We start from the raw sequence: 68,435 nt of genomic DNA, 5'->3' as shown, positions 1-68,435 counted from the left end.
ACTTTAAAAGGTTTTCCCTAAGGACCAGTCTCCACATAAGGCAGAGCTCCAAGGCCATGAATCCTCCAGAAGGTTGTCAAAGCAGGCCTTGCTTTCCAGCATCTTCACCTGTCAGACCCAAGCTCCCCCACCCCTGCGTTCTCTGCCCTGTAGGCTGAGTCAGGACTTTGCATTGTCCAAAGGGGCCAAAAGAGGCAAAGGACATGGAAACCATGGACACGGCACGGACCAACAGTACAAAGCCCCCAAAGACCCCAGTGACAGGGAGACCCCACGGCTCAGAGTTCAGAGACACACCCTACAGCCTGGGTGGGGAACTCCCAGCCCACACCCCACATTAGGCCCCTTCCACCTGTACCTGTCTTCTTGAAGGGAGGCCTCTCCAGTGATGAGGGGGCCCTGTGGGCTGGTACTCCCCTTTGGGCAAGCCATTCTCCCCCACTCCACCATCTCCCCGGGCCATCACCCCCAGCTCCTCACCATCGTTCATTCCCTGTGTGTCCTCCACTTCCTCTCCCCCCTGCTCTCTTCCTCCCACCCTCTGGCCTCCCCCACGTGCCCCCTCGCCTCTGAGTCTCTCCCCCAGGGGGTGAGTTGCTGGCTCTCACCTGTGCTCTCCACGGTGGGCACCCTTGAGCAGTGAATGGAAGGGCAGTGTCTGGCTGCACAGGCACCAGCTCCCTCTAGGGGCCAAATGTTAGAACTGCAGCCAACTTTTGTTCCCGTGTCCGGCTGTCCAGAGGAAAAACGCAAAAACTCAGGACTGTCCCCTCCAAAATCAGGACCGCTGGCAACTTTCGGATCACAGAACAGCTGCTTCTGAAAGAGACCTTTCTCCTCCACCCAGTCACTGGCCTGAGCCTATTTCCAGGAGCCTGCAGGGAAAGGAAGAGAACTGTGGAGCGTGGATTATTTGTTGCCGCATAATGTTTAAGAAAGTGAGCAAGGACTTTCTCAGCATTGCTGGTGTCTCAGCAGGGGCAGCCTGGACTGGCACTTCATCAGGCTGGGTGGGTCTCTTGCTGAAAAACAGGAAGAGATACAGAAGCTGCAGATCAGTGGGAGAAAACAGGAGAAATCAGATGCTTTCAAAGCTGCTGAAAGCTAAAGTCTTGGGCTGAATTATTGTTTAACATTTAGTTAATTGTTGTAGAAAATTATAGGGCAGGGGGAGTGATAAGTGGTAGGTAAGATTGAAAGCGTGAAATCCAATAAGGTTTTTATTTAGACAAAACAGCCACGCTGTTCCAGAAATAGTTGCAGCAGGAGTCCCTGACCCCAACTGTTTCTCTCTCTCACACACACACACTTCCTGCTTCCCGTTAGACATGCCACACTAGCTAGAGCAACACCGCATTTCCCTGTCTCAAGAACAACCCTGATCTTACATCAGTAATAATAATGTAGTAACTTGCTACTATATTAAAAATGCCAATTAAGTAATTAGCAAATAAATAAACAATAACTAAGAAGAAACAATTATGTAACTATAAGTAAATTTCTAGTTATAACTGAGGACTAATCCCTTTTTTCGTTAATAATTATATAACATCGTCTCTAGTTCATCCTGATGGTCATCTGACTCTGATAGCATGTCTGTCAGGTCCAATGTTCTGTCTGTTCTCCTGCCTTGTCAGTGGCAAAGTAAAATCACTGGGACCAGTTAGATGGTCTGAAACATCTCTGCTTCACTCTTGGTAAGCAGATGCAAGTTGAATGGCGTTCCATAGTGGACCATTTCACAGCTTGTAAGTGCCAGGTTCTTTTTATGCAACAATTTTCAGTGGAGATGTGAACCTGGGGTCTCCTTTTCATAAGATGTTGTACTCTTACAAATGAACCACATTTAACTTTGGGTTCTTGGGCCTCGTGATGTTTATCTGTATGTCTTACATTTGTGCAGTTTCTGTTGAACAGTTTGTCTTATATCCAGCTGCAGGGATATATCAGATGTATATTCCTGTAATTGAGCAACATTTTATTTAATATACATCTCTCTACCATGCAATAATTCAGCCGGTGAGGTATGCACTGTGGCACCATAGGTTTGAAAGAAATCTGTAGTGAAGGTCATCTATGCTTTTCTTTCCAAAGTAGCTGTCTGCAGACTGCCTTCCAAGCTTCTGCTGAATAATTCAATTTCTCTGTTAGCTTGAGGGTAATACACAGATCTGCTATGTCTAATATTCCTGTGTGCCAGGAACTTGATCACCATAGCAGTGGAGACCTGTGATGTAAATAACACTTTAGCCATTTACTGAAGTAGTCTATCAGGCTGATCGCATAGTAACAGTCACTTGGTGCATTGTCGAATGAACCTGGCAAACTCTTCCTGTGCTGCAGCTGGAAGAATGCAACTACTTCTTTGTCACCATCCATCTGTACGTAGGGCAAAGGCAAGGGAAGGCGGGACAAGTGATCAGCAATTATGTTTCATTCCCAGCCTGTACTCTATCATACTGGAAAGGCAATACTTCTGCTGACCATTGAGTAATTCGGCTTCCTGCTTGTCCGAGTCCTTTAGATGTTAACAGTGTCGTCCAAGGGCTGCGATCTGTATGCAATTTGAAAGTAAGTTTTTCATTTTTCCATAGCCCATATGCAGGGGCGGCTCTAGGCATTTTGCCACCCCAAGCACGGCAGGCAGGCTGCCTTCGGCTGCTTGCCTGCGGGAGGTCCCTGGTCCCGCGAATTCGGTGGCAGCCTGCAGGAGGTCCGCCGAAGCTGCGGGACCAGCGGACCCTCCGCAGGCATGCCACCGAAGGCAACCTGCCTGCCGCCCTTGCGGCGACCAGCATAGCGCTCCCCGCGGCTTGCCGCCTCAGGCACGTGCTTGGCGTGCTGGTGCATGGAGCCGCCCCTGCCCATATGCAAGCAAATGCCACCTTTTCAACAAATGCAACAGGCTTCTCCATGTTGCCATGGTGGAGTTGAATAAGTATTGCTCCCAGTCTGTAGTGTGAGGCATCTGTAGCCGCAATTGTTGGTAAGGCAGGTGCAAACAAAGTTAGTGCTGGGCTATTTACAATCAAAGTGTTTCCTGTCTCAAAACTAATGTGTGCGGCCCTGCTGTTGTGATACAGTGTAGTGCAACCTGGAGATGTTTTCATGTTTCTCTGGAGTCTTGCTGAACAAAATAATATTGTCCAAACAACACTGGACTCCAAGCTGGCTCTTTAAAATCACCGATATCATTCTTTGGAAAGCACTGGGTGCTGATGCTAGTTTGCATGGCACAGGTTTAAAGCAGAATAGTTCAGCATGCGTAATAATGAACACGGTGAGAGCCGTGCTTTCCTTCTGTAGCATAATGTGGTGAGATGCACACTGTAGATCAAGAGTAGAAAACATCTTTGCACCACAAAGTCCCTTGACCGCTTCTTTTAGGGGGAGTGGATGGCTGTCAATCACAAAAGCTTTATTAGGCTCCCTTAGTTCTACGCAACGATCAATACCTCCATTTTTCTCCTTCATCACCTTTATCGGTGAGACCCATTCAGAGGATGCCATCTCTTCAATAATCCCATTCCGTACTAATTTTTTAAGCTCCTGTGATAAAGCGTCCCTGATTGGGAATGGAAGACAGTACAATTTCTGTGCTATGGCTGTCACATTAGGTCAAAGTTTACTTTTGTGAACAAATCCAAATGCACAGCCAAGAGCCTCTTCTCTACCATCCTTGTTAAGAGCAGAGACTGGCGTTTGTGCTGTAATGGTGCTAGTGGCATAGGCGTAACCTGCCCATTGACCACCGGCATGTGGCGTGCATCAAACAAATCTCTGCCTAGGACAGGAGTACCCCTCTGCACAATACATTCTGCTGGTACACAGTATGTATGAAAAGTCACAGTTACAGGTAAGCAGCCAAGCACAGGAATGCAGTTCAGCAAGTAAGCTAGACGTAAGCTTGGTTCAGTAAGTGGCACACGTCCAAAGTATTGCAAGTGAATTGATTCAGGTAGTATAGAAACTGCTGAGCCAGTGTCCAACATTAATTCCACCACCTGGGGCTCCCCTCCTGCTGCAGAAGGGCTTGAACAGTAGAGGTTATTTTATCCACAATGCGTGTGGAGCTGCTTCTGTCCCCCATGGGTGGCAGGGGGACCCCACAGCTCCCAGCCTTTGTGAGTGGCGGCAGTGGTGGGTGCTGGACCCCAATCCCTATTTTGTCATGGTTATTTTTAGTAAAAGTCACAGACACATCACTGGCAATAAACTAAAATTCATGGAAACCTATGACCTGTCCATGACTTTTACTAAAAATAACCATGACAAAATCTTAGGTTTAGCTATGGCCTCCTCCTAGCCCATGGAAAGGAGTCAGCTCACAATTCCCATGCCTCTGCCAGTGGCCATGGTGCCAGTCAGGAAGGTTTGAGTTGGAGAAATTACTGAGGTATTCACTCCGCACCAGGTCCTGTCCTGAACAGGGGACATGAGAGCTCTACTCCTGGGGGAGTTCTGCACCAAAAAATAAAAATTCTGCACACAATATTATAAAAATCTGCAAATTTTATTTGTCAAAATAACACTACACAATTACGGCAGTTTCAATTATTTGGGTAATTTATTTCAAAATACCTGTCAGCGAGTATGTTTGTAACAGTACAGAGACACAAAAATTCCCCAGGAGCAGAGAGTTAAAGAAACCCCAACAACAATCCAGTTCCTGTTTCTCTGGTCCCTTCCCTGCCCCTCCAGAGCCCAACCAGGGGGCCAGACACCCACAATCCCTCCCCCAAAGAGCCCAGCTGTGCCCCCACACCAGATACTCACATCCCCTCCCTCCCTAGAGCCCAGCCATGAGGCCTCCCTTGCCCAGATATGCCCACTCCCTCCACCCAAGATCCCAGCCATGGCCCCCACCAATGTAGGGCTGGAAGGGACCTCAGCAGTTCATCAGCCCCCTGCACTGAGGCAACACCAAATAAACGTGGCCCGTCCTAGACAGTGTTTGCACAACTGGGTCTTAACAACCTCCAAAGACAAATTCCACCACCTCCCTTGGAAGCTTGTTCACAAGCTTAACTACTCCTATAAAGTCTTCCCTAATATCTAATGTAAATCTCCCTTGCTGCAGATTAAGCCCACTACTTCTTGCTCTTCCTTCAGTGGACATGGGCCCTCTTTGTAACAGCCCTTAACATAGTTGAAGACTGTTATCATGCCTCTCCCAAGCACACAAACCCAATCATCTTTTCTCAAGACTCAACATGCCCAATTTTTTAACCTTTCCTGACCGATCAGGTTTCCTAAACCTTTTCTCATTTTTGCTGCTCTCCTCTGGACTCTTGTCAGTTTGTCCACATCTTTCTTGTGTCCAAACCCAGACACAGTACTTCACCTGAGGCCTCACCGCTGCCTAGTAGAGTGGGACAATTCACAGATTCCAAAAGCAGAAGGGACCATTATGACCATCTAGTCCACTGATGCTCAAACTTTTCCTCTCGCGCCCCCCTTACCAGCAATGGAATCTGTCTGCTGCCTCCTCCATTACAGCACAGGGGGCTCAGCAAAGAAGCTTGGGCTGAAGGCAGAACTGGGGGCAGAACTGGGGGTGGGAGAGGAGCTAGGGCTAGAGGCAGAGCTAGCTGCAGGGGGAGCAGAGCTGCAGCTGGGTCTGGAGCGGGGCTGGGTGGTGCTCCCTCCTTGCCCCTTGTGAGGGCTGGCCTGGGCCCCACCGTGTGTCCCTTCAAATGTTCCTCTGTGTCCCACCTTGGAGGGGGGGCGGGGGTGTCACACCCCATAGTTTGGAGACCAGTCTGACTTCCTGTATAACACAGACAATAGATGATCCCCAAATAATTGGTAGAGCAGATCTTTTAGAAAAACATCCAGTCTTGATTTAAAATATTGTCAGTGATGGAGAATCCACCACGATTCTTGGTAAATTGTTCCAATGGTTAATTACACTCACAACTAAAAATGTATACTTTGTTTCTGGTCTCAATTTGTCTAACTTCAACTACCAGCCATTGGATCGTGTTAGACCCCTCTCTGCTAGATTGGAGAGCCCATTCTTAAATATCTGTTCCCCATGTATACACTTATAGACTGTAATCAAGTCATCCCTTAACTTTCTTTTTCATTAAGCTAAATAGACTGAATTCTTTGAGTATCACTATCAGGCATGTTTTCTAATCCTTTCATCATTCTTATGGCTCTTCTCTGAACCCCCTCCGATATATCAACATCCTTCTTGAATTGTGGGCACCAGAACTGGACACAGGATTCCAGTCGCACCAGTGCAAAACATAGAAGAAAACCAAAACTCTCTGCTCCTCGTTGAGATTCTCCTGTTCATGTATCTGAGAATCACTTTAGCTCTTTTGGCCCCAGTGTCGCACTGGGAGCTCATGTTCAGCTGATTCATTACTGCTCAGGGTAGAATCTCCTAACCTGTAAATATGTCCTACATTCTTTGTTCCTAGCTGTGACGTTATTGACAAACTGTGACCGTATAGATCATTGTTGCAAACAGGGTCCTATGGTTGCACCAGTTCTTATATAGAGGAGGCCAAGTGGGGTGTCTATGGGAAGGTTGTAGTTTGCTGGTTATGATTATGCTGTCCATATGTGTGTATCATTTTTGTATTTGAAGTTATGAATATTGGCTATGTATTTGATTCTAAGTAGCCTCAGTGAAGAATTTGGTCAACTTCTTGAGAAAGGACTATTCTCAGTAAGTGCCCAATCAAGAAACACAACTTACAATGGACTTTGGAAGACGCCAATCTACATCCGAGCTTCCCTAGGAACGTTTAAACTACCATGTAAACAATGGCGTTGGCCTGCAAAAAGCTGAATCATTCATAGACATGTAACTTGCCCAGGTGACTGCAAACTCCATCTTGTTGAGAGGATTTTACACAGGAGAACAAAGGGGTTTCCACCCACAAAAGAAAGACTATATACGGCCCTGGAAACCTCTCCATTTTGTCTTCAGCTGGCTCAAAAGATAGCTTCTCCACCCCCAAGAGATGCCTGAAAGAAACTGGAACAAAGGACAGTAACTACGGGGGTATGAGTAATTGCTGGATCCAGACTAGGAAGGAGTCTAGTCTGTAAAAGAAGCTTATTGGAACATATCTGAGAGTGAGATTTACCTGCATTTAGTTTCCTACTGTGTTAGGCTTAGACTTGCATGTTTTTGTTTTATTTTACTTGGAAACTTACTTTGTTCTGTTTATTACTTGGAACACTGAAATCCTACTTTTTATACTTAATAAAAGCACTTTTTGCTTATTAATTGACCCAGAACAAATAATTAATTCCTGGGGGAGCAAACAGCTGTGCATATCTCTCTATCAGTGTTATAGAGAGTGAACAATTTATGAGTTTACCCTGTATAAGCTTTATACAGATAAACAGATTTATTTGGGGTTTGGATCCCATTGAGAACTGGGTATCTGGGTGCTAGAGACAGGAGCACTTCTTAAGCTGTTTTTAGTTAAGCCTGCAGCTTGTGGGGTACATGGTTCAGACCTGGGTCTGTCTTTGCAGCAGGCTAGCGTGTCTAGCCCAACAAGACAGGGTACTGAAGTCCAAAGCTGCCAGGGAAAACAGGCTCAGAAGTAGTTTCAGCACAACAGGTGGCAGTCCCATAGGGATGTCTGTGATCCAAGCCGTCACACCAGCTGTATACATTTACATTGAACTGTATTAAAATACACAATGCCTGCACTCAATTTACCAGGGGTGATAAAGTGGGGGATTTTCTTAATGGTTTGCATGAGTACAGCCTGTGGCTCTGTTTTCCCTTTGTACTGCGTGTTTAATGAGGTGGTGCAAGAGGGTAGTTGTTGTTGCAGAGGGCCAGGTGTGACCCCCACCTAGCAGTCTGGACAACAGCCTGGAATTGCATAACATAGCAACTGATGACCCGGAGACCCACCCCACCTTGGGAGCCAGCCAGTTTCAGCTGGGGGAGAACAAAGGGCCAAGGAGAGAGGGCCTAGGTGATCTGGAAGACAGTGGGTTCTGGCCAGTGGGAAGACAAAGGCCTAAGGCAGAGGGCCCTGATTAGCAGGAAGGCAGCAGGTTCTGGCCTGTGGGGGAAAAAAAGGATGGAAGAGAGAGGGTCCGGGTGATCTGTTTGCCCAGGAAAGAAGACAAAGGATGGCGGAAGGCATGTTGGGAAGTTGATATAGGGTGGTGGGCTAGAAGGAGGTCATTTCTGGACTGGGGACAAAGAGCAACCTGAACCCACCTCCATGTTGGACAGGCCCAGATGGTCTGTGCTGATTTTCTAGGCCTGAGGGGCCCTGAGCACTTCCCATGCTGTGTTCAGATGTTCAGTAAACCCTTCTCTTTTACACTGACTGAGAGGCACTGCGGTCTAGAGATCAGGGTTGAATTGCTCCCTCTGGATGTGGTGGCCCCGAGGGTCCAGAGCGAGTAGACTCCCAAAGGGGGCTCATAGAGAGTCAGGTGTGCAGCCTCAGAGGTGCGGTTCCAGAAGGCGGTGGAGCCCAATGCTTAACCCCCAAGGGAGTGTAAATCCTGAAGAGGGCTGTTATGCTGAAGGGGGTTCCTCCCAGGGACTGTACAGAGCAGAGTCCTGTGAATCTATGACACCGGATGATCCATATTGCCCTGAATCAGTGACCCGTCCTCTTCATTATTTACCAGTCCCCCAGTTTTTGCATCATCTGCAAACTTTATCAGCGATGATTTTATGTTTTCTTCCAGGTCACAAATAAAAATGTTAAAATAGCATAGGGCTAAGAACTGATCCTGGAGGATCCCACCGGAAACACACCCGCTCAATGATGTTTCCATATTTACAATTACATTTTGAGAGCTATCAGTTAGTATACATTAAATGGATTAAAAATTGGCTATGTTAAATGTATATTGTTCTAATTTTTTTTAATCAAAATGCAGTACCAAGTCAAACACCTTAGGGAAAATCTAAGTATAGTACATCAACTCAATTACTTTTATCAACCCAACACATAATCATAAAAAAACAAATGATATCAAATTAGTTTGACAGGATCTACTTTCCATAGGCCTCTGTTGATTTGCATCAAATACATTACCTTCCTTTAATTCTTTATTAAATCAAGTCCTGTATCAGCTGCTCCATTATGTTGCCCAGGATCAATGTCAGGGAGACAGATCTATGATTAGCATTTTAAAGTACTGGCATAACATTAGCTTTCTTCCAGTCTTTTGGAACTTCCCCAGTACTCCAAGACTTAGGGCTTGTCTACACCACCAAGTTTTGTTGACAAAACTTATGTCGACACCCAAAAGTCAACAAAACATCACCAAAGGGTGTTCACACTTGCTCCCTTTGTCAACACATCATGTCCACGTTGGGGACACCATCAGCGACCGGGTGAGCAATGCGCCATGGGTATGTATCCCACAGTGCAGTGTTGTGGGAAGGAAGAGCTGATCGCTGCACCTCTTGGGATTCTCTCCAAATTCTCCCACAGCCCTCTCAGCTGCCAAGAGCAGCATCATGGGTAGCTCTGTGAGCTCTCCATACTGAGGAATGGCAAAGCAGCACAGCAGTCTGTTCCCCTCCCCCTGCAGCAGCAGTCTGCCTGCTGCTCTTTGGGCTTGGCTACACTTGCAGGTGTGCAGCGCTGGGAGTTACAGCTGTGTTCGTACAGCTGTGTAGGGAAAGCGCTGGTGTGTGGCCACACTCACAGCTACCAGCGCTGCAGTGTGGCCACATTTGCAGCATTTGCAGCGCTGTTGGGAGCGGTGCATTATGGGCAGCTATCCCAGCGTTCAAGTGGCAGCAACATGCTTTTCAAAAGAGGGGGGTGGGGTGGAGTGTGACAGGGAGCGGGGGAGAGAGAGAGAGAGAGAGAGAGTGTGGATTTTTGGAGCCGACACTGTGTGTCAGCTCCCTGCCTTGCAAAATCTGAAAATTTCCTCGACCCCTCATTTACTCTTAACTGCAAATAGCCTGCAGACCAGATAAGCAGCTGCTCCAACCGACTCCCTTTCTCTCCCTCCCCCGCTGTTTCTCTCCTCAAGCAAACACTCATCCCCCTGCCTGCCTCATTCACAGCAAGGTAGTGGGTTATCTCAATTGATTGTTCACAGTCAGTTACAGATTGATCACAGCAAACAAGAGCTGTGTTTGTTTTTTAGATAAGCAGCTCCCGGAGTCCCGAGTTCACAACAAAACAAAGAGAGGCATCATAACAAAACAAAAGAGTAATTTAGTTAAAAGCATTCTAGGATATCTCCTAATACCCTGGAGGCCAATAACAGCACTGGTGTGTGGCCACACTTGACGAGCAGCACTGCATCACCAGTGCTGCACTCGTTATACCCCAAGCAGACCAGGTGTACAGCCAGCGCTGCAGCCAGGGAGTTGCAGCGCTGGATGTGCCTTGCAGGTGTGGACAGTTACTAAGTTGCAGCACTGTAAAGCCTCCACCAGCGCTGCAACTCTCCAGTGTAGCCAAGCCCTTTGTTTGTTCCCCAAACGGAGCAGCACACAGAAACTTCCTGGAGCTCTGAAAAGAGGAGGGGTGCATGCCTGCAGGGCAGCAGCGATCAAAACACTGAGCAATCAGGGCAGGGATTGTGGGAGACTGGCAGAAGCCAGTTCTGTCGACAAAACAATCAGCAGTGTCTACTCTGGCTCATTTTCAACAATAAAGTGAGGGGAAAAGACAAAAGTCTCTCATACGGGTGAAAGTTTTTTGTCGCCACCCACCCACTACAGAATAAAAATATGTATTGAACACTTCTGCCTTTTCTGCATTATTATTTAAAATTCTACCATTCCCATCTTGTAATGAACCAATATCATTGTCAGGATTCCTTTTCTTCCTAACAGACTTAAATTCCTTATTGTCCTTAACTCTGCTGGCCATAGATTTCCCCTTGTGTCTCTTTGCTTCCCTTACAATTTCCTACCATTCCTAACTTCTGATTTATCTTCATTACTACCAACTCCCACCCCCTTCTTCCATTTTTTTTTAAACATCTGCCTTCACTTCCCTTCTAAACCAGCTCACTTATTTATCCAAATGCAGACTTTTCCCTCAGTTGTGACTTTTGGGGCATCTACTACTGTTCTTAAGATGATTTCCAATAATCATTCACAGTTTTCTGCTTAAATTCATTCTCCCAGTTGATTTGGCTCATAATCATAGAATATCAGGGTTGGAAGGGACCTCAAGAGGTTATCTAATCCAACCCTAAATAGCTCCCTCAAGGATTGAACTCACAACCCTGGGTTTAGCAGGCCAATGCTCAAACCACTGAGCTATCCCTTACGGCGCCTGTCTTACAACACTTCTGTTAAATATACCCCAGAATTATATAGCCTTTTCCACAACTGCATCACACTGATGACTCTCATTCACTTCTGATCCACTGTAACCCCCAGCTCCTTCTGAGCAATACAGGAGTTATTTCCCATTGTGCAGTTGTACATATGATTCTTCTTCTCCTTAAGTGCAGTACTTTGCATTTGTCTTTACTGAATTCTTGTTGATTTCATGAGCCTGATTCCCTGGCTGCAGGGGTGGGCGAGGAACTAGGCAAGCAAAAACAGTAGGGCATTTAAAAAAAAATAAATCAGTTTGATGAGCAGGATGAAGAGGACTCAACTCTTGGGGCAAATAGGTGCATTACAGCTCAGTGATTTGTGGCCTTTCGCAAGGTTTGAGCAAGCTCTTAGTTGCTTAACTGAGCAAGAAATAATTATGGTTTAACGGTCTTTTGTTTATTCCACAACTACCAAATTGTTTTCTGCTTCTCCTCAAACCTACTTTACGGAGTAAGATGATCCTTAGACAGACAGTGTGCAAAGTATAAAAGCAGGACCAGATGCTTTACAAGAGTTCAGTGAAAAAGTTGTTGGATAAAAATATAAATAAGCACATAGAGAGTCACAGACTTTAAGGTCAGAAGGGACCATTATGATCATCTAGTCTGACCTCCTGCACATTGCAGGCCACAGAATCTCACCCACCCACTCCTGTAATAAACCCCCTAACCTGTGTCTGAGCTGCTGAAGTCCTCAAATCATGGTTTAAAGACTTCAAGGTGCAGAGAATCCTCCAGCAAGTGAAGTTGCAGTTGCCTCTGTTCAGTAGCTAGCCCATATCCAGGCTAGTTCTTCCTCACAAGGAGTCAGGGGTGTAAAGGGGAAGTCATGCTTAGCTTTTTTCTCTAATTCAGAACATAGGCCAGAGACAAAGGAGCATGATAAAAACCACACACTTTATTAACCAAATTCACATATCACAGAAACAGTTGGAGTGGATTTGCAGATCTGGTTCAGAGACATTTACATTTCTTTGCTGTTGGCTGCTTTGCAAGTCTTGTAACTACCAGGACAAACACCCAGCGACACCCAGACAGCTTCTTCCCAACCTTTCTACAGTTTGCCCTGGTCTTCGGGGATGGGTATACTGGCAAATCTCACTGAAGCTGAGGGGAGTCATAGGTACTCAGCACTTCTACAAGGTCCCATGTAACACTGCGGCAAGCTAGAGATGGATTCTGCAGAACTCCGGGGCAGGGATGATGGGGCGGCAACCTCAGTTAATTTACCAGATACTATTTAATATAAATATGAATAATACAATCAGCATAGTGTTCTGTATTTAATTCTACACTGCCACCCACTTTGCCCTGTGCTGCAGAGCTCCGGAATGATGTAGGACTCCACTTGGCAATTGTCAAGAGGAAACTGACACTTGGAAACTGGGTAGGATGAAACTGGAGGGAAGGTAATTTGGGATTGCAGAACAAGTAGTTTAGCGGGAAGTTTTTTTCCAGATTAACTTTCACACTGCTGACCAATGGACATTTAAACTGCTGTCCTTAGATTTCAGAGTGTACATCCATTCGCACTAAATAAGGCGTTAACTCAGAGCTATTGCTTTGGCTGGCTGTAGACTGAGGCAGACGGTACTGCACCACCCTACATTCAGTTCAGATTAATGTTTTCTTCATAATTAACACCCAGAAACTTAAAAATGAAAGTTTCAATTTGGCTGCATAACTCTGGAAAGACAGCAGCAAGTTTTGATGCTGTAGAATAAGCTGGGCCCTGCTCGTTAGTTATAATCAATGTATTGCTGTTAAGGCTAGCATCATCAAAGCCATTTTGCAGTGTTCGGATGCAAGGCCCAAGGGGAGGGGTTTCTGGAACAGGCTTGCCCCATGCAGAGATCACCACAGTGGGAGCTGCTCAGCACCCTCCAGTAAAGGGTGAATTCTCTTGCAGAATTGCCATCCAGCCAGGGGATCTGAAAGAGGTCATATGCCAAGGTGCAGTGGAAGTCAGCAGCAGAACAGCTGAGGAATGAGGAAGCGTAAAATTGATTTAATTGAAGTAGAAAGAGCAGCTTAAACCCTGAGAATCCGTACGCCTGATTAAACATGCTACTAGAGTGCTGTCAGAGTCAGTGCCTTAGCAAGGGAACCTGGACTCCAAAGATTCCTGGCTTCATTAACACTCATTGCTGTTTCTCCAGGGACTCTTACCCTTTATTTTCCTGTTCAAGGAAGAGGATGCTGGTTATCTTCAGTCACAAGTCACAGCATGCCACGAAGGGACAGGTTTCACCCATCTTTTTTTTTTCCTCCTAAAATCAACTCTTGCCTCCAACTGTATACAACATAAAGAAGCTTTGGGCTTGGTGTCCCCTGGGAGTTCGTGATCACGGCTTCAGCCTCCTCCAGCAGCACAGCTGCCTGAAACAGACAGGTGCTTTGACTAGAAGAGGCAATTCCTGCGATGAAAGCTGGGGGCGGGGCTGCATTACACAGTGACAAGTCTTTGCACAATGTTAGTCTTCAGAACACTTTACAGACAATAAGCCTCAAATTCCATGGGAGGTAGGTCAGGATCATCCCCCATTTTACAGGTGGGGAAACTGAGGCACAACATGGTGAAATGATTTGCCCAAGGCTACAGAGGGAATCTTTTAGAACTGGGGCTGGTACCCAGGCCCCAGTGCTGCACACAGACCTCAATTAATAAAGCATCAGGAGCTTTAAATTGGCCTACTGAGATTAGCAGCTCTACCAGTACTCCAGTCGGAGCAGTTCCCTGTACTCACAATGGGGAAAGCAGGTTTTTAAAGTGCAGCCAGTGAACGTTAACTCCAAAGTCCAGCTTGGGGACAACCCCTCCAGTCTCATGAGGAGCATTAGTATTTCGGCTCCAGGATCACAAAGCCAGATTTAAACACCATCTTTGCCCATCCACTATTAAAAGCTGAGGTAATCACAAGTGGCAGGATGTCAGAGGGGAAACATCTAGGCCAGCAGCCCAGGCACACATGTTCATACCAAAGTGAGTGTCATGAGGAGTTAAGTGAGACCATCACTGGGGTGAGATCAATTTTTGAACTAGTTACTTAGAGCTCTGGCTTTTAGCAGCAGGTCCCAGGGCTTTTCATCTCCTGCAATTAGCACGTGGGAGGTTCGGGAGGATCTTCATTCTGCCCTAGCTAGGCAGTCTAGATATGTACTGGGTCAGCTGGGGACTGTCCCTTTCCCCTCTTCCCCAGTTGGTGTTCACCGTTCTAACCCAGAAAAGAGGAAGATTCTTGTCATCCAAGAGAAAAATGAAATGCCAAGTCAAGCCAGCTAGCTTGGGGGAGCAGGAGACCCCTTAATATAAGGTCAGTACCTGTGAGCTTTCAATTCCTTAGTTCAAGCCCTCTGGACTCTAAGCCAATCAGGACAACCATGGCTTCCCAGTTGTTACTAGCACCTCCCCTCCTCCCCCCAACAGTTCCTTGCAGGAGAAAGATTTAGGTACTTGAGAAAACTAGGGTGTTTTCCCATTCAATGCAGCCACCATTGCCATCTCCTGCCCCACCCCCTGCCCCAGCGAGCTGTTGAATTCAAGGGTCTCCCTCTAGTTGGCAATAGCACCCAATCTTGGGCTCTCAACCCTCTCCTGCAGAACCGGCATGGCCAGCCATTGTGCAACAGGCACGCAATCATCCCTTGTGTGTGAAGCTCATGCCAGGGAGCAGACACTCCTCACCCTTAGGAAAGTTTGGCCTTTAAGAACCGAATGGAAGATTAGATCTGTGCCAGAGACACACAACACAACCCTGGGGGGTGGGGGAGAGACAGGTTGGCGGGACAGAAAAGGGAGAACCTGAAATTCAGTAATGGGTTCTTGACACTCTTCCAACCCTCTCTCTGGCATTCACAGCCTCTCCGGTTCTCTTCCCCCGTCCCTCCAAAGATGGCAGAGCAAACAGCACTCAGCCTTTGGCGGGAACGCCCAGGGAGAAGCCCGCTCTGAGGCAGATACCAATGCCTCTTCATAGGTCCAACAGCTGAAGTTCTGGTAGCAAGCAGTTCCTCCTTCCCCCCCGCCCCCCCAAATCATCACACCAGGCCTGTAACGTGCCGGAGCGCCAACAGCCTAGGGAGTAAGAGTCCCAGCAACTCCCAGCTGCACCCCTCCCCCAGTTTCAGTCCCCTTTTGTTTTGCCCCTCCCCTTAAGGTACGCCTCATGGAAGAAGTGGCAGAAGAGCACTAGGTAGCTGAGATACATTATGGATGACCAGAAGATCTGTTCCCAGGAGGTGGAGCAGATGCCATCCTGCATCCAGGAGTACGCCATGATGTTCACTGCTGTGCCCATCACCATCTGCAGGATCTGGGTAAAGGTGATCACCATGGCAAACGGGCGTGGCACCCTCAAGCCTGCCGCCCGCACTGTGTAGTAGGAGTACATGAAGGCGTGGACACTGTAATTCATGGTCATGAACCAGCCGCCACCGGCTACCATGTCCTTATAGGCGTACCAGGTGTAGAGCAGCACCGTGACATGGTGGTACCAGTGCAGGAAGATGAGCCGTTGCTTCCGGAGAACGATGAACACCGTGTCACCTTGGGAGACAGACATCACTGGTCAGATAAGGCAAAGCAGCTGATGTGTTTTCAGGCTGCAGTGAAGAGATGAACCATTGCACTAAATCCATCACCTCACTCGACCCAACCAGAACTTTTATTCAGCCCAGATTATTTCCATGCTCCAAGAGGACAGCCCCTCCCCCCGCCAAACATACAACGCTGCACTGAGAGAAGTAACACCATACACCTCATGGTACTGACGTTTACCCACCCCTTCTCCCTCCAGGCAAAAAGTTAGTGGCAGGGCCTGGATTTGAATCCTAATTGCCAGTCCTGTGTCTTATCCTGAAGTCCTCCTTCCTGTGTAAGTGACCATACTGGGGGGACTGAGCTAGACTGAGGTTACCTGGGAGGTCACAAGATGGTGCTACACTGTCTGCATTGAGCTGCAGTGGGTCAGAACAAGGGAGACAACCTATGCTGGCTGAGTCAGCTCCTCCTGTGGAGGATGGAGCCCTTTAGAGAGAGTCTGCCAGTAACAAGGGAAGAGTTTATAACCACATCAGATAAAGCAAAGGAGGTTTTACACTCACCCAATTCTGGTACTTTGCTTAGGACAAACATATATGCCCAGAACTTGCTGACAGGGCCATTATAGAAGCCTGGATCACATACAGATCGCTTAAATCCACTGGTGGAGAGGACAAATCCCATGTACCCCCACGTCCTCAGGGTGCCGATGATACTGCAAGAGAGCCATATGAGCATCATGGGACATGACGAAATCACACAAGGAAGGCTGACTTCTCCCCCCACAGAAACTCTGGCAACTCCATCCCCTCCACAGGAGGGGTAGGGAGCCCAGGTAATCAGTCTCCTGCCCTGCAGGGCAACTGATACTGTATTTACTCCAGTTACTGCTCCTCCTGGTCTTGGGAAGCACAGATTCGAATACCCTGCCTGGCTCACTAGCAGAACTACTTGACCCTACTCAGACGGGGGCAGCCATCCACAAGTCCCCAGGCAGCTCTGCCAGCACATTTCAGTCCTGAGCCTGCAGCACCTCCTGCCCAAGTCCTACTCCAAGTTCTTCCAGGGCACCTCAACAGTGAGCTACCACACGCTCTGATATTCCAGTCTCTTCTCACCTCTTAACTGGAGTTTCAGCACATCAGGCCAGGCCCGGGCCTCAAACAAGCAAAGGATACAAAAACCACTGCACATCTTAAGCAAAGTCTGAATTAGGCAAAGAGCCACTAACTCAACTCGCTCATCTCAGCCCCTACAATCAACATGCACAAATGCCATTCTAAAGGTTTGCTGCCTAACCCTGTTCCTAGTGTCCATAAGACACACTACTGCAGAACTCCATGCACACATGACAGAGAGAGCTATGTGATGTGTGGTTCTGATCTGACTGGAAATAGATGTCACTAGCGCTAGATGGCTGGCTCAGTTTACAGACTGAGAAGTGATCTAAGAGCTTGTGCTGTAGGGCAAACCCCAGCTGGGATCTCAAAAATCCGTTTCTTAACAGCTACATGGGCTCTGCACTGCTGGCTGGAATCAACACTTGTTTGGGTCTGGAAAGTGATCAGCACAGACTTCAAGGTCTGCTATATGCTAGAGATACTAACCAGACAAGACAATAAGGAGCCATGTTTTACCCCCAGTAGATTCCTAGGCTAAGCCATGGTTCCCCTCTCCTTCTCCACACAGCAAGAAATCGAGAGGTTGACAAATGTATTTAAACATAGTAGTTTTTCCCCACTTCTTCTGTAGCTTAGACAAGCTCTGTGTTGTTGTTGACAGGGACAGCTAAGCAAGTCCTGAACATGGTTTAGCTGCAAGTGCAGACTAATTGCATTCAGCACCATTTTAGAAACTGAAGTTTAGAGGAGGCCTTCACTAGAGCTGAGCTAATAATGGATTTTTTGGTTCAGTGGCCAAACCAAAAAGTAAAACCGAAAAAAAAATTGTTTTAGAATGAACCAAAACTGACATTTTTGTTTTTGCTTGCAAAATGGGGGGAAAAAAATCATTTCCAGTCAAATGAAACATTTTGTTCAACCTGGAAATTCTCATTTATTTAGGGTGTTTTTACCCATCTAAAAAGTTTTGAAACAAATCTACCTACATTTCAAAATGAAACAAAAAGTCAAAGTCTTTCATTTCAGAAGTGTTAGAACAAACCACTTTGACTTAGAAGTTTCTTTATTCATTCAGTGCTATTTCCTGAATTTGATCCAAATTTGCAAATAGTTTCCGTTGCCCCCAAACTGCATTTTTCAGCGAATAAACTATTCAGCCAAAAAGTTCCATGCAGCACCCACCCCAACTATGGCAATCCTCCCGAGAGCGGAGCCGCTTGTAGCGAGTTTTTCAGGAAAAGGCTAATGTACAAAGCACTGGCGCCATAACTGCATGGCTGAGTAGGAGAGCTTCTGAAAACTACTAGTGTGATGACTAATATCAGCTGAAAGCAGTCTGAGCTGGTGTAAGCAGTTGTGGTTTTTCCACCCAGAACTGCCTTGTCAGAATGACACCACCAGTAAAATGCCACACAAGAGATAAGAAGCTGAGGACTGTATCACAGCAACCCACTGTATACAAACGCATGGCTTTCTGTGTACCTGACGCCTGGCAATGGCTCCTGGGAAACCAAGACAACAAGAGAAGTGAAGAATATGTGCTCCCTGCCCCACCTTCGGCTTCAAGTACTTTGAAAGACACTCATGCAGGCCAAGAAGCACCCCTCGTGGGCTGGCTACCCAAAGCTGTCAGTCATTACAGCGGGGATATGGCTTCACAATGGTTGTGCATGCACTATCAGTGCCAGGACACTGCATACCAAGGTGTCCTTCTAGCTTCCCACATCTTCCCCTACCCCCTCTGCCCTTATGTGGACCACGCAGGCCAGTCAGAATCCAGCATCACTCCCAGCCAGCTTCATCCCCCTCATGCTTCAGCATCTTACACCAATTAACCTTGTGAGGATGATGGTCTCACTCTGCCCAACCAGTCAGGAGCTGCAGTAAACAGGTGCTGAGAGGAGGGTGAGAAAACTGAAGGATGTTGGCTTGGCTCTGCTCTAAATTACAAAGCAAAGCTGTGGTTGAGTCATTCTCAGCAGACTCCTCTCAGAGTGCCCACAGGCATAGGCGGTGAATTCCATACCCACGTGGTGCCCGGGCACCAGCAATATTCAGAGCCAGGGGCGCAGCTCCACCAAAATTTGGGGCTGGGGCCGGGGTGCCCTCCCCCAGCCTCACCTGTGCCCCCCTGCCCCCAAGTGTCTCGTGGCCCTGACTTGCTGCCCCTGCCCGCCTTTCTGGGCCCCAGAGCAGAGCATCTGTCTTTGTCTCCTCCATGCTGCTTCCCTGCAGCAACTGCTGCCGCAGGGTCCTAATGCCCCCCTTTCTTCTCAGCCTGGCCTTCGCCCACAAACCCGTCCCTTTTCCAGCAGGACCCTCCAGCAGCACAGCCCCCTCCTGCCCAGTCACTGCTCCTGCCCCATGCTGGGCAAGGAGGCAGCCCCATCCCTCACCCACAGTGAGGCTACAGTCAGGGGCAACAGCAGGGGAGGAGGCGCACACAGCACCCACCACGGGGGAGGCAAGGGAGATTCCTGGACCTGAGAGGGGCCCTAGGAGCACATGCAGTGACAGTGGTGGGGGTGACTGTGCTGCTGGGGGGGGGGCAGGAAAGGGGGGCTCCTCCCCCAGAGCTTGCTGTTGCTGGCAGGGAAAGGGCTGGAGGGAATCCTCCTCTCTGGCCCCTGTCCTGGAGCAGCCTGTCTGCACCCCAAACTCATCCCCAGCCCTGCCTCACCCCAGAGCCCACACCCCCAGCCAAAGCTTTCACACACCCCCGCCACACCCTCAACCCGAGTCCTGAGCCCCTCCAGCACCCCAAACACCTTATCCCCAGTCCCAGCCAGAGCCCTCGTCCCCCCACACCTCTACTCTCACCCTGAGCCCCTCCCATACTCCAAACCCCTCATCTGCAGCCACACCCCACAGCCCTCACCCCATCCCTCTGCACCGCTCCCATCCCCAAACTCCCTCCCAGAGCCTGCATCCCCTCCCAGAGCCTGCACCCCAATCTTCTGCCTCAGCCTAGGCCCTGCACCTCAGACCTCTTCCCTCACCCAAACTCCTTCCCAGAGCCTTGGGCAGGTTGGGGCGGGGGGGGGGAGAGTGTGGGGGGTGGAGTTTGGGCAGGGGCTGGTTCTGGGCACCACCAAAATGTCTACAAACATGCCACTCCTGCCTACAGGAAGCCAGAGTTGCCAGCACAGTATGTTTATGGACAGTTTATAGATTGCTTAAAGACAAAGAACTGAATCTTTTTACACAGAGACGTTAGATGTAAGATTGCTCTCACTTTTATGATGTGTGTGTTGCTGAAACTTGAAAAATAATACCCTGTTCACAAAAGAAATCTGTGTTTAAACATAAGCCATCTCATCCTTGTTGTTTTGCTATTCAGCTTTTATCCTCACCACTGCAAAAAACAAGCAACAAGTTTTCCACACTGAAAAGTTTCCCTGAGCACCTCACAAGGAATGGCGAAGCCTGTACATACTGACACATTCAGCCAGCTTGTGCCGATTGCCAGAGAGGAGCTGGCAATCCCTTTCATGTTCTCCGCTGGATTCAGAGGGTCTCAGCTCAAAGAGCAAGGCAGGGATCGTGCACTTCTCTGTTCACCCTTCAGTATCCTGCACCTCAAGTCCAGGCTAGCTGGGCCCTGCACAGCAGAGGCTGATCTTTGCCTCTGCTCACGGTCATGGTCAGCCAGCCATCTGGAGTAGGGATAGGCCTGCTACTCTGCCCACCCAAACTCTAGGGGAAATGCTTAGGGAGTGGATTGAGCAGTCAAGTTTAAGGTCTCGGTCCTTATCTTCAAGATGCTCCAGCACCTGGGCCCAGGGTACCTAGGAGAGCCAACGCTCTCAGATGAAGACAGCAGTCAATAGATCCAAACGGTTTCAGATTCTGTGGTGACGAGGGCACTGTAAGAACCCATAGAGAAGAGCACAGAAGCCGTCAGCCCCAGCGTGGCTCATCTCATCTGGGGCAGCAGCTCAGATCCCCATACTTCCTCTCTCTAGTTCAGGCTGAGCTTGGCTGAGTGTTAGCGCCCCCCGTTTTGCCCAAGGCCACAACTGAGCACAGTGCCTTCCCACCCCCGACACTGCTGCCTGCCTGCCACAGACTGCAGCTATTGGTGGGGAAGGCAGAGAGAAGCCTTGCAGGGATGGCTCAAGACCAGAGGGCTCAGGGTGGGGAAGGGGGGGAAAGACTTCACAGGACCCTCCCCCCCCCATTTTGGGATCACTTCTACAGGGTTAGGAAATGGGGTGGGGGGGGGAAGAGGAGGAAGGTTTTAAAATAAGGACTAAAATTAAAGCCCCGTGGCCAGGCTGGGAGTGGGGAATGGTCTGTGGTTCAGCAGTTTATCAAAAACCTATTGCCCCTTCTGGGTTAGCATCCCAGAAGGAAATGCCTCCATGTCTCTCCAGGGTCAGCTGGCCCGGTGGGGCTCTACGGCTGCCCAGTAACCGTCAGCAGCAGAATACAGCAAGAGACGCCGTTCTTACCTGAACAAGGCCAGGCTGAGCGACCAAAGGACCAGTGGCTTGCGCAGGTCATACCCTCTCCGCTGCTTCATGACATGCTGGCCTCCGAAGATCAGCAGCATGTAAGCCAAGGCGAACGAGAAAGATTTACGCCTGCGAGGGGGGAAGAAGAGTTCTCAGACCAGCTGGCATGTGGTACAGCATGCACCTACCCCTTGCTCCTGGTGGGGGCTTCACTAGCCCGGACAAGGAGGAATCTAATGGAGCCCTGCATTTCCATGGATACTGGAAGTATCTGCTGTTCCCCTAGCTGTAGTCAGGAGGAGCAGGCTTTGGCCATAAGTGGAGCTGGTAGAAATACCCTTGGTGACGGAAGGAAAAGAAAGGGGATCTCACATTATGGAGACTTCCACAATGCTGCCCTGCCCCTTCAGATCGCAAGTGAGGGCGCAACTGGCAAGGATTTCAAGCTGAGCGAACAAGCAGTTTTATTTATCTGCAGACTAGCTCCTTCACTGTGATTTGTGAGGAGGCCACAGTTTCCTCCGTGTACTAAGAGCAAGAAAGGGACAGTGTTCTACACAGGCAGTGCTGGGGGCCGACCCTCACAACAGACTTGGCTGAAAACAACATTCTGTCGTGCTGTGACGTGTTCTGGCCTTAGCTTCCCCGATTTGGGACCCCATTTTTGATACTCCATCCATATAATGCAGTCTGATTATTTAAAAAAAAAAAAAAAAAATAGGCCTGACAATTCACCAGGCTGGACAAAACCCAGTCCCCTCTACTGGCCATCAGAATACATTTTTGAAGAATTAAATTATCTTTAAAAAACTAAAGAATTATCTCCCTGGGTAACTAGAGTTTCACAAGCCTTTCATCCTAGAGACCTTTACAAACCCCATACCAGCTCACACAGCCCCACTAGCACACAGTAACGTAACAGGACAGGAAGCAAAGAAAAGCTGCAAGTGGAACCTAGGGTGGCAGAACAGAACCCAAGCCGGAGTCTGGCCTTTGTTGCCTGCCTGATGCCACCAATCAAAGAGTAGCACAGAATCTTAGGCTGTGAGTTTGTGTTAGGAGGAAAGCTTAGTGGGTCACAAATACCACTTCCTGCACCAGCTGTGTTCCCTGGAGCTCTCCCATCCAAGTCCTAATCTAGTTAGGCTCAGCTCGCAAAAAATCTAAGATTCCAGCCACACTGTAAGGGATCCCTCCCCATCTTCCCCCCTCCAAATAGTCCTACAAAGCCTCTCGTGCCTGGGGCTTCTGCAGTAGGAGCAGCAGCCTGGACACAGGCATTCAGCTGTGTCTTCTCTGTAGCGAAGGCACCATCAAATCCTATTTGCTCCATTTCTCTGCTGCTGGATGGAAATGCCCCTTGTAAGGAACAGAGTAACAGTGGGTTGTCTCAGCAACCAGCTGCCCTTTCCATTTCTGAAGGGGGCAGATCTTCCCTCTTTCAGGGAATGGAGTGGATTGGATGGACAGAACCCAAGGCAGCCACTCAACCCAGTCTGCCTATATTACTTTGTTCTTAAATCCCCAAGTTCAGGACCTAGGATTAAATACCCACCTCTTGCTAGGGGGAGTAAAGAAGAGAGCACAGCTGCCCTTCAGAACCCCTCTTCTCTTCTCTCCCTGGCCTTGAGAAGCTGCCCCTCCTCCCAGCCCCAGCAGCTGATAGGTTTGATTTGGCTTAGTTGAGAACCACCACCAGAATGTGCACGCTCTGCACAGCCCACTGACTTGACTCCAGCCACCGTAAGTCATATCCCCATCTAGTAAGAACCAAAGCAACCTGATCCCTCTTCAGCCATGCAGGGGGGAGGTCTACATTCCTTTCTCTGATCCTAGGCCAAATCAGCCTAAGTCTAACATTCTTTACATTAGTTAGCTTCCAGAACCCACAACAATGAGCTTACCAGATTCTTGGGCAAAAGTGGCATTGCCGTGAGGGAATCCCTACTTTGCCCCGGTATTGTTCGAATTCACACTGCAGTCACAGGGATGCCTGGTCTACATGGACTGAAAATGCTAGATGTTTTACAGAGACGTTTGATGGATGGAGAGCGGCATTCAGAACAAGTCTCCATGGAAACAGTAGAATTATAGCTTGAAATGCGATCCACAGTTTACTATAGCGAGGACTGGACTCCCTGGTCAGGAACTTGTATGTATGGTACTATGCCGTAGGAGAATCTGTACATCAATTGAAATTCAGGCTACCGCACAAGCCTTTCAACCCCAGAGACATACGTACAACTTCAACCTCTTTGCTGTTAAGTGAAGTAGAGTTTAAGATCTCAGGCTGTGGCCTGGTGGGCAGCATATGCCTAGACTGGAGTAGCAGGCAGGGCCCCTCAGTGCTGCCAAAGATGCGGAGCGACTGAAGGGTCCCCCGCCGCCGAAATGCCGAAGACCCAGAGCGCCGCCGCGTGAGAATAAGCACCACAGCTCCCCCGCTTTGCCCCAGGCCCCCTGAATCCTCTGGGCGGCCCTGGTAGCAGGGAGACTTAGATGCATGAGCAGAGCTGGCTGGCTGGGAGAAAAGCAGGACATGTTACAGGTCAGGATTGTGGTGTATTGGCAGAGATGTGCTGCCTTCGCCCAAACAAAAGATTAATAGATTAAGGCTAGAAGGGACCATTATGACTTGACCTCCTGCATACAACAGGCCATAGAACTTCACTGAGAGAGACCTAGATCAGCAGGTACTGCTAGTGAACACCACTTGCCTGCAGTAGGCTTTGCTATAGCCAGCACCTCCCTTCAAACACTACATGCTGAAGTTAAAAGCAGACAGCATGGCAGAAAATGAAGCTCCCAGCCCACACTAGAGCAGCACTGCATCATGAAACCACCCCTGCCCCCCAACTGTATCCAAATCACTGCAAAGGCAGGCTTCAGGCAGGGAAGGATCGCAGCACCAGGAAGTGCCAAGGCAACCCAAGAAGTAGTAGTGAACCCAGCTCAGACAGGGTTAAGCTTCCATGACATCCATGTTTGCTAAAGAGGTGGCAGCGGGTTGTTGGTACTGATCAAGAACATAATTAACCCTTCCCTCCTGCTGAGCATGAAAAGGGGTGTGTACCTGCAAGCACTGGCACTGACAGCTGGTGCCGGAGGCATCGCAGGGGTGGAGTTGACATTTCACTGATATGCAGCGCTGCCAACGGCTCTGTGATTCACAGCTTGTGAGTGGAAGAGAAGGGGCTGAATGGCTGCATTTCGTTATCACCCCGAGGGTTTTCCGACAAGACCTTCTGCTCTCATGAGCTTCGTATCCAAGATGCCAGGGATCCAGCCTATAATTCAGGAGCACTGTTCCCCACAGTCCAGCCATGACTCACCCCTCAACACTATAAAACTCACTGGAATCAGGATCCTGGTTTAACAGGAAATTCCCCAAATTGTCATGCAGGGCCCACTAGGCATTTGCTAGTGAAAAGTGAGCTGGTCACATGGCTCTCACTCCTCTCCTGCAACTGCCAAGTTTCATTGGAAGGTGTCGAGAAAATACACTAAATACTTCGATGTTACTTTTCCGCCTAAGCAATCGCAGTTGTCAGAGGCATGCCACATGATGCCAAATGGAAGAGGAAGGTGTGCGTTACACAACGGCCCCTGCTATGTAAAAATATGAAAGACTCCTAATTTAGTAAGTTACAGAACAAACAGGAAATCTCACTGCTCCACTCTCTCAGGCAAACTACTCAACTTTTCATCTGTCCTGTAGAGGTGGGAGCAGGTAGGTGGCAGCTCCAGCCACGTCTGGAGAATGGGGAGGCAAGGAAAATGACAGGTTGGCCCAGCTCATTCTCAAGAGGCCTATCACCCCAGTAAGAAAGGAACTTAAGAATCCCTCATTAACAGGGGAGGGTCAAAGGGTACAGGGACACTGCAAAAATATCCAGCAGCAGTGAGTTTTAGAGCTTGGGTCAGCTGACTCTGGGTCATTCTACAGGGCAGACATCCCCTTAGGCTGGAGCTGGGCTCTGTCACCTACCCCCTTGCCAGGATCAATCCCTAGCAGGAACATCTACACCGCTATGTTTAGCCCTGTAGTATGAGCCCCAGGGCCTGAGTCAGTTGACCAGGCTCAGACTTACTGCTGCAGATTTTTTTCCTTTTGCAGTGCAGTTGTACCTAGAGGCCAGCTGACTCAGTGAAGAAAATCCAAGTGGGACTGAGGTCATATCTCAGCCATTTTCCACAGAGCAGTCAAGAAAACACCCCTCTCCACCCTCCACCTTGATAAGACACCCCTAAAGTAAACAGCTACTCCCAGCATTGACTAGTTGTGCATGACGCATACTGACCTTTGCACCCATCCCTTTCCATTCCCATTTATGTACTGAACTTCTGCCAAGTGCTGCCAACATGGAAGGCTGCAGAGCACAGATGGGGTTTAACTCTGGACCCACATCAGCCTGAGCAGCCCCAGGGGAACACTCTGGTGGTGGTTTGTGTGCAACTTCGTCTTCAATATCAAGGAGGACTCTTGTATGCAGCTGGCAATCTGGTAACCTCACAGACGTGTAGGCTGATGAGTCAACATAATCCCCTCCCAAAGGGATGTGCTCATTGGCTAGAAGACTTCACACACTCCCCACCCTGCTGGAGCGAGACAAGTCTGAGAAGCAGTTAAACAATACTATTGTCCACACTGGCTCTAAGGCCCAAGATTAAGCCAGCAATTCTCCTGCCTCTCACGCAAACCCAGCCTCCCAGGCCATTCCAGCTGGGCATTCGGTCCCATGGGAATGGAGTTCCAGGAAGGATGAACTAGGCCCAACATACCCTCCACAGATAAACCCCTTTCTGGGCAAGAGTGGACAGAAGTTTCCTCTTAAACAGAAGGACCCTTGTGCCAGGGCCAAAAGAGAAGGAAGATGCTCCAGTTCCTCAGGAAGCTCAAGTTACATCCACAGAGTCACAGTCAACACAAAGCTGCTCATACTAAACACGACAGTAGCCGTCACCAAGCAGTATTTTAAGCGGCCTGGTGAAACTGAAGCCCCCTGTGACCGTACATAACTATAATACTGAAGTGTTTGGGAAGACCCAAGTGAGCTCAGGGACACATTGTACTAGGCTCTCTACATACGGAGAAGATAGCCCTTGTCCCTGTGAGACAAGAGTGACCAAGGGCAGGCTGGAAGTACTACTAACTCCATTTAAGAGATGGGAAACTGAGTCAGATTAAGCAATGTACTTGGTCAAGCCAAGTCTGAGGCAGAGCTGGCCTCCTAATTCCTAATCCAGTGTTTTGACCACAAGACCATCTTTCCTGGTTTGGCAGCATTGCCTGGTTCTGAGCAGAACCATCAGCCAATCCCAACACACAGTCAGCCACCAGGAAAGGGGCCTCCTTCACAGGAATACTTCAGGCACTTTCATTTTATAAGTCTGAATTCAGACTCCATTCCAGCTCTCAGTGCTGATAGTGTAGAAGTGTGAAGCTGATCTCGGGCGCCAGGGAATGTATGTGGCACAGCACACTTGGCCCACCAGTAGCTTAGCAGTTAAAACAATGCCATATGGTAGACAGCCATCACCAGAAGGGAGCTACATTGATTTCTCTCCTACAAGCCACTGCCTCATTTTGAGGAAATGACTTCTCAAACGCAGGTTGTTAGACAGCTCAGGAAGGAGGGCGTGTGTTAATTTCACAAGGCAAAGATGCTCTCTCTAATCTAAAGGAGCCACTGCCAATGCCCTCAACTTTGGCCTGACGGGTAGCATTGGTGCCTTGGTAGGACATAGCAGGCCGAGTTGCCGTTTGAGCTGTAATTGATAAGTGGATGAAAGCTTACAGAATCACAGTAACAAAGAAAGGTGATCGAGAAGGTATAGAAAAGAGACTGAATATGTATTAACAAAAGAGGGCTGCTGCTCCAACCCAAGGACCCTGCTGAGGTTACAACTTGCAAACGAGGAGTTTGAAACCAGAAGTTAGACAGACTTGGTGTATGGGAAGTCAGGCCAAACTGAGACTCTAGAGAACGAGAAAGATCATGGGCTCCTGAGGTGTTTTCTTGAGAAATATCCGAAGGCCTCTGCTTCGCTCCAGAATCCTCCAGGTTCACAGGGGAAGTATGGAGCAGTCCAGGTGTCAACATGCCAGTGAGGACATTGGACCATCATTGCCAAACCAGTGAGGACCCCAACTTGATTCATGGGATCCCCCACTATTTCTCATGCCATGCGGAGATCAGCTGTACTGCATGGCATCAGCACAACGGCATGAAGCAGCATAGCTTGCCCAAGAGAAACCAAAGAAAGAGGCACCTGCCAGAACCTGCCAGATGGGGGAAGCAAGCAAGCAAGCTAGGGCTCAGAGGTGTTACACAGGTTGGCCACAACAGATGCATGAGCTGTCTGTGACTGTCTTATGCAGGGGCGGCTCTAGCTTTTTGGCCGCCCCAAGCAGTCATGCGCGGGAGGCGCCCGGGCCGCAGAGCAAGCGGAGCTCCGGCTGGCATGACTGCTGGTCCTGCTGGCTCTCTGGGACCGCTCCTGCAGGCGGCTCAGCTCGGCGGGGGCGGGCGGCGGCTCCGGCCAGGCCTGCCCCGAGGTCCAGTCGGAGCCGCCGGGCACGCGCGCGCCCCGCGGCCGCGTCATGCCTGCGGGTCCTCCCAGGCGGGGGGGCCCTCAGCATGATCCGCGCAGGGCACGGACGGCGCCCGGCGCCCCCCCCGGCCCGCCCACGCCCCGCCGCCGATGATGCCCCCTATGTTGCTGTTGTGCTGGTGCAGCTTGTTTTGCCTTAGTCTTATGAATGTCAACAGAAAGCCATTCTTCTCCATCCTGCTCTCTTGGGTCTGCTAAAGGCAAGAGTAACTTTAATAGCAAACAGTGAGTTCAAGGTCCAGCAACAGAATTAACCTTTCCTCCATCCCCCACAAGGAGGGCTCTAAGGCAGTGGTTTTCAGATTTTTACTGGCAACTCAGTTGAAGAAAATTGTTGAAGCCCGTGACTCAACGGAGCTGGGGTAGAGGGGTTTGGTGTGTGGGAGGTGAGGGGTTCAAGGTGTGTGTGAGGGCTGTGGGCTGGTGCAGGGGGTCAGGATGTGGGAGGGGGTCAGGGCTCTAGGCTGGGGGTGCAGGCTTTGGGGTGCAGGAGGGGGCTCTGGGTTTGGGGAGGGCTGGGGTAGGTGAATGGGGCGTGGCAATGGAGCACAGGCTTACCTGCGGCAGCTCCTGGTTTGTAGCACAGCGGGGGTGCTAAGGCAGGTTTCCTGCCTGTCTTGGCACAGTGGACCATGCTGCGCCCTGGAAGCGGCCAGCACAGGTCCAGTTCCTAGGCAGAAGTGCTCAAGCAGCTCTGTGCAGTTCTCGCCCGCAAGCTCCACCCCCCCTCCACAGGCACTGCCCCCCAGCTCCCATTGGGAGCCGTCCAATGGGAGTGTGGAGCCAGTGCTCAGACTGGGGTCAGTGTGCAGAGCCCTGTGGCCCCCCTCACCCAGGAGCTGGACCTGCTGCTAACGGCTTTCAGGGCGCAGCGCGGTGTCAGAACAGGTAGGGACTAGCCTGCCTTAGCTGGGCAGCACCGCTGACGGGATTTTTAAACGGCCTGGTGCTGACCAGAGCCACCACGACCCAGTGCCTTACATTCTGCGACCCAGCACTGGGTCGCGACCTGCAGTTTGAAACCACTGCTCTAAGGGACTTTGGTAAGAAACTCTAAGGATACGTCTACACTACGGGATTATTCCGATTTTACATAAACCAGTTTTGTAAAACAGATTGTATAAAGTCGAGTGCATGCGGCCACACTAAGCACATTAATTCGGCGGTGTGCGTCCATGTACCTAGGCTAGCGTCGATTTCCAGAGCGTTGCACTGTGGGTAGCTATCCCGTAGCTATCCCATAGTTCCCGCAGTCTCCCCCACCCATTGGAATTCTGGGTTGAGATCCCAATGCAAAAACAGTGTTGCGGGTGATTCTGGGTAAATGTCATCACTCAATCCTTCCTCCTTGAAAGCAACGGCAGACAATCATTTCGCGCCCTTTTTCCCTGGATTGGGAGCTCAGCCAAGAATGCAAATACTTTCCGGAGGCTGCGGGGACTGTGGGATAGCTGGAGTCCTCAGTACCCCCTCCCTCCCTCACCGTCCATTTGATTCTTTGGCTTTCCGTTACGCTTGTCACACGGCACTGTGCTGTGGCCTTTGTCTATCATAGCCTGGAGATTTTTTCAAATGCTTTGTCATTTCGTCTTCTGTAACGGGGAGCTCTGATAGAACAGATTTGTCCCCCCATACAGCGATCAGATCCAGTATCTCCCGTACGGTCCATGCTGGAGCTCTTTTTGGATTTGGGACTGCATCACCACCCGTGCTGATCAGAGCTCCATGCTGGGCAAACAGGAAATGAAATTCAAAGGTTCGCGGGGCTTTTCCTGTCTACCTGGCCAGTGCATCCGAGTTCAGATTGCTTTCCAGAGCGGTCACAATGGTGCACTGTGGGATACCACCTGGAGGCCAATACCGTCGATTTGTGGCCACACTAACCCTAATCTGACATGGCAATACCGATTTCAGCGCTACTCCTCTCGTCGGGGAGGAGTACAGAAATCGGTTTAAAGAGCCCTTTATATCGATATAAAGGGCCTCGTTGTGTGGACGGGTGCAGGGTTAAATCGGTTTAACGCTGCTAAATTCGGTTTAAACGTGTAGTGTAGACCAGGCCTAAGATAAGGGATGAATAGACACTCTCTGAAATAGGAGTTGTGAGTTTTGCATAAGATTGTTTTGTGAATAACTGTTTGATTTTTATTTCAAAATGCTTGGTTTCATTTTGAATTCTACCATCTATTCCATTAATAAACTTAGCTTTGGGATGAAATCTCTCATCCTCTCCCATAGCATATTTGCCATGGGACTAAGCAAGCGAAGGATTCTGCTCCAAATCTAAACCACACTTCATAATGTGAAGTGTTAATGATGCAGTCACTGCACCCATGACAACCAGCCCATTCATTCCATCAAATGCTTACAACAGTTCACCACAAAGTAATCAAATGCTCTGGCATTTTGAGGAGATACTCTCCCAATCAGGGCATAAATCCTTCCAAACTGCACTAAGCCAAGAACAAACAAGTTAAGTTTGCTCCAGAGACAGTTACCAACCCTGTGTTGCTCAGGAGCTGAAGGAGAGCCTGTGTAATCTAAAAACCTTGTCTCTCTCACCAACCCATCATATTTCCATGCTAGGAACCAGGAATACACAATAGATGTCCCAATGGAAACAGGGTGCAGTCTATTCTTTTAGAATTAGCATCCCCAAATAGCAAGCCATTACGGATTTTACCGCATGCTCAGGGAGAGATTCTGAAAGGTGAAGAGGTATGTGCTGTGGGCATGTCATCTAATCTCAGCATGCAGAAGAAATATTTATGAAGTTCATTACAATTCAGGTGTTTTAAGTTCTGGTGTCAAATTAGCTGGACCCCAAACCAAAACCCTGGACACAAACCACCTCAGGCCTTTGGGGGCTTAGAATCCTGACAAATCTTGTGGCTCAATGCAAATCTTGTGCTCAGTGCAAATCTTAGCAGGCTAGGAAAAGCCTATTGACTGCCAGCCCAGAAATACCAAGTGTGGACAAATCAAATGCAGCTGCAACCTGTCACCCCACATGGCAAGATCCTGGGTACATGGATTTGCATGTGCCTGAACTGAAGGTGCAAATGAAACATGGTCTCCTAGTCCTACTCAAGTTTCCTGTAAATTCCAAGCGCAGAAGTGAATGGATTTCCCTGTTTCATGGTGTAACTCCTCCTCTGGCTGTGCATATAGCCTCGTGGGGCATAGTAGCAAACAGCAGACAGGCTCTTCCTGTCATGAGGCATGGCGTGGGGTGACACTGCTGTTCAGCAGCAGCTGCAAGAAAGAGACAGGAGAGCAGTTTTTATTTTCAGCCTCAAGCTGGATGTGCTTGTCAATTGATGCACCAGAGTTTTAACTACAGATTAGACCAGTAATTTTCCCTTAGGAAAGTGACGAAAACGACTTCATGACATACCTTCACCACAAGAAAAAAAACAGCACCATGTTTTCATGTCAGACATACAGGTTATCCTCTGCCACATCACTTCAGTAGAAGTTTCCTAGCATGCAGACAACCTTGTAATCTTAGGAACATGACACTTTCAGGAAGTATAACAGTGCTGTGTGGAATCAGTAGCTGCTCCAAGCAGGCGACATCCTTCTCCCACTGCCCTCATCTCCCAGAACTGTCTACTATATATTGTTCCAGTCCTCTGAAATACCAACATACCATAACCACCCCACGCAACCGCTTGCCTCCAAACCTGCAGGCCACATAGCTCTGTAAACTAAACATTGGCAACGCCCAATGAACCCAGCCTGTGTCTGAGGCAAAGCCCCCAGATCCAGATTCATTTTATTAGAGAAGATCTGAGGCCATAATTTTTATAACACCTCAGATAACAGGCAAGATCTCAGTGATTGTTTTACATGTTCTACCTACAGTGTCACCTGAGTGAGGCTACTCAAAAAGCCAGAGAGCAATCACATTAACTAAGTACAAGTATGATGCAGTGAGCATTGGCCTGCTAAACCCAGGGTTGTGAGTTCAATCCCTGAAGAGGCCATTTAGGGAACTGGGGTAAAAATCTGTTTGGGGATTGGTCTTGCTTTGAGCAGGGGGTTGGACTAGATGACCTCCTGAGGTCCCTTCCAACCCTATGATCTATGTACTTGAAAGCTTCTCTCCAAATACAGTTCTACCACACCACCTCTAAATTCTGACCTACAGTAGCCCCTCCTGTTCCAGTCTTGGGGACAAACCTGGTCAAGGCCAAGGACCTACGTACAGAACTCAGGACCTCACACACAGAGGGACTCTACCTCCAGGCTCTTTAAAGTTTATTGTAACTGTTTAGTTTCAAGCTGCAGCTCTTCAACCTAAAATCTTTCTGCACTCAAGGAATGCAGATTTGGTTAAACAATATCTGTACACTAGGTAAGATGGCTGAGTCATCACTATTATTGCTACTCTAAAAGGTGCTACTTAGAGTATGTCTATACAGGGATAAAAGCCCCACAGCATGGCTGGCAGCTGGCCCGGGCCAGCTAACTCAGGACTAAAAATTGCAGTGCAGACATTCTTTTTACAATGTATGTTTGTGTCAAGGGAGGAAAGAGAGTTCAAACAAGAATTGAGTATAAAGATGCTGCTCTCTAACATCTCCTTTGAGACACAGAAAACAACTGCACATTGAATGATGCTTTATGAAATCTAGCAATTGTTGACTAATCTTGTACAATGGGTTTCACTATTCAAGCCAGTAGCATAAGAAGTTTAATTCTTGGCTCTCGAAAGGACCTCAGAGGCATAGGTTTATGAAGGTGTTTAATATTAAACTTTCACCAGCAATTTTAACCCTAAATTCATATTGAAGTAAACAGGGCAGTGAACCTAGTTTTATTTTAAGGCAATTGCTCTATTAACTAAGTTGCATCTCCTTCTGGAAGGCTATATGGATTTAGCTTTTGTACATGCGCACTCTTTCATTCAGAGTATAGCTTTGTTTCCTATTTTACTGTCTAGCTCTTCTTTCCCACAAGATTAACAGAAGCTACAGGTGCACATTCTTCTGAGTTGGGTCACAGATTATAAAGCCAGAAAGGACCACTGTGTTAGTCTGACCCCCTGCATAACCAGCCTTTTACAGGACTTCCCCGATTAATTCCCATTTGAACTAGAGGAGCAGATCTCTTAGAAAAGACCCACTCCAGTGATAGAGAATCCACCAGTAGACCCTTGGTAAATTGGTCCAATGGTGGATTACCCGCACTATTAAAAATCTGAGCCTGTGAAGGTCCCGTCCAGCTGCCAGCCTTGCTTACATGAGGCGGGCCCTGCAGAATGGCATTGGCAGTTACCCCCTCAGCTTCACGGGGAATCTCCAGGCTGGCTCTAGGATTTGCTTTGCATCCCTTTCGCTCAGCAGCGCCAAGCTGGTTGTACTGAGCGCTCCGGCCACTCGCTCGCTTTAGCGCCGCTTGTCTCAGTGCAGCAGACGGGTCCCCGGTGCTGCACCGCAGGCTCCAGCCCAGCCCAGCCATCCCCACCCCAGCGCGGTGGCCCCGCGGAGCTAGCCCGCCGCCCCGGCAGCGCTCACCAGTTCTCCCGCATCCACTGGATCGCCTGCAGCTCGTCGAAGTGCCGCTCGAAGTCATACTCCTGCGGGCGGGGCAGCGCGGACAGGTTGGTGCCCAGCAGCTCCATGCTGGAGGGGCGCGGGCGGCTCGGGTCCGGGCCCTGCAGGAGCGAGCAGGCGGGCGGGCGGGCGGGTCAGGGCCGGGCCGGCGCTGGAGGAGGAGCCGCCGGTGGCAGCACGGAGCTGGGACCCCCAGCCGCAGCCAGGCTGCAGGTGACGCGTTCCCGCCGCCAGCCCAACCAATTCATTCAGCTCAGACCCCGCCCCCGCCCCGCCTGCCTCCGACAACCAATCCCGAAGACGGACTGCGCGAGTGGCCCCGCCCACCCACCTCATGACTGACAGGCGGCTGCACCAGGACACGCGGCTCCTGTTCCGCCCCGGGGAAAAGCTGCAGCCTGGTCCTTCTGCCGCCGCTGCCGCCGTCGCGCCAGGCCCTGCCGCTCCTCTGAGACACTCAGCCTTGCTTCCCGTAGAGCCGGACCTCCTACAGGGCACTGGCAGCAAGAAGCTCGCAGCCTACTTATCTATGGCCTCCCCCAGGGTGCTGGCCCGCAACCACCCTGCTGCTGGCAGTTACTGTGTAAATCAAAGGGGCCAGAGTCCTCCTTGGCCCTGTAAAGATTATTTCCCTTCAGTTACACTAGTACAGGTCCTTTATCCTCGGAAGCCCCAGCACCTGGAAGGTAGCCAACAGCTCCCCCACCCAGTACCTGACACCCTCTCTGACCCAGGCTGCCCTTTCTCCAGCCAACCCCACTGTCTCATTAACATGCACTCCCTTTCAGAGGGCATTGGTTGATCCAACAATGTATCATCCAAATAATATAAATAGCACATTGATGAGGATTAGGAAGAAACTTACCCTATAGGCACTTAGAGACCAGTTGTCTGCTATGGGCTGTTTTGTGCCATACTCTGAAGCATTTGGTCCTTGCCACCCTCAGAGACCAGATGGACCTCTGGACTAATCAGTACGGCAGAGTTCCTATATTTGAAAACAATGACCATAAGCATGATTCTTGGAACATGATGTGCACACTACATCACCAGTCATCTTACCTTTTCTGCATCCTAAACCCCATACGTTGTATGTTTGCTATTTTGAGTAAGCTCTCAAGCATAAGGACCATGTCTTCACACTTGTCAGAAGAGTGGCCTCCCCTTAGTGCAACACAAATAAGGCTCACAGCACTGAACCATTGACACAACAGCAAACGCAAGAAGCAGAAGAGGGTAGAAACAATTATACAAAAGGTCAGTGAGTTGCAGAGACAGACTGGGACTAAGCTAGCTCAGTATTCTAGTATCTAGACCAGTGGTTTCAAACTGTGGGTCACGACCCAGTACTGGGTTGCAGAATGTAAGGCACTGGGTCGCGGCAGCTCTGGTCAGCACTGCTGACCAGGAGGTTAAAAGTCCCGTTGGCGGTGCTGCCCCAGCTAAGGCAGGCTAGTCCCTACCTGTTCCGACACTGTGCTGTGCCCCAGAAGTGGCCACCAGCAGGTCCGGCTCCTAGGCGAGAGGACCAGGAGGAGGGGGCTCTGCACATTGACCCTGCCATGAGCACTGGCTCTGCACTCCCATTGGCTGGTTTCTGGCCAGTGGGAGCTGGGGGGGGGGCAGTGCCTGTGGGCGAGAGCCGTGCAGAGCCATTTGCGCACTTCCACCTAGGAGCTGGACCTGCTGCTGGCCGCTTCTGTTGCGCAGTGCAAGGACAGGCAGGAAGTCTGCCTCTGCATCCTGGCTGTGCCACTGACCGGGAGCTGCCGGAATTAAGCCTGCACCTCTGCACCAGCCCTGAGCCCCCCATTTAAGCCCAGAGCCCCTTCCTGCACCCCAAACCCCTCATCTCCAGCCCCACCCCAGAGCCTGCACCCCCAGCCCAGAGCCCTGACCCCCTCTCACACCCCAATCCCCTGCCCCAGCCCAGAGTCCCCTCTCACCCTGAACCCCTCATTCCTGTCCCACCCTGGAGCCTTCACCCCTGCCCCACAACCCTCTGCCCCAGCCTTGCGCCCCTCCCATAAATCTCTCATTCTCAGCTCTGTTGGGTTGCAGGCATCAACAATTTTCTTCAACTGGGTCACCAGAAAAAAAGTTTGAAAACCACTGCTATAGACTATTTTAGTGGTATGTGCTTTAAAAGTGCATACAAACATACTACTGGTTGATATGCAGGGGTTCTCAGACTACATCTCGCTGGGTTTCCAGCTGGGTCAGGAAGACTCTAGGTTAGCTTTTAAAGAGCTGTATTTCTCAAATTGTAGCCTGAAACCTTGGAACCTTCTTTTTTAGAGCCTTCCTAGTCTGTGTCCCTGCATGCACTGCACTCCTGTCATCTACCAGGCATGCTTGACAAGGTTGTATTGTGATTGTGAATATAATAGGCAGAGACCAAGATCAGAATATTCTGCACCAAACCAGCCAGTTAGACTTGTGTAACTTGTGCTACAAGCATCACCTGGCCAACAGCATGACTGAAATTATTCCTTTTCTCTTATAAGAACCTTTCCTTCCTCAAAACTTTTATTAGTAACATACCACATAGCTCTCATTCCTTAGAGGTCACTGCCCTCAGCGACTCCTGTGACTGGCTACCACTAAGTAAACCTCTATTAATACCTTACCACACTCAAAAACTAGATTCCTGAAGGGAAACACCAGTTGTATTCTGCACCATCACCCCTCTTTACACAACATTAATTGCTTTTTCATATCCTCTACCTTGGCTTCCACCTCTGCCGTCCCTCCCTGTATTGCCTTCCTTTAGATGTTTTTGTTTTCATTTAGAACACAGATTCTCAACTTGCTTTCTTAATGGTTAGGTGAGAGGGTGGGCAGAATATTTTTATTGCTGCAACATGGGGTCTCAGTGTGCAGGAGGCAGAGAACCGCTGACTGAACTATACTCTTCAGGGCAAGGAGTCCATCCTTATCTGTAACCTGGAGCACTATGCACATCTATAGTGCTATGCAATTATTTTATACTAGTGAAGTATTAAGAGTTGAGTGAAGTTGGATAATCTTGCCATTGTTCTAGATGCTCAGTAAGGTCATGTTCTGATCACTGCTGATACATTAGCCCGTGGAGTTAGCTTGGTAGAAAAGCCCCAATAAGGAGTGGCAGTAGGATGAATTAAAGGAGAGGGAGAGAGAATATGGAAGATATGGCAGCATTGTACAAATGCACGGTATAGCCTCACCTTGGACACAGTCCAATTTGGTTACCACATCACATGAGGCTATATCAGAGAGTACAGGTTCAGAGAAGAGCCCCAAAAATGGTTACTTGGGGAGGGCTTTTAAAAGCTGCTGACTGCTCACCTTACTTAGCCATGCAGTCTGTTGGAATTCAATGGCCCTGTTGAGTGACAGAGGGCAGGATTTGTCCGTAAGTCAATTTACTTTAGCAAGAGTAAAAGCAGGTGACAAGGGTATGAAATCACAAACAGTGCATAACATACATTCTCTGTGCTTCTGTTTACCATGTCCCATTGCACAAGGCCATGATGAAACCAAAAGACAACAATTTTAAAGGTAATAGAGCAAATTCTTTAATCCAGCCTGTAATTAACCTGGGCAACACACTGCTGCATGATACTGAGGCAAGTAGCTCGGCCTGACTAAAAATGGTTTAGGTCTTGTTTCAGCATAACCCAGTGAATCTCTCTCTAGTAATCCAAATTAATCTCCACAGATCACTGATATTTCCCCCTGCATCACAGTGAGTTTGACCAGGACACTCAGTCACTCAGGAGCAAGGGTGTGGAAGGGTAGATGTGAGGAGAGAGCATTCTCCAAATGTCAGGACAGTGCTAGGCTAAAGCTTCTGTCACAGCTCAGGGCATCTGCACCTGTCATCCCCCATTGTGGTCCAGCAAAGGCACCCACACTCTGGCTTCTGGTTCCCATGGCCGTCTCCTCTCTTGGATGAAGATGTCTCTCTCTCCCCTTCTGACCACGGTCCTTCCAGGTTGAGCAGCTCGCTGCCTTCATTGTAAAAAGAACAGGAGTACTTGTGGCACCTTAAAGACTAACAAATTTATTGTAGCATGAGCTTTCGTGAGCTACAGCTCACTTCTTCGGATGCATAGAATGGAACACACAGACAGGAGATATTTATACATACAGACTAACACGGCTGCTACTCTGATGCCTTCATTGTGTTACTCCTAGCAGAGACAGGCTGCCTACCGAGGTCTTCCTGCTCTCTCGCTCCTCAGACACGTACACAGTGTAACTGCCAATAGTTATAGTAACCACACAGCACTTCCTATGCAAGCCTATTTTATTCTTAAGTATGGGCGGCGCGTGAGCTGTCCGTTGTGGGAGGTTAGCCCTTGGCCCCGCCTCTTCTACTCTAGGCCCCACCACCCCTTTGCCCCTTCCACTCCCCTCTCCTGCCGGAGACCCAAGCCCCTCCCCACACACCCCTAGCCACAGCCCCCCCCCAGCCCCAGGCTGCCCCACCCAAGCACCCCCATCCCTAGAGCAGCTGGCGCTGCCCACAGCCCCAGTGCCTCCAGCCCCCCAGCCCTCTCCCCCCCCCGAGCACCGGGCAGCACAGCCCCAGCACCCCCAGTCCTCTTGAGCAGCCTGAAGTCCCAGCCGCACGCTGGGTGCCCTAGCCCCAGCTCCAGCCTGCTCAGAAAAGGAGCAGCCTGCTTGGGCTGGGGCCAAGGGGGAAAGCAACAAGTAGGAGGGGCCACCTCAGGGTGGAGTGTGGGAAGGGCCACATGGGGCTGTTTGGGGAGGCTTAGCCTCCCCCAGCCTGCGATACCTGCCGCCCATGTTCTTAAGGTAAAAACACAAGAGAAAACATTACAAGCAATAGAAGAACCTGTATGCATGCTAATAAGCTTACCAGAGATCACGCCAACCCTAATACAGGCTCTGGCAGGAGCAGTGCTTCAACACCCATCCTCCAGGGGTTTCCTTGTAGTTTCAAGTTAAAGCACCAATCTTATGAGGCCACAGCAGGCCAAGTCCTTCCAGGGGCCTGTCCATTTTCTGGCTCAGGAAGAAGGCCCTAAGCCTGTTTAAAACAAGGCTATTTAACCACAAGTCCTTTGTCTGTTGGTCCCTGGAGAATTCAGTTTGATCTAGTATATGCAAACCTCTCCAGGGGTTTCAGAGTAGCAGCCGTGTTAGTGTGTATCTGCAAAAACAACAGGAGTAATTGTGGCACCTTGGAGACTAACAAATTTATTTGAGCATAAGCTTTCATGGGCTAAAACCCACTTCATCGGATGCATAGAATGGAACACACAGACAGAAGATATTTATACATACAGAGAACATGAAAAGGTTGGAGTAGCTATACCAACTGTAAGAGGCCAATCAATTGAGATGAACTATCATCAGCAGGAGAGAGAAAAAAACCTTTGAAGTGATAATGGAGATAACCCATAGATGATAGCTCTCCTGCTGATGATAGCTCATCTCAATTGATTGGCCTCAGTTGGTATGGCTACTCTCACCTTTTCATGTTCTCTGTATGTATAAATATCTTCTGTCTGTGTGTTCCATTCTATGCCCACGAAAGCTTATGCTCAAATAAATTTGTTAGTCTCTAAGGTGCCACAAGTACTCCTCGTTCTTTCTCCAGGGGTTGGCTTTAATGAGCTGTTAATTGGACAATTAACAGCTCTTTGTAATGTAATGGGAGGAATTACATTAGCATACCCAAAATTACATATAATCTCACAATAATACAAACAATTGCATTTTTTATACCATGGACTCCAAAGGCATTGAACTCAATTCAATAGTGTTTATCTTAATTCCATAAGGTTTGTCCAGGATATTGTCATAATAGCCTCTTTGAAGGGAATGTATTATGACAGTTGCCTATAAGTACATGAGCATCAGATCCGCAATTCTGTGCAGCTGCTGGTAGCAGCCTGGAAGAAAAGCAGACCTGGAGCACAGCCTGATGCTCCTGAGACCAGACCTGGAGCCTATAGCTCCAAGCTTTCTTTGCATGGATCAGTTCCGGGGCTCAGGCTGGCAGAGGGGTGATCCTGTATTCAGGAACTGATTGGTGCATTTTGATTCCCTTGAGAGCCATTGCTTTTGAAATAGAGGCCACTGCTATGAAACAAAGATGAAATGGAAAAGGGAGAGTGGGGAGAACTCCAGGGCAGAGGTAGAGGGAGGAAGGAATGTCATGAGGTCACTATCCCAGATCAACCCTCGGTTCCTGTAGGGACAGAAGAGGTTACCAGGTTGTTCCCAAACAAGACAGTGAGCTGTCTAGGGGAGGGTTGTGGGGTCTCTTGAGGGTCCTTCAGTAATATAGACACTGGGGTTGTGCTTGTCCTTATTTTAGCAACAAGAACAGTGTCCCCTCATCGTGGGTGTGATTTGTTTACATGCAGGTGCATGTCACTGATACAACATTATTATTGATGATGTGTCAGGAGCAGTGAGTGGGGCAGAGTGCATGGGATTTAGGAGATTACTGGTTTAGGTAGGCCATCCAGTCTAAGAGCAGCCTGAAAATTACCTCTGTTTTGGAGTGTGTTTGTTACAATATTCAGATAAAAACAAATAGCTGAATACACACCACCAGAATGTGTATAAAACCTTCCAGCAGCTGTGGGCCAGTGGCTCTCAGGCCACTGCCTTTTCCTCAGCATCGTCCCTCCAAAGAAATCCCAAGGGCTGGAAGATGTAGATGCAACATAACAAAACAGCATTTCTCTTTTGTCCAACCAGGCTGTACAAGTACTAGATGAGGAAGCCCCTCTGCCTCCCTCACACCTATTATTAGGCCAAAGCAAGAGGGTGAGGATGCTGGCAGCTCCACTGCTTTTCCCGTCACACCCATTCAGGGAATCAGATTTATTCTGAGCCACTCTGCTTCTTCTGGAGCTACAGGTTGGGAGCACTGTGAAATACAATGTTTTCAACATCCCCTAACCAATAGGTTCTCAATCTTGCGGTGGTGAACACATGAAGTGGGGGGGGGGGTCAGATACCCTGCCCTCCCTGTATTGCTAAATAGGAGGATCCTACTTTGGCAGAGTTTGAGTGCCCATGCCCTCGACACCTCAGACAGCTAGTGCTACCAAAGATCAGCCACAATAATTTGACCCTGCGGCACCACCAAAAGCCTGCCACAAATCCCATGCCCTTGTGTAGCGGAGACACCGTGTGTATGTACAGGAGAGTGGGCAAGACTATCAGTGTTTTCCAGATGGAGTGTCAACTTCCCATGTCTGAAACTCCATCCAATGCCCTCTGCAGTTAGCAAATCCGTGGAAGTGCACTGAAGCATCGAGTTAGGTTGTCATAAATCTAAACACCCCCTTTATTTCACATCTAGGTCTCCAGTTGAAATCTAGCCTAATGGAACAGAATTACCATTGTTACTATCCAAGAGGGACAGGGCAGTGCCATGCCATGTGAAGTGTTCCTGGTGGGCCTCAGCCAAGTGTCTAGAGCACAAGTGCCCCCTCACAAACACTATCACAACTGGCAACAGCTGTCCCCCCTCTTTGTGGCAACCTTAACTGACAAGCCAAGGGCAAAGTGAGACCTGGAGCTTAGACTTTCCTCTTAGCCCTCGAGGGGGTCTCTCCAGATCAGGGGTGTGGGTACCTTGCACGGCTTCTGCCTGTACAGTTTCTGCTGTAAGGCTGCATTGAGGATGTCCATCTCTGACTCCAGAACTCCTGAGCTGGCATTTTCCCCCAGCACTCAAAGGTTTATAACAACTTTATTTCAACGAGCTGGCGTTTAACTCCCTAAAGAGTGGAAGATTTACAGCACTCCCTGGAAATCACAACCATGATGGCAGAGGAATATCCAGGTTACCACTGATGGACTGTCTTTGAGGCTGTAACTGAAACCAAGGTTTCAGACAAATGGATGTTATCAGTGTGCTGATGGGGGGGGCAGTGTGGGGACACAGAGACAAAATGGCAAATCAATCTCAGATTTTTCCAAAGACAGAGACCACTCATTTACCCCAGGCTGGGGGGAAGGGAGGAGGGCTAGGAGTGAGAAGGAACAGCTGATTGACTTATTGATTTTGAACGGCCTGAAGGATTATCTCCCCAAGATCTCTGCATAGTGGTTCCCCAAAAAGGAAAGTCCTGAAGCTATCTCAGCATTGCACACTGTATCTTATATCTGTGGATCTCTGCAGTTTCACAATATAACTATTTAAAGCTGCCAGAACATGCCTCTTCCCCATGTGCTAGAATCAGCATCTCTGCATATACTCCCACTGTGGAAACTTTCTGCCTCATTTTAAAAACTTTAGAAGGTCTGGGTCTTTATTGGCCATCAGTGGAAGCTGGGTCAAGCCAGGATGGAACTCCCCTCATGACAAAGTCTGCCTGCGTTTGCTGCGAAGCCAGGAATATCACTGGGCCATGCAGCAAGGTTTGGTGGAGATAAATTTTTCCATTTGTGCAGGGTTAATTTTGTAGTGACCAAAGCTGCACATTGGAACCATGCCACATTGTTACCAGGTATCTAGGGTGACCAGATAGCAAGTGCGAAAAATCGGGACAGGGAGTGGGGGGTAATAGGAGCCCATATTTTAAAAAGCCCCAAATATCAGGACTGTCCCTATAATATCGTGACATCTGGCCACCCTACAGGTATCAGGAATACATCCAAGAACAAAACTTAAGGGGGAGGGCTCCAAGTTAGCATCCAATAACTAATTGGTCCTTTGACCCACCTCATGCCAGAAATGCTTGATATAGAGGCACCCCCAAAACGTATGAGTTAATATAGCACCAAAGGAGTTCCATTTCCAACACAGATCAGCATTTATGAGGCCCATTACCATTAACCGATGCCAGGACCAGCATATTGGAAAGAGTGTCTTTTGGTGAATTAACTGTAGTCTCAGATCAATAGTTGCCTTTTAAACATCAGATACAAATGTATTCTATTAGGTTGAAGATAGTTGTGTATCCAAATCTCTATTCTAAGCAACTCTCAGATTCTCAATTTTTGGCAGAGTTTTTTGAGCCAGAAAAAAAAATCACAAAAGGACATCAATGGCTGAGTAAAGCAAGGAAATTTCCCTTAAAATAAAGTTCTGAAGTTCCCAATGCATCTGCTCCAAATACAGTTAGAAGCGAATACTTTAATTGGAGATATTTCCATGCCCAGAGCAGGGCAAACCAAATTGCTGCTGAAGACTACAAATGGTTTAAAAAACCCAGCTGCAACCTGGAAATCCTGGATGCCTCATCATTTCTGGAATTGGCACTCTCACTGAAGGACTGTCCAATATGTGGACTTTCTACTCAGACCCTATGCCTCCAGCACTCCCAGCTATCTCCGTGACATCACTGATTTCCTGAGAAAACTACAATGCATTGGTGAGCTTCCAGAAAACACCATCCTAGCCACCATGGATGTGGAGGCTCTCTACACAAACATCCCACACACAGATGGATACAAGCTGTCAGGAACAGTATCCCTGATGATGCCACAGCACAACTGGTTGCTGAGCTCTGTGACTTTATCCTCACGCACAATTATTTCAAATTTGGTGACCATATATACCTCCAGACCAGTGGCACCGGTATGGGCACCCACATGGCCCCACAATATACGAACATTTTTATGGCTGACCTGGAAAAACGCTTCCTCAGCTCTTGTCCACTCATGCCCCTTCTCTACCTATGCTACATTGATGACATCTTCATAATTTGGACCCATGAGAAGGAGACTCTGGAAGAATTCCACCACGATTTCAACAGCTTCCACCCCACCATCAGCCTCAGCCTGGACCAATCTACACGGGAGGTCCACTTCCTAGACACCACGGTGCAAATAAGTGATGGTCACGTTAACACCACACTATACTGAAAACCCACTGACCGCTATGCCTATCTTCATGCCTCCAGCTTCCATCTCGGACACACCACATGATCTATTGTCTACAGCCAAGCGCTGCGGTATAACCGTATTTGCTCCAACCCCTCAGACAGAGACCAGCACCTACAAGATATTCACCAAGCATTCTCAAAACTACGATATCTGCATGAGGAAATAAGGAAACAAATCAACAGAGCCAGACATGTACCCAGAAGCCTCCTGTTGCAAGACAAGCCCAAGAAAGAAACCAACAGAACTCCACTGGCCATCACCTACAGTCCTCAGCTTAAACCTCTCCAATGCATCATCAGTGATCTACAACCCATCCTGGACAATGATCCCTCGCTTTCACAGGCCTTGGGAGGCAGGTCAGTCCTTGCCCACAGACAACCCGCCAACCTTAAGTATATTCTTCACCAGCAACAACACACTGCACCATAGTAACTCTAACTCAGGAACCAATCCATTGAACAAACCTTGACACCAACTCTGCCCACATATTTATACCAGCAACACCATCACAGGACCTAACCAGATCAGCCACAACATCACCGGTTCATTCATCTGCATGTTCACCAATGTAATATATGCCATAATGTGCCAGCAATGCCCCTCTGCTATGTACATTGGCCAAACTGGACAATCCCTGTGCAAAAGAATAAATGGACACAAGTCAGATATTAGGAATGGCAATATACAAAAACCTGTAGGAGAGCACTTCAACCTCCCTGGCCACACAATAGCAAATTTAAAGGTAGCCATCCTGCAGCAAAAAAACTTCAGGATCAGACTCCAAAGAGAAACTGCTGAACTTCAGTTCATCTGCAAATTTGACACCATCAGCTCAGGATTAGACAAAGACTGTGAATGGCTAGCCAACTACAAAAGCAGTTTCTCCTCCCTTGGTGTTCACACCTCAACTGCTAGAAGAGGGCCTCGTCCTTCCTGATTGAACTAACCTCATTACTCTAGACTGATTCTTGCCTGCATATTTATACCTGCCTCTGGAAATTTCCACCACATGCGTCTGACGAAGTGGGTATTCACCCACGAAAGCTTATGCTCCAATATGTCTGTCTATAAGGTGCCACAGGACTTTGTGTCACTTTTAACCCAGTCAGAGTTCCCCTCCCTATCCAGCCCTTCCACATCAAGGTTTTGACCCTGATTTTAAGGATAGGATTGCTCCACAGGACTGCATCTACATGGAGGAACAGATGGAAGCTGAACTTTCTAGCCAAGTTTGACCAAGCTTGCCTCACAGCCGGTACAGAACAGATTTTAATGGCCAAGTATTGTATGCAGTAGGGCTTGCACTGTTGCTAGCACAAGTGCAACTGAATTACTGCTGGAAAATGGCTATACAATTTTCTAATGCATATACACCTCTTGTAAGCAGGACTGCATCGCTACAGTTGTGTTTAAATGGTTCTTTCCAGCAGAGTCCTGCCATTCTTGTCTGACCAGTAAATGCTGTGGGAAAAACAATCCCTGAGGACTGGGCTAGACACAATCCTACAGGGACATGAAAAGTCATCCATGTCACAGTTTCACTGCATGGTCTTCCAGCAAGGAGTTGCCAGTCCACACCCATCAGGAAACCTGGGCTGGAACCCAGCTAGCAACAATTAAGTTATGCCTCTGCTTGAATGAGGCCCTGCCTAGACTACAGATTCTACTGTACTTTAGCAAATGTGATAGAGCCTGTGTTATAGTATGGTTTGATCTCATGTGCTGAACAGGAACAAACAGTTATAAGCCTGTTAAGGAATCATGCTCCAGGACACGTTTCAGTTCCTTAACATGGTTTGATCTCATTAGCACCATGGGCCAGACTTCGAGGGGTGGGGGGGCGGACGGACGACGGAACACTGCAAGTTTGTGCCCTGAGTTTACAGTGCATTTTTTCTCCAAGGTGTAGGAGTGGGTGGGCCACCTTAAATGGTAAGGGGTTTAGTCACTGAAGTGAGGGGTATCAGTGGAGGCCATAGTCACCTGCATGAAGGTCTTATGTCTCAATACTGCCTCCCGGCCACCCTCAAGCCCTCCACAGGCTCTGTGTGTGGGATGGTTAGTGCAAAACCCAGAGAGAATCTCATAGGAGAGCAGCAGCAATGATGCAAGGATCCCCTCCCAGCCTGTCTGCTTATGGGAGCACAGACATAGTAAAGCCTCATGGTATTAATCAGGGCAATACTGTATTTAGGCACTTTTTACAACACATGACAAAGTATGTGGTGCAGATGGAACCTTAAAACATCCCCAAGGCTAACTGGAGCTAATGAGTTATTTGTAACAAAGCCAACCGCAGCCTCAGGCTAAAGTGACACTGTACAGTATCTAGGAAGATGCAATCTCTCATTTAAATACTGAACACCACCCACACACTCATGCAATTATAAGTGTTCAATGCCCAATAACTGCATCTAGCGATGTACAAAATGCATATACTGAATTCATCCATGATCAGCAGTGTTTACATGTACATCTTACTGTACAAGACAGTTCCCAAACAAGACACTGTTTAGATAGTGGTAAGGTTTAAAATACGTAGTCCTTAAACTAAAACACCCCCTAATTACAGCATAGTTAAAGAAATCCCCACGCATCTGTTAGCGTGGAAATTAAGAGGTAAGGTTCCATAGCCAACCTCCTCTCCCCCCTTATTTGGGGCAATGCAGAGCTGCACCCCTCCCTTCCCCCCTAAGAAATCTTGGCTTGCAGGGGGAAGTGCATCCATTGCTATACTCCTTCTATGGAATCATGTCTCTTGCTCTCACTCCTCTCCGTTGCCTTGGGTGTGCTGGATGCCACAAGGGAGGAAAAAGTCTCTGTGCAGCTTCCATTTTAAGGACTGCAACTGTCTGACCCTCATGGGACCCTGCCAGTGGGAGGAAGGTGAGACTGAAAGCACTCTCATGGTTCACACCTACACACTAGTGTAATAATCTTTGTACAAAATATGGCTTGTGGGGGAATCATCTGAAAACCAACAGCTCACAGGCCAATAATATCACGGTGAAGTGTATGTACAGTTATGAAGTCCCCTGCATACTATTCTTAACGTGTTCAAACCCATACAGCCCGGCCCAGGCAGAAGTATCCTGAATGAAGAAATGTGTTTTTACCTCGGTTTACATAGAAGGAGTAAGCAGGGTCCCTGGGACAGTAGAGGGCAGGAGATAAACCAAATTTGCATTCCAGCAAACATAGGGAGCCTCCTTCACCACCAGACCCAATGTTGCCTTCTTTACTGCTTGAATAAACTTTGCTTTGAGGGGTAACCCTCAAAAGAAGCCACTTCAAGGGTTAACTGGCCTATAAAAAAAGGGGGTAGAAAACCCCAAAGGATCTCTCTCACCTAACAAAACAAAGGAACCAGCTCTTTGACTTTTGGGGAGATCCTGACCTGAGAATTTGGTCAGCCACATTGCTGGGAACATGGGGTGAGGATTTAACCTTGAATCTAGTCAAGCGTGTTAAGTTTAGCTACTAGAAAACATTTCTGACTTTCATACCTGATACTTGAATTCACTTAAAATTCGATCTTCTTTTTTTAATAAAACTGGTTTTATTCTTTTTCAGTGAAACCAAGCCAATGCTGTGTTTGAACTGCACTGTTGAGTAACTCCACTTAAAGTAGCAAACTTGAATATTGACCCTTTATAGCAGGGGCAACAGACCTTTAATATCTGAACTGTCCAGGAGAGGGCTGGAGGTATGTTGAATCACCCTGCGGGTAGTAACAGGTGGCTGGAAGCCAGAGGGTGGCTGGTGTGTCACTAACAGGTTGCTGAACCAGGGCTGCAGTTGTACACCAACGCTCCGGGTGTGACCTGCTGGTTCTTTGGAAGCAGTGCAGGTTGGGAGCTACAACAGTTAAGCAGTGTAAGGTTGCAGGGCAGGCAGTGACACAGCCCCTTGTTGGGCTGGATTGCACCCCGGAATGGGACAGGTTTCCTGCAGCCTCCTCCCCCTCTAACACTGCATACCCATGTCAGGGACAAACAACTTAACTGTCAATTTCCAAACAGTTTTCTCCATTTTACATTGTAAATTCCCATGCAATGTCAGGTCAGTAGGGGCCTGAGCTTCACCTTTAATTCAGGGTTTCCCAATCCAGGGGTGCCAGCAGGGCCGGCCCACAACATTTTGTCATCTGAGGCGGGGAGCTCAAATGATGCCCCCATACTCCCTCGCTTGGGCCAAAACTTTGAAAGGTCTCAATTCTACTCCTCTCATGGTACTGCTCTGCTACCTACCCCAATAAAGGAGAACTACCAACTTAAAATGCCTTGTTCAAAAATTTTAAATAACACAACTTTCAAATGCCTGAACAGCAAATGTAACTTTTCTTGTCTGCATAGTAAACACTGGCATTTTTATCTGTTTGAATAATCAAAGTGGTGCTTTCCTGTGTCATTGTGGACCGTAGATGTGTTTTTATTAACTTCAGCTTGGAGAAGCTGTGTTCTCCACTGGCAACTGTTACAGGAAGTGTTAGAAGTATGCACAGAACAACAAAAGCATTTGGAAAGAGAGTGGTCATCTTATTTGTGCACATATATTCCAGAACAGCCTTTGGAGTTGATCCTGCTGAAATGTATCTTGAAAGGGCTTTCAGTTCATCACCTAAATCACTTGCATCAATATCGCGCATGTAATCATGTGTCAGCACTGTCTCTAGTGCCCTGCATTGCTTTTGTAGGTCTTCTTGAGGTATAGTGAGGAGTTTTGGAATATCAGATAACATCCCTGTAGCAGGCCGGTGTGGCTCCCCTCCTCCCCAGGAAGGGTTGAGCACTGCTGGGCACCGGAAGGGGCGGGGCTACAGAGCAGTGAGCCCGCCCCTCAGAGGGTCAGGCGATGACCCGGAAGTATAAAAGCCGTCAGTCAGAGCGCAGTGGAAGCCCAGCCTCTGTTGGGAGCAGACCTGCCAGAGAGGGCTCGGGGCTGGGAAGCCGCTGGAGCCCAGGGAAGTTGCCCTGACTGGCCGGAGCTTCCCCTCGCCCGCTACGAGGAGGAGCTGCTGGAGACTCCCCCTCTCCCTTGCTGTTACCTGGAGGAGCCCCCGGAGCAAACCTGGCCGGACTTCCCAGAGGAACTGTCGGATCTACCCCCCAGCCCGGGCTGCAAGGAGCTCATGCTGTTGGACTTCCTGGGAGCGGATGCCACGGACCAGGTAGGCCCAGAGGCGGAAATTGGAAGTGGCCTGGGGGCAGCCGACCCCAGTCAGGCTGCAGATCAACCAGTGTCTATGTCAGTGTGTTGCGGTCAGGATCCCCACTGACCGTCAGCGGTGGTAGCTGCTGCTAGGGCCCCGGACCGGGACGCAGTGGAGTGGGTGGGCCTGTGTCCCCCCTGCCACCCCACTCACGGGTGGCAGTCTTCCCCCTCACCCCAACGCTCAGGCATAAGGGTCTGGGCCTGTATCCTAAACCGTTTGTCTGCTCAGCCCTGCCCAAGGGCCTGAGCCCTAACTGTTTGTTGGTCAGCCCCTGCACCAGAGGGCCTGAGCCCTGACTGTTGTTGCCCCGCCCAGATCTAGGGCCTGGGCCTCTATACTAACTGCTTGTTGCCCAGCCCCTGCACCAGAGGGCCTGAGCCCTGAACTGTTTGTGTGGTGGCTCCTTGTAGCAGAAGGACTGAGCCCTAACTAACTTTGTGCCTTGTTGCCCAGCCTTGAAGACACAAGGCAGGACCCGCCTAAGAGCAGCAGGCCGGTGTGGCTCCCTTCCTCCCCAGGAAGGGTTGAGCCCCGGCCACACAACTTTTACAATCCCAAATATACTGCTGTGTTCCTTGAGCTGCAAGAAACATTCTTCAACTGACTGTATTGCACAATCTAGCACCTGGTTAAAGAATTCAACTTTGAATTGTTGTTTGGGGTCTCTTATGGGATCATCCCGTGCCTCATAATCAAAATGTCGTCTTCTTCGGTGACTTGTATTCCTGAATGGGTGGGAAAATAGCTTCAGTATGAAGTTCCTCTGCCAACTTCGGTGCACTCTTCAGAACATATTCAAATCCCTCATCTGACCAGTAAGACTGTAGGTATGACTTTGCTTTGTCCAGTTGTTCCATTGCTCCAGATATATCAAGGTCAATAACTTGGAGTCTCTTGCTTACAACATTTATTTCAAACAGTATGTCATGCCACAACACTAAGCCACACAGAAATGAAGTTATGTATGTTTCTGGTGATTCCATTTCCTTCTGCCACTGTTCCCACGAACAGTTCCTGTCATAGCATTGTCCTCCATAATGGCAACTATGGCATCATCTATCTTCCCAATTTGGTGTTTGATAGGCTTTATTACCTCCACTCGACTTTCCCATCATGTGGCACTCAGTGGTTTCAGTATCAGAGAGAGTGTTCGCAGATGTTGCCTCAAAATTTGCCATTGATGAGCAGGGCTGCCCCGGGGGGGGGGGGGGGAGTGGGGCAATTTGCCCCAGGCCCTGCAGGGCAGTTTTCGGCGGCACTTCAGGGGCAGGCCCTTCAGTGCAACGGAAGACTCGGAGCGAGTGAAGGACCCACCGCTGAAGTGCTGCCTGAAGCCTCAGAGCGCCGCCCGGTGAGTACAAGTACCACATGCAGCGTGGGGCGGGGGTGGGGGGAAAGCTGCGGTCGGCAGCACTGAGGCTGTTCTACTGCTGCCACTTCATTCTTCGGCGGCAATTCGGTGGCGGGTCCTTCCCTCTGAGAGGGACCCACCGCTGAATTGCTGCCGAAGACCCGGCCCTGCCCCAGGCCCCCTGAATCCTCTGGGCGGCCCTGTTGAGTTGATACAGAGAAAAATACATAGATGCTTTGAATTACATTTAAAAAAAAAAATTCAGCAGCCTCATTGGAAGCCGATGCTGCATCACTGACCACCAAGTTCAATGAATGAGAACTGCATGGGACAAAAAAAGCTCGAGGGTTTAACTCTTGGATCCGTGTCTGCACTCCCCTGTTCTTTCCTCTCAAATTCCGACCCCTCCCTCCAGCACACCGTGCTCCCCCTCCTTCCCCGTGCCCCCTACACGCAGCAAAACAGCTGATCACAGTGGGCAGGAGGCATGGGGAGAGAGGGGGAAGCAGGGCCTGCTGGTGTGCAGCAAACACTGTGGGGCAGGGGAGGAGCTGATGGGGCGGGGGGGTTGCTGGTGGGTGCTCATCACCCACCATCTTTCCCCCATGGGTGCTCCAGGGCTGGAGCACGCATGGAGTTGGTACCTATTGCTTTAGTTCATAACTTTGCTAGATATAAAGTTTATTAGAGAATATTTAAAAATAAACGATACAAAGTGTTTGAAGCGTCAGTTATTGTGTCATTGGGGGTAACATACAGGTTGTAGGGGGATGTTAGCGTTTTGGTATTGGACGGCATATACATATAAACAGTCTGTCATGTCCCCAATGCGGGGTATACGGTGGGTGAGTTCAAGGTTCAGCCAACAAGCAGTGAGGGTACATCACTCATACAAACAGGTTATGGGTAGTCGTGGGCATGAATAAATGAGCGGACTGGGTAATGAGGATAGGATGACCCTCACAGGGCAGAGTTCAGTTTGGTTGGTTCAGGGCTCAGGGGATAAAGTCCAACAGGGGAAGTTTACAGGTCTCTTCCCCCTTGTGGGTGCACGAAGTCACGCCGGCTTACTCTTGGTATTGACGGTGGCCGGTGACGTGCTCTGTGTAAAATGTCTCTGGACCACCGAATAGCGTCCGAGACCATTAGGCATCTCATGAGCCGCGCGTAGTGATGGCCCACCCCACAGGTCCGCAGCACGCATTCATTAAGGGGGTCCCAGGCGCCCAAGACCCCAACGATCAGAGCATCGATGTAGACCTCGTAGCCCACATCATGGTAGACCCCTGCGCCTTAGATGCCTTATTATTTTACTTACCCAGCAGCGGTCCAAGGCTTTGGCGGCATTTCAGTGATGGAGGGTCCACTCCGAGGGTCTTTGGAGGCATTTCGGCGGCCACGGAAAGCCTGGAGTGGAACCCCCACCGCCAAAGTGCCGAAGCCCTGGACCGCTGCTGGGTATTCAAATCGGGCCCTGCCCTTCATAAAGCCAGACCTGCCCACTAACCCCTCTTTTTGTCCTATGACTGCAGAAGTGTTAACAGGCCATTTCACCTCAAATGGTCTCTTAGAATGTGTGTTAACTACTTCTGCTAAACAATCTGTTCCGCCCTGTATTTAGCTGTGACTCTGAATACATTTCCCAGACCTGGAGAAGAGCTCTGTGTGGCTTGTAAGCTTGTCTCTCACACCAGCAGAAGTTAGTCCAATAGAAGATATTACCTCCCCCACCTTGTCTCTCAGAGAAAAAGTGAGAGGGAAGAAAGGGAAAGAGAGGGGAAGGCCTGAAAGAAAAAAAAAAATAGACTGCAGCTGTGCTGGTATGTGGCAATGAGGGGCTACAGCAGGGGATGCCTGTCCAGTCAGTCAGTCACAAGGGGGGCTCCAACTGTATGGTTAGGAGCCACTGCATTCGCTGGATCCATCACCACAGAGCCGGAGGGTCCAAGCAGCGTTCTCCCGGAACATGTCATGGACACTGTCACTCCTAGTAATAATGGCTGCAACACTGCCACAGAGGCCAGGGGTGAATAGTCATTAGATTGAGGAAGTGCCTGCAGCAGTAGGTGCTTTCTAACATAGATGAGGAGACAGTCCTTGCCCCACAGAGAAATGAAGGCCTCAGCTACAGTACAAATCCTTTGCAGGTATAGCTAGACCAAGAGTCCCTTGGTGTAGACACAGCATAGGCTGACAGGAGGAGTTTTTCTGGCAGGACAGTACCACAGTGATGTTGGTTACGCCAACAGACACACCCTGCAGCACAGTTGCCTCTGTACTGAGGGTACGTGTCCACTAGAAAGGCTACAATGGAACACCTGCAGAGACAGAAGGGGTTTGGCCATTGCTGAGTAAATCCACCTCCACAAGAGGTAGTAGTTGTGTAGCCAGAACAATTATTTTGTCAACCTAGCAGCATATACACTGGGGCTTGGATCACTGTAACTACATAGCTGACCTAAGTTTAGTGTTGACCATCCCTGAGGGCTTTGCCAGCATAGCAATGTCACTAGAGGGCACGGTATTTTCACACACCTGACAGACAGCTATGCTGACAAAACTTACCTGGCCTAAGTTTACTGCCATCCAAAAAGTGTGTTCTCTCATTTTATCAGTATCAACTGTGTTAATAAGCAACAAAGAGTCCTGTGGCACCTTATAGACTAACAGACATTTTGGAGCATGAGCTTTCGTGGGTGAATACCCACTTCGTCAGATACATGTAGTGGAAACAGGGCCGCCCAGAGAATTCCGGGGGCCCGGGGTCTTTGGCGGCGGGGGGCCCCCGCTCAGGGGCGGCTCTAGACCCCAGCGCGCCAAGCAGGCGCGTGGGGCGGCCCTTTCCCTGGGGGGCGGCATTTGGCTCCGGTTGAGCTCCCGCAGGCATGCCTGCAGCAGGTCGACCGGAGCCCGGGACGAGTGACTGCAGCGGGTGCTGTGGTCCCGCGGCTCCGCTTGACCTGCCGCAGTCATGCCTGCGGGAGGTCCAGGCGAGCCGCGGGACGAGAGCCCCCTCCGCAGTCATGCCTGCGGCAGGTCCACTCGTCCCGGGCTCCGGTGGACCTGCCGCAGTCATGCCTGCGGGAGCTCAACCGGAGCCGCAGGGGCCCCGGAAAACACTCGTGGGGGCCCCTGCGGGACGCGGGGCCTGGGGCAAATTGCCCCTCTTGCCCCCCCCTCTGGGCGGCCCTGAGTGGAAATACCCACAAAAGCTCATGCTCCAAAACGTCTGTTAGTCTATAAGGTGCCACAGGACTCTTAGTCTGGATCTGTAAAAGCAACAAACACGGCTACCCCTCTGATACTTGTGTTAATAAGGAAGCTCCTAGGCACTACAATAATATAATATCACATTGACATAGCCCAGCTGCTATCGGAAGAGAAACAAGAATTGGTCTTGGATCAGATTGTGTTGCCAGTTGTGCATTTTTGGTATGAGACTAATGAAAAAATGATAAAAATAACAGAACATGAAGACATCTTATGCAGAAGCAAAGTACCTAGGAGAGCTCTACACATGTGCTAGACAGTAGAGCTTCATGTAGGATAGGACCTGGATTTATCCAATGTTTAATTAGGACAGTAATCCCATATCAGAACATCACAGAGTAAGTGTTCAGTAATTGCTAGTGTTAGGTCAGCAAAAGCATCTCCTGTGGTTTCTGTTTGGAGTACATATATTTACAAATGCATAAGGTTTATTAATAAATAGTAGTTCCTCTTTGTAGTTTACCTATAGATTGAGTCTTGACCAGCACTGGCAGCCTTTTCCCTGTGTAGGTCCTGGCTACCCCAGTAATATCTGGCTTGAATGAAGCAGTAGACAACCTACCCAACCTTTAGAAGACTGCAACATGGGAAAGTTTGGGCCTAAAATGATATTGTGATATGCAGAAAAGCCTGAACAGGTTTTTCATACCTATAACAAAAAGGGGTTTCAGATAAGCACTTAAAAACACTTCAGTACTAGACACTACAGGAACTATTGGAAAATTGCTACCAAGACCCACTGAGACTAAAAGATTTATATCAACAGCCTTTGAGTAATAAGATTTAAATATATAAAAGTTATACAAAGGCAGAAGCAGAAAGCATTCACTCATTAAAAAGTTGATCTCTCTGACTGCAGAAGTCCACCTATAGGTACATAATCTTAACAAGAATCTTAAAAACAATTGTCCTGAACAGGGAAAGTAATCAGTAGCTTTTGGGAGGAGGTCTGAGCAGCTGGGGGGCAGATTATTCATATTTTTTGAATACTTGCCAAGTACTCTGTGTGGCAGAGCTCCGACCTTGTCCCTGTGGGTCCCGTGCTTCCAGGCGGTTTATGCTAACCTCAGACAGGGCCAGATTAACTTTGTGGGCCCGGCGCCAAACATATTTGTGGGCCCCCCTGGGGAATAATTGTAAAAGGGGCCAGGGGTAAAAGCACAGTGGGGCAGGAGCTAGGGGAGGGGTCAGGGGTAAACTGCAAGCACCGCAGGGCTGGGGAGGGGGTAAACAGGATCCCCCCCACCCCTGCCTACATGGAGCTGGTACCTACCTGGCTCTAGCCCATTCTTTGTCTCTCGCTGCACTGAGCTGCCCCTCCTCCCACAGCAGCAGGACAGGTTCTTTTCCAGCCCTCTGGGGTGGGTGTTGGGAGTGGGAGGAGCAGAGGCTAATGTGGTTACTCCTATAACTGGACATTTAGTTCCCAGTCAGCACTGCTAACCGGACACTCAGGTCCCGTTTTCTCTTGGAGTTTCCAGTCTAAAACTGGATATCTGGCAACAGGGCTGGCAGAAAAGCCTGAGGGGGGAGAGGGGCAAGCAATCATTTTTAAAAGTAAGAGGGCTAAGCCTTGGGGGAGAGGGGAGAGAGTGGTGGGTGGGCTAAGGAGTGGAGAGGAGCTAGTGGGCAGGGCCATGTCTGCTGTACTGCCCAGGTAGGTTGGAGACTGTGGGGGGGGAGGGGGGAAGGGGAGGAGATCAGCTGACACAGTATCCAGGGCCGGTGCAAGGATATTTTGCACCCTAGGCAAAACTTCCATCTTGCGCCCTCCCCCTCGAGCATCGCTTATTATAAATTTTAAAAAATGAATACAGTGGAGTCACATCTTACGCAGGGGTTAGGTTCTAAGGTCAGCATGTAAGGCCTGGTCTATACTACGGGTTTATACCAAATTTAGCAGCGTTAAACCAAATTAACCCTGCACCCGTCCACACAACGAAGCCCTTTATAGTGACATAAAGGGCTCTTAATATCGATATCTGTACTCCTCCCCGACGAGGGGAGTAGCGCTCAAATCGGTATTGCCATTTCGGAATAGGGTTAGTGTGGCTGCAATTTGATGGTATTGGCCTCCGGGAGCTATCCCACAGTGTACCATTGTGACCGCTCTGGACAGCAATCTGGAGTCGGATGCACTGGCTAGGTAGACAGGAAAAGCCCCATGAACTTTTGAATTTCATTTCCTCTTTGCCCAGCGTGGAGAGCTGATCAGCACAGGTGACCACGCAGAGCTCATCAGCACAGGTAACTATGCAGTCTGAGAATCGAAAAAGAGCTCCAGCATGGACTGCACGGGAGGTACTGGATCTGATTGCTATATGGGGAGAAGATTCCGTGCTAACAGAACTCCGTTCCAAAAGACGAAATGAAAAAACATTTGAAAAAATTTCCAAGGCCACGATGGAGAGAGGCCACAGCAGGGACTCAGTACAGTGCCGTGTGAAAGTTAAGGAGCTCAGACAAGCCTACCAGAAAACCAAAGAAGCAAACGGAAGGTCCGGGGCAGGGGCGCAAACATGCCGCTTCTACGCTGAGCTGCATGCAATTCTAAGGGGGTCCGCCACCACTACCCCACCCATGTCCATGGATTCCAAGGTGGGGATGGTAATCGCAGCCATGGCTGAGGATTCTGCGGACGGGGAAGATGAGGAGGAGGAAGATGAAGACGAGCTTGCAGAGAGCTCACAGCACTCCGTTCTCCCCAACAGCCAGGAGCTTTTTCTCAGCCTGACAGAAGTACCCTCCCAGCTTTCCAAGCCACTATCCCAGACAATGAAGCCATGGAAGGGACCTCTGGTGAGTATACCTTTGTAAATATAAAACATGGTTTAAAAGCAAGCATTTTTTAATGATTCATTTGCCCTGAGGACTTGGGATGCATTTGCGGCCAGTAAAGTTACTGGAAAAGTCTGTTAACATGTCTGGGGATGGAGCGGAAATCCTCCAGGGACATCTCCATGAAGCTCTTCTGGAGGTACTCCAAAAGCCTTTGCAGAAAGTTTCTGGGCAGGGCAGCCTTATTCCGTCCACCATGGTAGGCCATGCATGTAGCAAATCTGGTATCATTGCATGACAAAGCCTAGCTGCGTATGGTCCCGGTGTTTGCTGGCATTCAAGCAACATCCGTTCTTTATCTCGCTGTGTTATCCTCAGGAGAGTGATATCGTTCATGGTAACCTGGTTGAAATACGGGAATTTAAGTAAGGGGACAGAGATGGTTGGGCTGTTTGCCTGTGGCTTAAAAGAAATCCTTCCCTGCATTTAGCCAAGCCGGGGGGGGGGGGCGGGAGTGATTGGCGCGGAGCTTTTTTGCGTTTGGCTAGCTGGGATCTTCCCTGCTACCAGCCACACAGTGGGGGAGGGGTAAAGCATGGCTGGTATCCTGGAAGATCGCTGCTAGCTATCAGGGCAGGGGGCTAAGGGTGTGTGAGGGGGTGCAGGGTGTGTGTAGGGGGGTGCAGGAGTCAAGGCATGGGGTGGTGCAGGAGTTAGGGAGGGCGGGGGGCTGGAGGGGGTGCTCACACAGGGGGCTAGAGGGGGTATGCCCCAATTCCAGCCCCTTCCCCAACACCTCACACCCGCCTCTTCTCCAGAGTGATGTGCTGCGGTTGTCTCCTCCTGCCGGCAAGGCTGATCCAGCTGATCAGCAGGGGGAGGGGACGTAGCACGCTGGGGAAAGGGGCGGGGCAGGAGCCAGGCTGCCAGCAGAGGCTGCCACGGAGCCGCAGCAGCCCACAGCGTCAAGCTCTGACCCCACAGGAGAGAGCGGGGTGGGCGTGGAGAAGAGTGCGCCAGGGCCCCTTTTGACTGTGGGCCCGGCGCCATTATAAATCCGGTATTGACCTCAGAGGCTCACTAAAAGCAGCAGAGAGTCCTGTGGCACCTTGTAGATTAACAAACATATTGGAGCATGAGCTTTCGTGGGTGAATACCCACTTCATCGGATGCATGCTCCAGTACGTTTGTTAGTCTATAAGGTGCCACAGGACTCTTTGCCGCTTTTACAGATCCAGACTGACACGGCTACCCCTCTGATATCAGAGGCTCACTGTGACTCTCCACGTAGCCCTTCTCTCTCTAGGGCCAGGGTTACAGTCTACTGAGCCCTTTTCATCATAACCCAGCAAGGAGGTTGGTGAGAGAACTTCCCACAGTCTCTATTGTCCCTAGGGGCTTATTCAAGAACAGTTTAGCCTCCTGTCCTGACAGGTGCCTGTCTTCCCCTCCCAGAAGTTGTTTCTGTAGTGGCAGGTTGGGGGGAAAACAGAGGCCTGCCCTCTAGTCTGGGTTCTGGCCCAGGGACCCTAGTAGCAGCAGCTGTTGACAGCTGATCTTTCACCACCAGAGCTGCTACAGTTCCCTGGGCCACTTCCCCACAGCTTTCCCACTTCTCTCTTAATGCCTTTGTCACCCTTACCTTAGGGCTCCCTTTCCGGTGTCTTCATTACCCAGCCCTTCAGCTGCACTTCCTCTCCTCTAGCTCCCTTTCCTCCCCGCAGCCTGACTGGAGTGAGCCTTTTTACAGTCTCAGAGGGGCCTTAATTAGAGTCAGGTGTTCACATTAGCTTAACAGCCTCACCTGACTCTTTGCAGGTTAATTGGAGTCAGGTATTCTCATTAGCCTAACTTGATCAGCCCCTGCTCTGGTCAGTCAGGGAACAGAAAACTGCTTATCCAGTGGCCAGTATATCTGCCTTTGACTACTCTGCTGTAGGCGAGTGTCTGCCCACCCACTTCCCAGTACCCAATAGGACTACTCTGCTGTACCCAATGGGCCTGGGTCTATCACATCTGATATTCCATTTAATTTAATCATTTGGGCCATTTAGTTTAGGTTAGAACAAACAGGCATGCAGTGGAGTTATCTACTACAAGGGAAGGATTCATTAGCTGTGTCAGCTGTCACCATATTGTAGTGAGGGAGCAGGTGTGCATAGATCATGTAATAGATCAGGGGTAGGCAACCTATGGCACACATGCCTAAGGCAGCACGCGAGCTGATTTTCAGTGGCACTCACACTGCCCGGGTCCTGGCCGCCAGTCGGGGGGGGGCTCTTCATTTTAATTTGATTTTAAATGAAGCTTCTTAAACATTTTAAAAACCTTATTTACTTTATAAACAACAATAGTTTAGTTATATATTATAGACTTATAGAAAGAGACCTTCTAAAAACGTTAAAATGTATTACCGGCACGCAAAACCTTAAATTAGAGTGAATAAATGAAGACTCGGCACACCACTTCTGAAAGGTTGCCGACCCCTGTAATAGATCATGCCCCTAGTTTGTACCAGTTGGTGTACCAAAAGGAACTGCTAACTAATTGAGGTTTCTACATGCTTCCTGAATGGACAATCTGTAACATTTGAGTTGGTGCTCAGTAATTTCAGTTATTTAAATGATCCTCATACTATGGTGGGTTTCACTTAGGTAGCCGTTAGAAGTATTCATTTCTAAGAGGTCACATCGAAAGCAAGAAAACGAAAGATTGTTAAACAGCTGTGTTTTATAAGTTTCATGATCTGCAGCAAATATTTATGCTAGGAAAATTGGCTAGAACATGTGATTTGCTAGATATCCAGTCCCAACTGGATTCAATTTTAACTTAGAGTCCACTCCTGCAAACACTTAGTACCAGGGGCAGTGCTTCCTTCTGCGAGTTGTTCAACTGATTTCACCCAATAGCGAGCGGTGGCAGGATTGGTGCCTTAGTTAAAATCAAGGCCCAAATGTAACTAGACAGGATTCCCTGGGCACCCTGAACTTCCAAATTCTACCCTGAACCAAAGAGCAGTGGTGCCAGGATATTTGAAAAGGGGAGAGAAGTGACAGATGGCTTCCCCAATGGAAAATCCCCTTGACTGGATGAGTTTAAACAGAATTCAAGAAACAAGTTTCTGTAAGACTCCAGTGGTGGGAGCTATTCCAAGCACCTGTCAGAAAACAACTATCACCCTGAAGGGAGAAAGGTCAAGAGAGTTTTAACTGTTTTGATCCAATATCACTGACCAGTTTAGAAAACAGAACTTGGCAAGAACCTCAGTAAATCCACTGTCTCAAAACACTATGATCACAATGGTCCTTTTTGGCTTTAATATTTATGCAGAACACTGCCAAAAGGAACTCATATGGACCAGCCAGAAATTATTTCAGACATGTCCATATAAAGAGATCATTTGATATTATACAAAATGTCAATAAGATCAAAACAGGGGGCCTTCTCCTTGCCCTCCATGTGAAGGCATTTGAGCACGTGCTTTGGGAATGCTTTTCAAACCTTGGAAAAATACAGATTGGGTTAGTACTATAGAATTTGGATAGAACTCTTCCTAAAGTTTCCCACTGCATCACCCCACAAGATCTAGTCCAGAGACATTTCCATTATTATTTGTCATGAGAGAGGATTGTCCACTCCCATCCTTCCTTTTTGCCAATGCAGGTTAGTCACTAGCAATAGCAACTCAATTCCTCCTCAGTCATAAACAGTATCTGCAGACATTCCACTAGAGCGTGACAGTCTAGATATCTTCCTTCAACATGAGTTGAGTAATGCTTGTCTTCTGGAGTTCTCAGAATTACTGATCAACATTGCTCAATGATCATCTCCCCTCCCATTCACTCATGGACTGGTCTCCTCAGAGCTCTAAATATCACAGAGCAGTTTAATCCCCAGTTATTGAGCAATTATTTACAATATGGTCCTTTGCATTAAGCCTTGAGATCTGATCTCTGGTGATCACCTGACCTTCCCCCATCATGGGGGAAATTTAGAGAAGAGTCCAAGGATAATGTACATTTTCCAGCCCACTCAGAGGTAAGTTACAAAGGCAGATTCTTGCTTCCTTAGACTCTCGCTCACTGACCAATGTACAACTCACACCGCTTTACACCTTGTGATATGTGGAGCTTTAAGAACTGTAGTGACTGCACCTTTAAAACCTGGAAAGAGGAAGTGAGGCTGGAGGTAGCTTATAAACAGGGGACTCTTATGGTGCTCGCTACAATTATTTTGACCTGCATTTTCTAATGTCTAAGGGTAGTTAGACACCCAACTCCCACTTCAAATTAATTGGAGTTGGGTGTCTAACTCTAAATTCTCAAAGAGTATTTCCCACAGCCAGGGCCGTCCTTAGGATTTATGGTGCCCTAGGCAGGATTATTAAACTGGTGCCCCTGTGCCTGTCTTGCTCTTAGCAACACAAACATAAGCTTACACTACTGAAAAACTTGCCACATGCATGTTATTAAAACCAGTTTAACTTAATGAAGCACACTGTAATGCTGATGGACTAGCGCTAAAGAAGTAGCACTATAGAAAAAATTCTGATTTGACAGAATGATGCAAATAATATAATTTTTTTAATTTGTCAACATTTTATTGGAAATTTCTATGCAGAGGTATTGAAACAAGGATTTGGTTTTAATTAAAAACAATCTTTTTGGCTTTTTTGGCTGCAAAATCAGTAATAATGTCATCGTATGACAAAGACAAAGTGTTGTCTTGTTTGATTGAAAGAATAGCAAGACCAGTCAAGTGTTCCTGACTCCTTGTAGAACGGAGATTGGTTTTAATGAGCTTTAGTTTTGAGAAACTCCGTTCTCCTGATGCTACTGTTACAGGAATTGTCAGTAGTATACGAGTGGCAACGTACACATTAGGATATATGTCAACAAGTTTGCTGGTATGAGTAAACTGTACAATCCATCATCGATTTTGCATGTGGCAACATTGATGACAGTGTACTCAATTCTTCATACAGTTCAAGTCCATTTAAATCAAAACGATCGCCGTGCTTCAAGAGGCTCTCTAGGTCAGGGGTCCCCAACGCAGTGCTTGTGGGTGCCATGGTGCCCCCAGGGGCCTCTCAGTGCACCCGCGTACTGGCCGGCGGACGAGCATCCGCCAAAATGCCACCGAAATTCGGCGGCGACGCCTCTGAATGACGCCGCTTGCCGCCGATAAGCAGCGTCATCCAGAGGCATCGCCGCTGAAATGCCGCCGAATTTCAGCGGCATTTCGGCAGATGCTTGTCCACCGCCACAGTTCTTTGTCTGGTGACCGCCAAACGAAAAAGGTTGGGGACCACTGGTCTAGGTCCTTGCACTTTGTCATTAGTTGCTCTTGTTTTCCTATTTCGTTGAATTTAGTCCTGCTCAGCCCGCTACCAATTGAGTGAATGGAACCCCAGGCCGACAGCAGGTTGAGTGGCTCAGCCGGGGTCTCAGCCACCAGCCTGCTCAGCCCGCTGCCAGACTGGGGTTCCTTGGGGGTCCCCAGGCCAGCAGTGGGTGCTGAGTGGGGCTGGCAGCCGGGACCCCGGGTGGCAATGGGGTAGCAGCCGGAACCCCAGAGCAGTGGCAAGCTGAGCCGCTCAGCCCACCGCCGCATGCCATCAAAAATCAGCGCGCGTGCCACCTTTGGCACATGTGCCGTAGGTTGCTGACCCCTGCTCTATACACTAGTAAGGAGATGAGCATATTACAGTTGTTGGAGGGCTCTATTTAGCAGTAACAGGGCTATAGGAAAGTCAGTCAACTTTTTTTGTTTCTCTGATGAAAACTGGCCCACTCCCTTCCCCATACCAAACTTGTCACAAATAATTGTCAACAACTTAATTTTCTGTTTTTGGCTAAGATATTGATTTAAAAAAATAATAATATTGAAATTGAATTCAGGATTGTTAGCAAGCATTTTTGGCAAACAAATTTGTTAAATGACAATCTAAATGGCAACACAGCACTGCTTTCATGCTTGGCTCACCCCCCAACCTGCTGGTCCAACAGCTGCAGTAGAGGAGGAGATAGGTGGAAAACTGCAGGACCCCAAAATCCACCTCTTGGGGTGCAGAGTGGCAACAGCAGCAGCAAACCCTCAGGTCCGATCACACGCCAATGGGCACCACCGCCAGCCCAACAGACCATGGTGAAGTTAGTACAGCATCTGATCTCAGGGACGGGGCACCCATGGAGCCACAGCAGCTCATCCTGCCCTGTGCAGCTCCCCCCGGATGAGATGGATCACTGTCAGTCTGGGGGAGAGACGCGCTCCCCAGCTAGGGTGACCAGATCCAGATGTCCTGATTTTATAGGGCCAGTCCCAATATTTGGGGCTTTGTCTTATATAGGTACCAATTACCCCCACCTAGGGTGTCCAGACAGCAAATGTGAAAAATTGGGACGGGAGTGGGGGTGAATAGGAGCCTATATAAGAAAAAGACCCAAAAATCAGGACTGTCCCTATAAAATCGGGACATCTGGTCACCCTACAGGTGAGTTCCTTCCCCCACCCCTTCCCAGAGACCCCAGCAGCCAATCCCCTCCCTCAGACTGTGCTGCATTCGGCTCTCTCTAGGACCCAGCAGCCCTGCTCTTACATGCTCCACTGCTTCCTGTCTGTCCGGGCTCCCAGCAGAGCGGTGCCCCCAGACCTAGTGGTGCCCTAGGCGGCTGCCTGTTCTGCCTATGGCTAAGGACGGCCCTGCCCAGAGCCCCCTTCAGGAGGTGCTGGGGCTCAGGGCATCAGCCCTGTGGATTTAAAAATATTTACCAGAGCTCTGCTCCGGACACTTCCAGCTGAATTTAAGCCTTGCTAACACCCCATAGGCATATTAGAAAAATCTCAGACTTGTTACTTTTTTTCTTAATTATTCTGATCTGATTAAAGTCACTGTAGTTAAATTAAAAGCATACCTGGATTTTGGGAAACTCATGACCTCAGAATTTGGTTCCTTGCATATAAATTGGTGCAATTAACATACAGAGGAGCCAGAAGATAGGTGTGTAGCAGGAAAAGCAATTAACACAGGAGGTGTAAGTGAAGTATTCTACCTCTTTCTGGCCTCTTTGCACCTATCCCCTTCACCACTCCTTGGGCTTGTCTACACACAAGCTTGCACTGGTTCAGCTAAAAAAGGTGACACTTATATTGGCTTAACCCTGATTAGATTGCTAACCTTGCCCCAATAAATTTACAAGGGCAAGCAAAAGCAATGTAATCCATGTAAACCGGGCTGTCTACAGAAAATTGCAGCAATGTAATAAAAATCACATCTTAGTTAACCCATCCAACTGTGTAGACCACGCATTAATCTCCTATTCTCCTCTTTTGATTCCCAGTTATCACCATTTTATCCTCTATTTCACCCTTATTTCCTCCTTTCTCCTGCCCTCTCCCCTCAGACCTACTTTTCAGGGACAAAAAGCCACTGGGCCACACATGCTGGCCTTATTTCCCCCTATATTAAATCTGTAAATATTTTCAACAAGAAAGTATTTTAGGACAATACAGTAACCAGATATAATCACTTCTTTCCCTCCCATAACCATGTTTACAGTGGTTAAACCACCTATGGGAGGCTTAGAAGACAGAAATAAAAAGGGGAGAAAAAACACAAAGCCACAAAAAGTGTAACACCCAATTAACGACAGACTAACCTCTCTGGTGGTATTGCAACACCGTTCCTCTGCCGAGCTGTGGGGGGAAAGGACGTTGCAGACCCGTGGCCAGTTCGCTAGAGTAGCCATGCTCAGAGCAGGCTCCGGATTCCAGTAACTGGCTCCCTGGTTTAGTAACTGTCAACTGAGCGAGGGAGCCCTCGGCCATGTCAGTTGATGGTGGCTTTGAGAAGGAGATGTTGACACTGGAAGAGAGATTTTAGTGGGTTTTTTTGCCACCTTGTGGCCTATGGTTCTGCTGCTGCCATTTGAGACCTCTCCAGACTGCCTCACTGTTGCTGGTAATTTAGGAGGTGTGGCAGGATGAAACTCCACCACAAACTAGAGAGGGCTTAAAGACCTCGTGGCTGAGGGGTGAAAACATTATCTAAATTGCATCTGTAGTGCAATTAATGAGCTGATTCTCAGTCCAAGGAGGCAGAGCTCAGAGGGGTCCGGTGATAACGTCAATGGACACTGGGGCCTTATGAAAGGCAAAGAGGATCCTGCAAAGGATCCCGAGCCAGGATCAGCGGAACAGACACCTCATGAAGACTCAGTCTGAGGGGCCAGGGCTTGCTATCAGAGCTGTGGAGGAGACTGTAGGTAACACCAGAAAGGGGACTGGGAATGGGCTGATTTGTTGGGACTTTGGACATTAGTTAAACCTTTTGTTACCCCAAAAGGAGCTTGACCTTGACACATCTCAGTCAGAGGAGAGCTGGAACGCGCACAAGAGCAGATGGTTTATGGGGCAGTAAGGGTAGGGTGAGAACCCCTGCAATAGCTCCAACCATAGGGGTGCTAAAGCAGGGAGTTAACAGGTCGCAGGAGGGTTGAGAGTTTCCTTCTTACTCCAGCTAGTCACAGAGAAGGAGCAGCAGTGGGGATATTTGAGGAAGTATCCTTTGGTTTTACTCTGTTTGCAAGACATCCCACTAAATATGGAAACTTATGATAATAAAATTATAACCTAAACCAAAGTTTACCAATTCCCAATCTTATGTTAGAGATTTGTTCACGTCCAGACATTCTTTGAACCCAGCAGGGTTATGCTAAATCTCTTGCACCTTTGCTGTGATATGAACAGGCATAGCCCTTGGGCATGGCCCCAGCAACAGAAAGTCTGCCAGGTAAGAAAACACAGCTACAACCTCTCTTCTTCCAGATGCCCTTTCCTGTCCCCCCGCCTTGCACACCCACAGTCTGTGTACTGTTTTTGGCAAGTGGATGATCTGAAACACTTCAGGAATTATTCAGGAGATGACTTTCCAGCTTCCATGCTCATTTCTGGGAAGAAGAATGATTTTGTCAGGGATAAGACACTTAGAGCTTGTCTACACTTAAAATGCTGAAGTGATGCAGCTGTCCCGATTCAGAGAAGATGCTACCTAAACCAATGGGAGAGATTCTCCCGTGGGCAGGATACTCCACCTCCCTGAGAATTCTCCCGTCAAACTAGCTTTGTCTACACCAGAGGCTAGGTTGGTTTTACTACATCACTTAGGGATGTGGATTTTTCACACCCTGGAGCAATATAGTTATGCTGACCTAATTTCCTCATTTAGACCAGGCCTAAGTATCCTTGAGACAGAGAAGTTTCAACCCCCTCACGTACTAGCTCTACACTTAAGTTTTACTTTTCTTCTTTCCCAAATCAACATGGAGATTGGGGTCTCCATTATACTAACACAAACACATCTAAGACAGAATTGAACCAAGACTTCACATAAAAACAGGTGTGAATCCTTCTGTGCTGCTCAAATTGCAGCTCAGGTAGTTACATTTTATCTTCTGAAATTCTCTCTGCACTTTCAATTATACATGGTATTAATCACACTCCTAAATGATTGTGTAGTGTTTTGAGCACAGACCAAGGAACGTGTGCCCAGGGCCGGTGCAAGGATGTTTCGCACCCTAGGCGAAACTTCCACCTTGCGCCCCACCCGACACGCACCTGCCCTGAGGTGCCCCCTCCCCGCGGCAGCTTCCCCACTCCGCCCTGAGGCGCCCCCCTTGCGGCAGCTCCCCACCCCAGCTCACCCCTGTCCCACCTCCTCCCCAAGCACGCCGTGGCTGCTTCCCTTCTCCCGCCTCCCAGGCTTGCAGCGCCTAAGCTGATTGGCACTGCAAGCCTGGGAGGCGGGAGAAGGGAAGCGGCCACGGCGTGCTCAGGGAGGAGGCAGGGCAGGGGTGAGCTGGGGCGGGGAGTTCCCCTGCATGCCGCCCCCTCCCCCCACTTGCTGCAGGTGGCCTTCCCTACACTCCCCTGCCCCAGCTCCCTCCGCCTAAATGCTGGCTGCGACCGGGGCGGACGAAGATCCGGCCGCTGCGGTCGCTGCCGAAGAAATGGCGCCCCCCAAATGCCAGGGCCCTAGGTTGCCTAAATGGTTGCACCGGCCCTGTGTGCGCCACTAACTAACCTTTCTCTGAAAACTGCCATGGGGTAGGGCTCAGACTCGGTCCATGGGTGTGGCTCGGGTTTAATGACCACAAAACATCACTCTGAGCCACACGGCTTCCATGATAAGACTTCTAGCTTCAACAGAGGGCTAGTCTTGCTGCACATGTGCATTTCACTGTTTGCAGCATCAGTTTAGCTGATGCTGACCTAGAGTTCTAAACTTAATCCTAAAGAACTTTGTCATTATTACTCTCCAAAGTGGCAGTGGGCACCATGCTCCAGCTGAGATATCTCAACTGCTCAAGATTAAGTATGAATTGTCCTCTAATGATAATCCCACGAGTGCAAAAAATTATAGAAGCAGGTAATTTTTGTCAGCTGTTAATTTTTAGGGCAGGGCTTTATGTCAGGAACCCCTTGCTCAAAGGATCCCAAATTTGGACCAGTAACCCTCTCCCATACCCCCATGAGGCACAGCAAAATTCAAGACAATCCGAGGCACAGATTGATTTTAGAGCACTTGGAATAGTTGTCTTTTAAACAGTATAATGCCTACACTTACCATTTAAAGTGCAAAAAGTTCCCTTTTTGTGCTAAAACTGCAGGAGCGGCTACACTTGTTAATGACTTTTTGCGGTGAACCTCAGAAGTTTCACAGCAAAAAGAAAACCACCTTCATGAGAGGCATATAGCTCTTACCGTTGTCCTTTTTGTGCTGCTGTGAAAGTGAAGACACATTCTAGCAGCGTAAACACCTTTTGGTCTCCGGAGGATATCCCACAGTTCCAAAAGCAACCACTCTGGCCAGCATTTCTGTTGCTCTGATGCAGAGATGTCCGCCCCTCCCCCTGTAAGCCCTGGGAAGTTTGAAGCTCCCTTTCCCTTTGTTTGTAGACAGGGCCAGCTCCAGGCACCAGCTAAGGAAGCAGGTGCTTGGGGTGGCCAATAAAAAGGGGCGGCACTCTGTCCGCTAATGGGGCAGCACGTCCTGGTCTTCGGCAGGAATTTGGCAGCGGGTTCCTCAGTCCCTCTCGTCCTCTTTGAGCTGCCGCTGAAGTGCCGCCGAAGAGGAAGAGAGGGAGTGAAGGACCTGCCGCCAAAGTGCCGCCAAACAATGAAGCAGCATGATTGTGCTGCTGCCAAAGTCCGCCGCCTTCTCCCCCTCTGCTGCTTGGGGCAGCAGAAAACCTGGAGCCGGCCCTGTTTCTAGATATGGTGGGAAAAGCAGCCAGACAGCAGGAGGTTTTTAAAAAAATGCCACGAACAAACAAGGAGGTAATGGGGGCTCCTGAGACATGAAGCAGGGCCAGGGCCGCCCAGAGGATTCAGGGGGCCTGGGGCAGGGCCGGGTCTTTGGCAGCAATTCAGCGGCGGGTCCCTCTCGGAGGGAAGGACCCGCCGCCGAAGAATGAAGCGGCGGCAGTAGAACAGCCTCAGTGCTGCCGACCGTGGCTTCCCCCGCCACATGTGGTGCTTGTACTCACCACGTGGCGCTCCGAGGCTTCAGGCAGCACTTCAGAGGCGGGTCCTTCACTCGCTCCAAGTCTTCCGCTGCACTGAAGGACCCGCCGCCGAAGACCTGGAGCAAGTGAAGGCCCCCCCCCGGAAGTGCCGCCGAAAACCCGGAGTGGCTCGCCGGGCCCCTGTGGGGCCCGGGGCAAATTGCCCCACTTGCCCCCCCCCCCCCCGGGCAGCCTTGAGCAGGGACCCAGAATGCCTTCCGCTCACCGCCCCCCCTTCCTACAAGAACTATCGGGAGAGCTGCACTGTGGGATAGCTGCCTTACGGTGCTGCTCTCATTGGCGTTGGAAGTGCTGGTAGTGTAAACACTCTCTGATGCCTGAAGAATTGAGTGAGTACACAAACCAGTGCTTTACTTTTAACGGTTCCCTATCACCGGTGAAACTTACAGTGCAAAAACTCTATAAGTGTAGACATATCCTTAGTGACTCTCAGCTTTATCTATGGAAGAGCTTCCACATTGCTATAATACTTAGTTAGCACCTTTTGTCTCAGATTACTCTGCATGCTGCTCCCTTTCCAGTGGAGGGCAGCAGCCAGGTATCCTATATAGGATGATGCACAGAGCAGAGGCAACGCCCAAGAGGTTGGAAGTGTTTCCTTCAAACATCCCACCCTGTTAAGGTATGATCGTGCTGAAGAAGGAAAGTTAAATTGATTCCCTGAGGCAAGTTGTTACCTCACCTTGCCACAAGGGAGCTGAGCGTGGCTGCTGAGTGAGGAGCTAGTGTGTGGGCTGAGCAGTCCTGAAGAGTAGCCAAGCCTGG

General features: G+C 49.1%; 1 protein-coding gene across 3 annotated transcripts; it reads right to left on the bottom strand.

Moving 5' to 3' along the window:
• Positions 1-12,188: 12,188 nt before the first annotated feature.
• Positions 12,189-63,801, bottom strand: ELOVL3 (ELOVL fatty acid elongase 3). 3 transcript variants are annotated; one of them, XM_039482278.1, is made up of 6 exons: positions 63,744-63,801; positions 34,470-34,592; positions 33,566-33,705; positions 21,426-21,557; positions 16,414-16,565; positions 12,189-15,856 (listed from the first exon to the last, which is right to left on the bottom strand). In XM_039482278.1, the coding sequence occupies exons 3-6, from the start codon at positions 33,670-33,672 to the stop codon at positions 15,435-15,437; spliced, it is 813 nt and encodes a 270-aa protein (XP_039338212.1). In that variant the 5' UTR covers positions 33,673-33,705; positions 34,470-34,592; positions 63,744-63,801; the 3' UTR covers positions 12,189-15,434. The 3 variants fall into 3 exon arrangements, with proteins under 3 accessions (XP_039338212.1, XP_039338210.1, XP_039338211.1); XM_039482276.1 differs by lacking the exons at positions 34,470-34,592; positions 63,744-63,801 and adding an exon at positions 31,131-31,298 and having other exon boundaries at positions 33,566-33,656; XM_039482277.1 differs by lacking the exons at positions 34,470-34,592; positions 63,744-63,801 and having other exon boundaries at positions 33,566-33,778.
• Between the last annotated feature and the right edge of the window lie 4,634 nt (positions 63,802-68,435).

The sequence above is a fragment of the Mauremys reevesii genome, linkage group 7 (assembly GCF_016161935.1).
Source record: "Mauremys reevesii isolate NIE-2019 linkage group 7, ASM1616193v1, whole genome shotgun sequence".
Lineage (NCBI taxonomy): Eukaryota > Metazoa > Chordata > Testudines > Geoemydidae > Mauremys > Mauremys reevesii.
This window is presented reverse-complemented; position numbering and strand designations above follow the sequence as displayed.

Excerpts from the sequence above, each read along its gene's own strand:
- ELOVL3 (XM_039482276.1), bottom strand. The coding sequence starts at position 31,267 with ATGCCTCATGACAGGAAGAGCCTGTCTGCTGTTTGCTACTATGCCCCA. Across the intron at positions 21,558-31,130 it reads GGAATTTACAGGAAACTTGA|GCGTAAATCTTTCTCGTTCG; the intron begins GTAGGACTAGGA and ends CCCCCCTCGCAG. Across the intron at positions 15,857-16,413 it reads AAGCAAAGTACCAGAATTGG|GTGACACGGTGTTCATCGTT; the intron begins GTGAGTGTAAAA and ends CTGTCTCCCAAG.